This window comes from Pseudorasbora parva, chromosome 5, assembly GCF_024679245.1.
Source record: "Pseudorasbora parva isolate DD20220531a chromosome 5, ASM2467924v1, whole genome shotgun sequence".
Lineage (NCBI taxonomy): Eukaryota > Metazoa > Chordata > Actinopteri > Cypriniformes > Gobionidae > Pseudorasbora > Pseudorasbora parva.
In genome coordinates this window covers 32,033,459-32,105,547 of record NC_090176.1, presented here as the reverse complement: position 1 = coordinate 32,105,547, position 72,089 = coordinate 32,033,459, and the positions used below count along the sequence as shown (strand labels likewise).

Below are 72,089 nucleotides of genomic sequence, written 5' to 3'. Positions count from 1 at the left end.
CCTTTAAAACCTAAAGTTTGTGGCCTCATAAACCAAATGTATGCTAGAAAGGAAAGCATCAGTCACTGGTTATCTATTAGCTATAATACTGACAAAGATTAAAGGGGGCTTTGGAACATGACAAATCCATTTCCATAAAGGTCACTGGATGACCAAGATAATGGATTTGTTATGTATGTAACCCAACCCGGCCCTTCATCTCACTGCATCGACAGGATACCGTGGAGACAAACTGAACCACAACACACAGCGGTCCCGCTAAGCGGCTAACACTTCATCAGCCGCCATAATTTCATACGGCAAGCCCTGCTGACAGCTTAGGGAAGTGCAGGAAAGGGAATGTGTCTCAAACGTGTGCTTCTTTAAGCTTTCAGTTCAGTTTGTGGCCACACACACACATACACACACTGACTAATGGAAGACTAGTACATTCGCTGCGATGGCTCTCAGCCCATTGACGCAACCGAGCGCGCTGTGAGCCCCTTGCTGGGCCAAGGACGAGCTCTGTCTCCACTTCTGCCAATAGCGACGAGTCTGAGAGCATACCTTCTGTGAGAAGGAGACTAGTGCGGGGGATTAGACAGCATCAGAACTTTCCAGAGCGATATCTAAAATTTGGAGTTGTGAGCTCAGACTTTGAGGGAAGCACAAATCCACGGCTGCTCGCTAGAGGATTAGCCCCCTTGCGCTCAAACTTAATGAGGACGAGTAAGCCCATTCCTACAGCTCCACGCGAGACACGATCATGAAGTGTGCTGAGGAATGACAGAGACAAAGAGAGAGAGACTGGAAGAAAGGACAAGGCAGAGTGCGCAATAGTGAGAGGAGTTGTCTGCCAAAGGGGGACTCTTTAATTCGGTCTCTGTTGAGGAGCGGGTCGAGTGGAACGCTGGCCTGTCTGTCACCGCGAGGCTCCAGTGACCGCCTGACAGATCACAGCACAGCGCCGCATCAGGGGGGCCAGTAAATTGGCCCGGGGGGCCTCCTTCGCCTCCTTTCTCCAGCTGAATCTGCAGCGGTTTATGGCGAGGCTGATGGGTAGTGTGGTACACAGGAGGCTATTTATGAGACATATTTGTCCACGGCAGCATTTTCAGCAAAAAGCGGTTTACATGTGTTCAGGGTTGTCAGGGGGGAGTGAGTCACCCTGGGATGAATATAGGTACAGCACTTTATTCAAAACAAAGTAACGTTATAACCACAGCAAACCATCCGATACAGGAGACATGATGAAGCGAGCTATTTTCGGCAACTCTGAACTCTGAGATCTGCAATATACAGTAGCGTTGCTTCAAAGGAAGCAAGCTGCCAAAGCCCTGGTTCTGGAATTGATTCCTGTTCATGGATGAAGAAGCTAATTAGGCACTGGTCGGTTTACTGTCCACTGACACAATGAATAAAGCCCCCCAGGACCCTCCTGCGCCAGACTCGAGCACTGAGCTTTAAAATGCAGTCGTATTATCAAAACTAGATTTTTAAATTTTATTAAGAAAATATGCTAGGGTGTTGTGGGTGGATTCTTACTGGGCCAAGTCAAACAAAACAACTTCACCCACATGCATATCATTTTCTGGCCCCTAGATATGGCTCGGGTTCCTCATTAAATTGCTTTCAAAAGTGTTATCTTACTTCTCTTTATCATTAACAGGCCATCATTCACATGCAAGTTTAAAGTTCAAAGTCAGAATGAAATGAAAATTCATCTATTTTGTAAATGCATGCTATATATCTCAGAACGATTCATCTCTGCATATTTTTTTCATCAAAAAGTAAATTGTCCGGTGAAAATGATAGACTTCCTCAATCATTTAAGATGTGGGACTTCATTCCACACCTTAAAATCCAATCAACAACCAATTGATAGAACCAAGTCTCAGTCTGTGGATACTATGACTCTGATGTACGTCGCAATATGTAGAAGAAAATATCTGTGATATTTGACTTTAATAGCTTAAACAGTTTTATTTTATTTAATATTGCAATACTTTTTATATTACAATATCAAATTAAGTCAAATAAACATACACTGAAATATTGTTACAAGCATTGCAATGGGTAAACGACTTAACACAATTAAACCTCAGCACATGAATGATAATGATGATTACATTATTAAGAATCACAAACTATAGTTGATAAGCAGGCCATGAAATGAGGTTATCATTCAGATAACAATAAATCTGGCCAAGACAGTGTAATGGCACTTAGTAAAACATAAAACCAAAACATGTTAAACATGTTGCACAAATTTGACCCTACAGGAGCTAATTTGCTGTAAAAGCCATGCCTAATGGTGTTCATTTAAAGTACAACTGTTTCTCTCCCACACAGATTATTAGACTGATGTCTGCTGTTGTTTAGTTTTTTTTAAAGTTTTTTTTTTTTTGTAGTCAGAACAGGAGAAAACACATGATTTCGATTTTCAAAAAAGAACCTTGATAAGTGGTTTGAAATCTGATTAAACATGGTTTTTAATGCATCTCAGTCTAAACAGCAGATCAGATTTCATGTGGTTTTTCCATCATCCGTTGTGCAAAGGGATGTTACGTCAGGTGTTGCAGCGAGAAGACTCAAAGACATAACAACATTGCATTCATCCCCCTTCCCTTTATGCTGTCTGCTACAACAAATGCATTCAGATTTGGATACTGTCCTCATGAAAAAAAAATTGATGTGAATAATCCATTTAAGCGTTACATACTGTATGGTCAACCTACACAAGTTTGCATCCTTACAACCAGTTTGAACAAACTAGAAAAAGTGACTGCAGTCTGAAAAAAATAAAATAATAATCAGATCTTGCCACTTACAAATTGCAGTCAGGCTAACAAAAAATTCTCCAGCAATGTGAACAAAGCCATATTACACTTTGATTATCTTTATCAAGGGCTGCACATTGCTTTTCACATAAAGCTCATTGAAAGAGTTACATTTCAAAGGCAGAAGAGCCTGCCAGATCACAATTTGATGTATGAAACTGGAATTCAAAAAACGATGTACCACCGATGCACAAGCAGGAAAAGGTAACAAAGTGAGACATTAGTCATCAGTCATTTAGTAAAAACTCTAGAAAAGCACTACATCGCCCTGCTTAACAAACTAGGATACAACTCATCAGAAGCAATCTTTATTTGTATTGAAGAGCTCACTTCTACCATGTCATTTCCACAGAATGCGGCAGGCTTCCTGCTGAACGCCGCATGTGTGCACAATCAAGCCAAGAGCGAAGGGATTTCAATTCCAAGCAAAGCAACCTTTCCTGGAGTGTAACCATTCATTACAGACATCCCGAGGCAGGGCATGGAAGTGCATCTCCACTTGCTAAGACTCAATTTGAACAGTGGGGGATCTGAAACAGAGCCGGGACATATGGCTGAGTCACCGCTCTCCTGAGCTCCGTAACCTACAGCCGTGCAGTCTATCATAGCAGGTAGAGTGGCAGGCCGCTTCCACACGATTAAGTTGCGCCTTTCTATGCGCAGAGCTATAAAAAAAGACAGCGAATAACTGTAATCCACGTGATAGAGCCCAAAATAGCAGTCATAACGTTTATCACCTCAAGTGGTCCCTGCCTGCATACGGGAGGCGCGGATATGAAGAAGGGCGGAGTATTGGGGCGAGCTGCAAAACAAGACAGAGAGAAAGAAAATCTGTGACAAACGGGATGAGAAATCCTGACTGACAGGCAGTTTACTGTAGCAGAGGAGAAAAATTCACACACACAGCTAAACTGAAAAAAAAAAACAGGTGACTGAAGTGTTTGAATCTGTCCAATTGATAAACAGAGAAACTCTCAAATCACACACAGAGTTGATCTGAAACGACTGGCTAAGTTTTGTGATTTTGAGTCGGTGTGAAAGTGGGTGAGAACGCGCCGGCATGTTTGAAGATATTTGCTCTTCCAATTCTGTCCTCCGTCGAGGACGGTGACTATTATATTCCATTGGGATGACAGAGTCAGCAGGGCTAGAACCTTTGCAAAGGGGAGAAGTGTCAGAGGGATTGGAAGATGCCGGTGAAGGGGACGGGTGCTGGGGTGACAAGCTGTCAGTGTGTCTCACAGCGAGGTGAGCAAAGGGAAAGATGGGTAATCACAGGTAGCCAAAATTCTCTTGAGTGACGGACAGGAGATGGGCATATAGTTCACAAAACCAGGTTCTGGAGGGATTTTGTGGTATAAAATGTTTGGAGTAGGGATGCACTGATATTAAAAGCCGATAATTGGTTTCATATTATTTATGAATATAATGCGTATAATGCTATACTATTTTGTCTAAATAAATAAAAAATAAACTAAAATCAATTAAAATATCAAATAAATGGCAAAAATACACCCAATATAAAGTAATCCAACAACTTGAATGAGCAGCTTTGCCATCACAGGAATAAATTACATTTCAAATTATATTAAAACAGAAAAAATCTCAGCTTACTGGTGTAACCTATGTTCTCTGAATAGGGAATGAGATGCTGCGTAGCTATGACGCAATGGGAAAGCTCTCTGGATGTGCTGATTGTCTGAAGTCTTTATAGAATCATGCCAATTCATTGGCTGATGGCATGGGCACCATCCCGACACGCTTATGTAATCTTATTATACTGTGAAACACACCAAGAGCTGATTTGATCTCCTCCAACCACTAGAACGTCCTATATAAAATTTCAAAGCTCGGACAGGGCAGAGCAAATTAAGTTCTTCGTTCTCTTCTGAGGTAAAATGTGGGGGGTGGAATAATTAAAGGGTAATAACCTCAGAACTAAATGATGTAGACAAAACTTTTGACACATATCCTGACCTAGGTCTTAAGGTTACCTTAATCAGACAAGGGGCAAAGTCCATACATCTTCTGCTAACAGAGAGCGCCTGCAAATTGTTTCAAAGAGGTTAATGCCGACAAAAGAGCAACCTTGAAAATCAGAATCCAGGACAACTGACAGGTCCCAAGAGGGAATTTCAGGGGGGGGGGGGGGGGGGTGCTGGCTTCAGGCGCCTAACCCCACACATAAACGGGAACTTCATCTTACTCCCTACGAGTGGCAATAACTTTCAGGATGGGTTGCACCAACAAGGATTAAATTAAGATCAATTTAGAGCTAATCTAGTATTCACTGATCTATGCTTTAATTTAAAATCGATTTGTGTTGCACCACTTAATTTAAAACCCAGATTAATACATCTGGATTAGAATTTAACCTGCTATTAAAACCTCCATTTACGGATTCGCCATTGAGAGTGACAGTACTAATATTCGATTTCCTTCTTTATTGACCACCAGAAACTCTCTCTCTCTGACATGAGTAGCTCTTGCCGATAAAGTAAAATAAACTTGTAAAATGTCAGCTGTCTTTATAAAGCGATACGTAGAGAGACCGTTATGGAAACCGTCATGTAGGCAATGAAAACATTGCAGCAGCGTGCGGATTTCATAAGCCATATTTGTAGTATCAATTATATACTATAGTATCAATTATATACAGTATATTTTGGCAGCTTAATTTAACAACCTCCATTCTTGACAGTGCCACCCATTCTGTTTGATCGAGTACAGCGGGCATGAGAAACGCGAGGCACGGCTGCGATCACTGGCACTCACCTCATCATCACAACTGCTGCTAAATGCTAAATATACTATAAATATAAGATTAGTGATGGATCTGCACGGACTCGATAGCAGGCGTAAACTCTCACAGGCCACAACCCTCACACTCTGACGACTCCATTCACTTTCTTTTTATCTCTGTTCAATCATCTGCATAGTTTATTATTTTATTTAAACCTCCTCACATAATTTAAAGTTAGTCCACAATTGAGATTTAAATCTGAGTTTAAAGTTATGGAGCAACAGGATTAAAGTCAATCTATTTTAAACAGAAATTAGATCCAGGAATAATAGTTTAAATGTAACCCTGCTTATTTTTTTTTAAAAGGTTTAATGTTTGGTGCAACATGTATTAAATAAACCTTGTTTAATCAAGATTTAAGATTAATTCTTGATGGTACAACCCACCCTCAGATTAGTAGCGGCCGCTTCAGCAGCAAACTTCATGTATGAACTCCAGCACTGGACCCACGGGGCAGCTGACTGGATCCACAGCATGAGCTGAGCACCATGACTCAAAAACCTTCCACTTGGAGAAATACAGCCTCCTTGTGAAAAGAGTCTCACACTCGCAATGGTCTCATGGACGTCAACAGAATGACCAGAACTTAGATGTGCCATACCCACAGCTTCCAAATCTTGGGATGAGGATGCCATATCCTGCCCTAAAGCTGAGACAGCAGATCTTCTCTGACAGGAATCTCCCAGGGAGGAGAATCCAGAAGAAATATCAGTTCTGAAAACCATGCCTGAGACGGCCATAATGGGGCTATAAGCGGGAGATGGACCAATTTCCTGCACCCTGCACAGAACAGCCAAAATCAACTTGACAGGTGGGAATACATAAAGCTTCAGTTTTGGCCATGGGTGAGCGAACACATCTATACCCAGCAGTTCTCAGGGACCTCAGGGAGAACCAAAGCGGGCATTAGGACAACTTCTGCGATGCAAAGAGGTCCACTACCACTCTGCCAAATATATCCCAAATCTGGGTTACTGTTTCAGGATTCAGCATCCATACCCCCAATTTGAGCTTCTGCCTTGACAGAAAATCCACTTTGAGGTTCAAGATCCTGGGTACATGAACAGCACTCAGGGAAAGGAGTTTGTCCTTGGCCCAAAGGTGGAGACGACGTGCATGCCTGTCTACGGTGCACGACCGTGAGCCACTGTGGCAATTTACATAAGACACCACCAAATTGTCTGCCCAGACAGTGACGTGGTACCCCTTGAGAGAGGGGAGAAAGTGCAGAAGGGCCAGGAAAACAGTGTGCCAAGAGAGAAACTCCTCCATCCAGACTCCACGTGCTGGCCTGCCTACAAAAACCGTGCCCCCTCCGGTCAGAAAGATGTCCGTCTTGGACATTTGGCAACAGAAAACAGCGCCCATGCTGATCCCTTTCTGAAGAAAGAGAGGGTCCTACCATACTGAAAGGGCCCGTTGTTCCTATGTGACACCTTCAATAGGCTCGGGCCCCTAAGAGTTTTATCCACCAAAGAAAGGGTCTCATGTGAAGCAGCCCTAGGGGTAGCACAGAGGAGGCTGTGACCACGAAGCCCAGGAGCCTGTGACAAGTACCCACAGAGACATGATGGCCTAGCCGGGCCAAACATGTAACGAGACTGGAAATACAGGCAGGAGCCAGACAGGCCTGCATCAGAACGGAATACAGGTGAACCCCTAAGAAAACTTGTTGGGATGGGGTGAGAATACTCTTTTTGGTGTTCAATCTCAAGGCGAGAGGATTAATATGGTGAAGGACAATGTCTCTGTGGTGAGTCACTAATTCCCTGGAGTGGGCCAGAAGGAGCAAATCGTCCAGGTAGTTGAGTATAAGGATGCCTGAAGCCTCAATGAGGCCAGAGCAACATCCATACACTTTGTGAATATCCTCCGTGCAAAGCGAGGCCAAAGGGAAGAAACTTGTACTGATAAGCCCTTCATCAAAAGCCGAATTTGAGGAACTTCCTGTGTCGCCGGATGACCTGAATATGGAAATATGCATCCTTCAGGTCTACCGTTACAAACCAATTGCCCACATGAATTAGAGACATGATAGCCTTCAGTGTCCACATCTTGAACTTCCCTTTGTAAAAGGAGAAGCCGGCGAAGGTCTAGTATAGGGTGCAAACTGTCATCCTTCTTCGGTACCAGGAAGTAGTGGCTGAAGAAGCTGCATTTCACCTCTGTTAAGGGAACCTCTTCTATTGTCACCTTGAGGAGGAGGAGGTTAAAAAGCTCCTGCTGTAGCACAGAAGCCTCAAAGGCACTGTTTACTACAGTCAGAAGAACCCAATTGAAGCAGGGTTGGTGGGGTTGGTTGGTTGTGACAGAACTAAAGTGTGTAGCAGGACTGAACTGCACAGAGGATCCAAGGCGATACCCCCAGCAGACGCATCCACTCGCGAAAGAAATGTGAAATGCGGAGAACATAATCGTGTTAGGGTTTAGTTCTGATCCTTGGAGGGTAGCATGGTCAAGCGAGAAGGAGAGCACCTGGCGTCTTGATGCGGAGTGAGATACCAACGAACTGAACATGTCTTCGATTACGCGAGCAGCAGGCAACAAACGTATCAGAGGTGAGGGGAGAAAGCTTAGTGCGTCTTCTACCTCTAGCGCCGAAGGGAGGTGAGGTCAAACAAGTGTTGCACATCAAAATGTGCTGGGTGGCGAATGTGACATGGTTGAATAAGGAGAGTGCATGAGAGCTGGTCAGAAATGCTTGTGCGGTCTTTCCCAACCTTGAAAAGCTCTACCTTTTCTGGTCTGAGGGTCAGAAGCAACTCAAATGAGCTGGAGCTGGGGGCATCCAAGAGGAAGGCATTCTCCTTATGGATTTTTGTGAGGTTGAGCCACAGATGACATTCTGCAGCCACACCGCTGCCATAAAACACCCTACAACATGTACAGTGTTTCATGGCTCTTAAAAACAAATCTGTGGCTTTGCAAAGCTCCTTGACAGCTTCTGGCATCAGGTCACTGCCCGCGTCCATCTCCTTCAAAACATCTGCTTGGTAGGCTTGGAATATGGCTATAGTACAAAGGCCACATGCCTGCCTGACCAGTTGCCATATAGGACTTTCCGATAAGGGCAGAAGTAGTTCTGCGCAGTTTAGTGGGAAGGAGGGAGCAAGATTTCCAAGAAGGAGCTGAAGATGGAGAAATGTGTGCAATTGGTGCAATGGCGGAATGCCGTGCTCCACAGAATGGAAAAGGCTGCTACCAGGATCTGGAGATCTTGTTATGTAGATCACTGCAAAAGGGCAGCTTTATCTACATCAGCCTAGAATTTGGGCCACCTAAAAATCTCTTGTCGAGTTAGGAAAAATGTGACTCACATCGGGCCAGTCAAAAGCAAGTTTCTCTGTAGAGTACAAAAGCAGATCAATAAGCTCAGAGTAGGCCTCAGAAGGCTGCGCTTCCTGGCTGCAAGGTGGGAAAGCACCGTCAACTAAAGCAGGCCTGAAATCCTCTGAGTTTGACTCTGCAGTGTAAATAACATCCTCTAGCCCAAAGGAAATCGTTTCGTGCACCTCTGGGCTAGGGCATAAATAATCATGAGAGAATTTGCAGAACATTGCATGCGTAAGAAGGTGTTGACTGAATCTGAACATCCAGATCTACCTTTTCTACCTCAAGAAAAAACTCTACCTTTTCTTGGGTCGTGGATCCAAGCGGGCCCTCTGCAACTTAGGGAGCATGACAGGGAAAAACGGATGATTCCTTCTCAAAAACCGCGAGCCTAGTGTGAAGGGTTTTGAGAAGGAGATTGTCACAGAGTTTATATTCAGAAATACTGTGAACAGCCTCTCACAAAAAAAAAAAAACCTTTTGACACATACACTGTGAGGGTCATCAGAGAGCGTTCCTGTCGCGCAACACTGAGTGAACATATGAACGAGAACAGATATTTTTAATGGTATTTAACAATATTGCTGTTCTTACTTAGTATTGTCCTACCAGATTCAGATTTAATTTATACAGAGAGTCTGGCCACTCTCCATCTCTCCATTGACAAGCATTAACTTCCTTGAAGGGGGGTACTCTGTTGAAGTTAAAAACTATTGGATCAGCCCAGAGCCACTCTGGATCTGCTATAACCAATCACTAACGTTTGGTTGTGACGTATGTCATCTCAAACTAGTGCATGACATCAACATCATTGTTCTCAGCCACTCCCTCTGTTTGCTGATTGGACCAGTTCAAATTTGAGAGAAAACCAAAGAATATACCGCAATCCCGGACAGATTACAGAAGGAAAATGAAAACTGAGCGGAAGTACTTAGGAGGGCGAAGCCAGGCTAGTTCTTACTGTATTTTTGACTAAATAAATATAGCCTTGGTGAGCATAAGATACTTATTTAAAAACATTTACATTTTTTTTTACCAATCTCAAACTTTAGATCAGTAGCGTAAAAAGATTTTTTAAACATAAGTAAAACACTATTCGCCAAATAAAAGTTCTTTAGACTGAATAGGTGGAATTAAAAGGCAAACAAAAAGTGCATCCATTATGCAATCACTGTTTTATCACTCCACCATTAAGAGGACGGCATACACCACCTGAATGAAAGAGTCGGCCCATGTCAGCCATATGCGGTTGTTATTAACAAAGCAACACTGTAACCATCCACCGTTTGATCCTGACCCCGCAACAGATTTCAAGCACTTCACAGTCCATGACCTTAACTCCCACAGACACAAAACACACACTAGCACGCCATTCAAATTACTGTCCAAACAGCCAGACTATAGTGGTAATTGTGCTCTCACTGTGCACTAAAAAGGAAGTCATTAAAGCACACATATGCAGTACAATAATGTAAACTGTTTACACAGTAATGGCTGAGGACAGAGCACTGCAAAAAGCTGAATAATAATAGAGGATAATGTGACTACAAATAGTGTAGCCCATTAAAAGAGAAAAACATCATATGGTACAGAATAGAGTTACTCAGTAAAGTGTAGTTTTCATACTTGCAGTTTATAACGAAAGGGGTTATGAGGGTAACATGAGCCACCACAGGCTCTATTTTCTTTAATGTGTAAATAAAAGGTTAAATCACAATTTGAAAGGGCCAGTCAACTGTGGTAGCTTAGACAACCCAGCAAGCAATAGCCATCATTTAGACATCTTTTAAAAACAAATTTGCTTGCTGGGAATACAGTGTGCAACAAAGTGGGAGTTTATTACAATTGTTACATACTGCCTCAAACAAAGCACCTGTGGATTAAACCTGAGTGATTCAGTCACCGCTGCTGCTGAGTCATAAGAGGTGCCCGAGCGATCCTACAATTTACTGGTAAGTGAAGCAGCTATGGCATGTTTACTGTATATCACATTCTGTTGTATTGCAGGATGCTGTGATGGTAATTTGGTATTACTAATGCACTTTCTGATCATTTATTGTGTATCATCACAGGCTAATGGAACAGTGTGTGTTATACCCTGATGAAAAAAGTGTACTTTATTGTATTTCAAATATATTCTCTGCTCCAATAGTACATTGGAAATATACTTACTAAAATTGTACCATCTCTAAATATATAAAAAGTATATTAGCATCATATTTTCACAATACAACTTTTAACACACTTTAAAATAATTGTATTTTAGTATATTTTCTAAAAATTTATTTTACGACTGTTCCTTCTTTGGACCACTTTTGATAGATACTGATAAATTCAACTATTTGAAAACTATTTTTGTCTATGGTCTTGCAATTAAAAAATGCATGCATGTGCAAAAAATGCAATGATTTTTAATATAAATATTAGAGTTGTTAATATCCCTACATATAAATTTGATGACAAAAAAGCCTGTGTTCTTACGTGATCAGGAAACAAAATTATAATAAAGGGTCAGCTACACTTTTCTAATTACACAACATATAGCACTTGCTTTTACTGCACTGTAGAGAGGGCAAAAAAACTAAACAAAAAAACAGCCAGTTTGCGTTGCTATTTTAAAGTACAGCACTGACACAACTTGAGTTACATAGCTGAAAGTTTGTAAGGCTCCACAAAATGTATAACCGGTGTTCTGTGGATTTGTCCTACCTTGTCAGATTTTGCTACCTCCCAAGTAGCACAATTCGACAGGAAAAAATACTACCTATCAGATTATGCTACCAGAATCATATTCATGTTTTGAGGCTTTATTAACATCCTCACCTACCCCTACCCCAAAACAATGTAAATGTTTAAAAAATAAATATAATGATGTCAATAATGGTGTGCAGTAAGCCCTGGTAGGACAATCTGACAGGATGAAATTTCAAGACACCGGTACCTATAAACAAGTACAATATTAGGCTATATTATACTATGATACTATCTATAATTTCACTATGTACCATTTATAATTGAAAATTATTATTTATAAAATAAATAAAATAGGGTGCTCTCATAAGAATAGACTATTAGGACAGACTTCTGACTTCTTTTACCTCAGTACAATTTTGTTCAAGTTCAAATAAACCTGCTCAGGCAGGTTTGAGCATATAGGCCATGTTCACACAGCAGCGGAATACGGCTATCAATCCTGTATTCGAGTCCTTTAATATAGTTACATTCACACACAGTTCAGTTATTTATGATAGTGACAACCGTATTCTATATATGATTTAGACTTGACTCCCAAATATGGACTTGACTCCGTTGAACGTTTATACAGAAAGTACTCGAGACGCTACTGCAAGTAACTATGTGAACAGTCCCAAAAACTTCCCAAAAACTGACAGTGTGAACGTAGCCATACAGGCCTGTTATTTAAATGAACTCAAAAAAACTTTTTTAAAAATGGAACAATCTAGGATTGTATCAAATTGTACAAAAAAAATGTGCTTAGTAAGCAATCCACATTTGAAGAACTTAGTCCAGGTGCTAAATTTATGCACATTTCTTTAATTGCATTTTAATAAGTTGCAAATGTTTACAGTGAGGGACACTCATAGATTGTGTCCCCTGTGCTCTCCACATGGCTGACAGGCAGACTGGTGTGATGCTTCATTGTACAACTCAGTTTGTAATTACCCTCACTTAAGGGGGGAAAAAAACATAAAGCGAGACTAATGAATTATGCGCTTCCTCTGTCTATACCGTATTGAGAAAGAAAGAATGTAAAAGGCTCGGGAGAAAGAGCAAAACTAGCTTTTTCTCTTCTATTTCTCAGGCTGCTCTGTCGGACTCGACCTGGGCAAATGTGGAAATCCATCGCTCTGACAGGAGCCTGTCACATTCCATCGCTCCGGGCCGACAGATCCCTCTGTCTGATTCTGAAGGGTTGTTATGTATGAAAGTGCCGGCTGACTCCTCGGCCCCAGTGCCAACACTCTGATAAGCAGGATGACATCTGCGCTACATTATTCTACAGCAGTTCTTTGTGCATGCTGGAGATTGTGAGATCAGCTCAGTATAAAGGGGAGGAGGAAGGTGCAGGATGTGTTGGGGAGGAAAGCAATTACCCACATTTGAGGGGAATCCTTCGTCCGGGACCCAGCGAAGGGGTTTGATGTGATGGTCTCGCTCTCCCTTCCTTTTCTCTTTCTCATCTTCTGTCTCTCATCAACTGCAGTAGATCTAGAGTGGCTCAAAGCCTCCTGGTCCTCCCACAAGGCCTTCACTCTCGCCTCCAGCTCTCAGCGCATATATAGGCGCAACCTTGTAAAGCTGAAGAAATTGAGTTCCCTCCAAGTGCCTCTCATTATTCATGTTGCCATATATGAAGCCTTGCAAACATCTGGGAGCTGGGTAGTTGCTTCCTATTTCATGGCACTAAAATTTATAGTATCTTTAAAGGGTTTCCAGTCTATCTTCTCCTTATGCCTCCATACAGTTTTGCTACCCCTGAATCTGCTCTTACTCCTGAAGACTTAATGCAGCCTCCAGTGTGGCCAAAGGCAGCAAAAGTGTTGATAATGTTGCTAATCTAATGATGTAATCATTTTTAATAAGCATGAAACCCCATAACCCATGGTCAGTGTTTATTAGAATATACAACTGTTGGTATAATCATTTACATTCACATTTATCTTACTTTGCCTGTCAGCTCATTGCAAGGCATTACGGAATTGTCTTCTCAACAAAGTATAAATGCTTTGATAATATCAGCCAGAAAAGAAGAGACTTAAGAGTTGCTCAGAGTGACAACAGAGGTAGTGTGGAGGCTCAAAAGCAACAGTAAAGACATTCAATACAAAAGATATCTAATTCAAAAAATGCTGTTCTTTTTATTTTTTTTAACTGTTTAAAGGGTACATATCATGAAAATTTGACTTTTTCTGTGTTTAAGTCCTATAATCAGATCCCTGGTGCATCTACCAACTCAGAATATGTGAAAAAAGACAACCCAGTGACTTTGTTTTAGTAAGCCTTTCTCTGTAAGCATGTGGAAAAACGAGCTGCTCAGTTCCCTTTCGGGGAACTCGAGCTGCGTCGAAACGCTGTGAGAACGCCTCTGTTCAAATGCGTCGTGAAGCGCCTGTAGAACCATTCCATCGGAAAAAAAGATCGATCGTCGGCGTGATGACGTCATCGACCGGAAGCTATAAAACGTCCGTGAAAACAAACAGGAACTAGCTTCTGAGCCTTCAGCAAGCGATCTGTGTGAACCTGTCTGTCTATTTGGTGTTTTTGTCTGTCTATTATACTAGAAAGCAGAGATTTTCCACCCTTTTTGTTAAATATTCAATATATTAACAGAAAAAAGAGAAAATAAGATAGATAGAATGGCGAGTGAAAGCAGCAATTTCAGAAAGTGTGTTCCTCCCTGCCCACGCTACATCACGGGCGGGGACACACATCTTCTCTGTGTTGCATGCTTGGGAGCGCAGCATGCCCAGGCAGCCCTCGAGGGGGCTGCTTGCGAGCACTGTGAGCGTATGCCACTGAGAACGCTGCGCTCCCGCCGGGCACTCTTCGAGGAGGGTGCCTCGGCTCGTGTTCCCCGCGGCTCTGGTCCCGCTGCCGCCGAGGCGGAGCGGAGGCTGCAGTCGTGGGGATCACAATTGGATGTTGCAGAGGGGTTAGAGACGGGCGCTGCCTTATCTCTGCCCTCACCTGCTCCATCCAGCGGTTCTTCTCGGGGCATGGAAGCACGCATGGCGGTTTCTTCCCCCCCGAGAGAGCCGCCGGTACTTCATCTGTCCAGCTCTGAGGAGGTGGACGTTGAAAGTATCGATACTGAAGATTCGCCACTTCAGTCCCCTGCTAGTGAGGAGCTAGTTGAGGTTTTGACGCGAGCAGTGGCCAGGTTAAACATCGACTGGCCCACTGAAAGATCTGAGGCAGGAAGAAAACGTCATAGTAAGCTAGACGAACGCTTCCTGCCGTCTCGCGCCTCAGAACCTCAGCGACGGGGCCTGCCGTTCTTCCACGATTTGCACACCGAGGTGGCAAGATCGTGGAAGAGACCGGCTTCATATCGTGTCTTCAGCCCGCAGACTTCGGTCTACAGCAACATTTGCGGGCTGAGACAGTATGGTTATGGGGCGATGCCAAAGGTTGAAGAGACGCTTGCGAGCCATCTCTCGCCTTCCTCGGCATCGTCCCTGAAGGCCCCGACTTTACCCACCAGACCTCTAAAAACAACGTCGGCTATGGTGGGTAAAGCGTACTCGGCGGCGGGTCAAGCGGCTGCATGCCTGCACACGATGGCTATCGTGCAGGCATACCAGGCTGACCTGCTGAGGGATTTGGACGGTAGTGATGCTGTGGGGGGTGATATTATCGCTGAATTAAGATCGTCAGCCGATCTAGCTCTCCGGGCCACCAAGGAGACGGCCAGATGTGTTGGCCGCTCCATGGCAGCATTGGTGGCTACGGAGAGGCATCTATGGCTAAACCCCACAGACATCAAGGAGAGGGAGAAAGCCTTTCTGCTCGATGCGCCGCTTTCTCCTGGAGGCCTCTTCGGTGACGCAGTTCACACTGTCACCGAGAGGTTCCAGGAGTCGAAAAAGCAAGCTGCGGCGCTCAAGCAGTTCCTCCCTCTCCGGGTCCAGGTCCCTGGGGCTGCTGCTGATACCACCAAGCAGCCCAAGCCGAGTACGAGCTCCTCCTACAGGGCTCAGCAGAAACAGAGCGTCGCTGCCCGAGCTCCCCCTCAGCGTGGGGACGAGGGGCGGCGCTCTCAGACGAGGCCTTCGAGGGGCAGGGCTGATCTGCGGACAGTCCTGATCGCCAAGAAGGCCTCGTCGAAGCGTTCCTGACGCCAGAAGCGTCAGGACGCTGAGGGTGGTTCCCCCCTCGGGGGGCCGCGCTGCCAACCCTGCCGCAATGCCGGGGCGCAGTCGGTCTCCGCGGGCCACCCGAGGGTGGTCCGCACCCCCTTCGGGGGGTCCCCGAGCAGTCAAGTCAGTTGTTCCCTGCCGGTCCGCCGCTTCAGGGCACTGTGCTTGTTGCTCAAAATACACCAGAGGCCAGCCTCGAGAGGCTGGTTCCCTTAGTAGATTTTCTAGACGAGTGGAAACGTCTACCAAATATATCTCGTTGGGTCCTGCAGATAATAGAAAGGGGGTACGCCATTCAATTCGGAAGTCGTCCACCTCCTTTCTCCGGTGTCCTGCCTACAGAGGTGGGCCCGGAGCAGGCTCTGGTAATGGCACAGGAAGTAGAGACACTCCTGCAAAAAGGGGCTATAGAGAGGGTTCCCCCTCCCAGCAGGGAGTCTGGCTTTTACAGCCGTTACTTCATCGTGCCGAAGAAGGATGGGGGCTTACGCCCGATATTAGATCTGCGGCTATTGAATCGCTCGGTGGCCAAGCTCAAATTCAAGATGCTTACACTCAGACAGATTGTAGCGCAGGTCAAATCGGAGGATTGGTTTGTCACCATAGACCTCAAAGATGCGTATTTTCATGTCTCCATCTTTCCACATCACAGGAAGTTCCTGAGGTTTGCCTTCGGGGGAGAGGCATACCAATATCGTGTACTTCCCTTCGGTCTAGCACTGTCACCCCGCACGTTCACCAAGTGTGTGGATGCAGCTCTGGCGCCGCTGCGTCTACAGGGCATCCGCATATTGAACTATATCGACGACTGGCTGATTCTAGCGAATACAGAGCAGATGGCGGTTCAGCATCGAGATGCTGTTCTCGCCCATATGTCGAAGCTGGGGTTGAGGCTGAACGCCAAGAAGAGTGTGCTTTCTCCGGCTCAGAGAACCACTTTTCTGGGTGTGAACTGGGACTCGGTAATTATGCGGGCGCAATTATCGCCAACACGCATAGCATCGATCCTGGCAGCCGCCAAAGAACAGAAGCTAGGCCAAGCCGTCACTGTGAAACAGTTCCAGAAACTGTTAGGTCTCATGGCAGCAGCGTCCAACGTGATACCTTTTGGCCTACTGTACATGAGGCCACTGCAGTGGTGGCTCAAGACAAAAGGGTTCTCCCCGAGGGGAAATCCGCTCCGCACGATCAAAGTCACGCGGCGATGCCTACGTGCTCTGGTCATGTGGAAAAACCCGGGGTTTTTATCTCAGGGTCCCGTGTTGGGGGCTCTTGTTCGTCGCGTAACGCTAACGACAGACGCCTCTCTCACGGGCTGGGGGGCGACCATGAGTGGTCGCTCGTCCCAGGGTCTATGGCAGGAGCATCAGCGGCGCTGGCACATAAATCGGCTAGAGATGCTCGCGGTGTTTCTGGCATTGAAACAGTTCCTGCCCGACCTCAGGGGCCACCATGTACTAGTCAGAACAGACAACACGTCCGTGGTGGCCTACATAAACCACCAGGGGGGTCTGAAGTCTCGTCCGTTGGACAAATTGGCACATCGGATCCTCCTGTGGGCCCAAGGGAAATTGCTGTCAGTCAGGGCAGTATATATCCCGGGGGCCCTGAATCAGGAAGCAGACAGCCTGTCGAGACAGGGGCCGAGGCCCGGGGAATGGAGACTCCATCCAGAGGTGGTGGAGCTCCTTTGGAAGGTTTATGGGAAGGCAGAGATAGACCTGTTCGCTTCGGCGGAGAATTCTCACTGCCCGCAGTGGTTTTCTCTGACCCATCCGGCCCCGCTGGGGCTGGATGCCATGGTACAGGAGTGGCCGAGGCTGCCTCTGTACGCCTTCCCCCCGATTGTCCTGCTTCCAGGAGTTCTGGAGAGGGTACGCCGGGACGGGGCCCAGGTACTTCTAGTGGCTCCGAACTGGCCGACCCGAGTGTGGTTTGCGGACCTGATATCTCTCCTGGAAGGCTCTCCGATGGAGATTCCGACCAGGAGGGATCTACTCTCTCAGGCGGGCGGGAGATTCCTGCACCCACGCCCAGAGATGTGGAAACTGTGGGCCTGGCCTCTGAGGGGGCCAGGCTCATAGAGGAGGGTCTCTCGGCCGAGGTCGTAGAGACCATCCTACACTCCAGAGCTCCGTCCACGAGGAAGCTGTACGCTTTGAAATGGAGACTTTTCTCAGCATGGTGCAGAGAACGCCAGTGGGATCCAGTTAACTGCCCGGTTGGTACAGTGCTGGAGTTCCTGCAGGAGAGGTTCTCTGCAGGGTTGACCCCCTCCACACTTAAGGTGTACGTGGCGGCCTTGGGTGCTGTCCACGTCCCTTGCAGTGGAGTGTCTTTGGGAAGACACCCTCTAATTACACGCTTCCTTCGTGGCACATTAAGGACGTCAGACCAGGAAAGATTAAATCTGCTGTGTCCTGTGAGGGCACTGGATACTTATGTCCACAGAGCTGCCCTGTGGAGAAAAACTGAACAATTGTTTGTTTGCTTTGGACCCCCTAAGAAGGGGGCCCCAGTGTCCAAGCAGAGGATGAGCAAGTGGGTGGTCGAGGCCATCTCACTTGCTTATGAAGCTACCGGGCAGCCGTCTCCACTGGCTGTCCGGGCGCACTCAACCAGGGGTATGGCTGCTTCTAAAGCACTTTTGTCGGGGGCTTCCCTCCATGATATCTGTAATGCGGCCGGTTGGTCGTCTCCTTCTACCTTTGTCAGGTTCTACGAACTAGACCTGGCATCTACTGTAGGGGCACAGGTACTCTCGTAACCGTGTGCGCTTCGGCTTCACACATACGAGACACTTGGTCCTATGGCGATGTGGGTATAAGCGTTCTCACAGCGTTTCGACGCAGCTCGAGTTCCCCGAAAGGGAACGTCTCGGTTACGTATGTAACCCTAGTTCCCTGAGGGAACGAGACGCTGCGTCGCTTTGCCATACTCCCGGCGTGTCCGTGATCACTTACTTCAGGCTTTATCAGAAGTTAGTTCCTGTTTGTTTTCACGGACGTTTTATAGCTTCCGGTCGATGACGTCATCACGCCGACGATCGATCTTTTTTTCCGATGGAATGGTTCTACAGGCGCTTCACGACGCATTTGAACAGAGGCGTTCTCACAGCGTTTCGACGCAGCGTCTCGTTCCCTCAGGGAACTAGGGTTACATACGTAACCGAGACGATTTCTCTCCCCTTTTGACGTAGGAAGGGGATCTATTACTGCCCCTTAATCTGCACGTTTCCACCCACCGCGCTGACAGACTGTTCTTTATTAGCATAGTTTCCGCCCTCAGTCACATGTACACTGTCCACCATTTTCTTCATGCTCAAGCAGCTGTAGCAACAACAATGTGCAATGCCAGAACAAGGGACAATTTAAAGGTGCCCAAGAATGAGTTGAAACAATATGTTAAATTGTTCTCTGATATCTAAGCGCAAAAATTGTCCAGATACAGTTTAACAGTTCCATTTACAACCCTATAAATTGTATGGTGGAAAAGTTGACGTTTGCTAGAAGGATCAAGTGAATGATCTGTAAGCAACGTATCTACGGTTGTATTTTATAATACAAAACAATATTAGCCTTTGTCATTAGACACACTATTTAGTTTTGTATGGTACTTGTAATTTCCTAGTTTTACTGTACTAGCATCTTGCGTCATCTAGACAATGCGGCCTTTCTAAGAAACTTTCAATTTAATCAGAAATTGTTTAAACAGCTAGTCAATAAGTGGATAAATTACTTACTGCTTTTATTAATTACTTACTCAGTTTAAGACGCTGAGCGAAACTTGCTTGAAATGGGCCGAACAAACAAAGGATTTGTTGTGGTATCCGATTATAATAAACCTCAAGCCATGACAACCATATGAAAAGTCTTCACGTCCCCTGCACAGCCTGAACAGGACATTTGTGTCCATTACAGCTGCCGTTTTTACTATCCTCGGGTGGAGTTTGTTTATCTGCAGTCCTGATGATTCGGCTCTGTCATTTCCGCCTGACAATGAACATGTTTGGACAGATGCATAAATGATCCCCAACGCTTGCGTGAAGCCTTATTTTGAGAAGCACTTATTTTTCCGTGGTGTTTTTGATTCACAAGATTTACATAAGAAGTAGGAGGCAATGGTGTTTGAGACTCACAATATGTGATGTCCATGTACTGAACTCTTATTATTTCACTATGACAAGGTTAATTAAATTTTTCATTCTAGGGCACCTTTAAAGGAGCACACCACTATTTTTGCAAATAGACTTTACCGATTTCAAATCCATTCAGCCAATCTCCGGGTCTGGCGGTAGCACTTTTAGCATAGCTTAGCATAGATCATTGAATCCGATTAGACCGTTGGGATCTCGCTCAAAAAAAATTACCAGAGTTTCGATATTTTTCCTATTTAATACTTGACTCTTCTGCACTAAATAGGCATTTTAGTATGATTTTTAAAGGATCATTTGACACTGAAGACTGGAATAATGATTCGGAAAATTCAGCTTTGCCATAACAGGAATAAAATATGTTTTAAAATACATTCAAATAAAACCGTACATTTAAATTGTGATAATATTTCACAATATTACACTTTTTACAGTCTCAAATAAACTCAGCCTTAATAAGCAATTTAAGAAAATATATATACACATACTTTATCTTGCCTTAGGAGATACGTACATTTTTGCAGAGCCTTACTTGAGAGACATCAGGAAATGTATGAATTTTAAAAAGTAAAAATGATACATTTTATAATTAAAAAAAATCAATGTATGTTTATGGGGTTCGGGATACGCTTACAATCTTAATGGTGTACTGTGGCATAGAGAAAGCCACATGATAGTATTGCTGTTTGTGTGTGTATGAATGTGTGTCAGCTTGTGTGTGCACTAACAGCACCGGTCAATTTCTGTCAGAGACCTTTTTAACATGCACAGACGCCAACAAATTAAACATACAGCTGTGCTTATCAGGGATTTCAAGGCCGCTGGGTTCATGAGCTCAGCTCCTGTTTAACTGTCAATTTTTATGCATTTCTGGCATTCCAGGCATTAATTTACGGCACAGTCATCAGAGGTAATCAGGCCTTATTACGGCCGGAAAGAGGTTTATCTCCTCAGCCCTTAATCCTGATTCACTTCAGCTGCCTCCACAATTCTTAGCTTTTTTACAACAAAGGCATTAACTTTACCCCATTTAAATAACTTCCCCATATTGCTTTACATGCATATAGACTATCTGATCGCTTTTAAGCTGCATTTCACGCTGTCGCGGTCTTCAAAAGGGCCAGAGATGAGGCCATTGCGATGAGATGAGATGTGAGGGTGGGTTGCTGAGCTGCTTGATTTGATTCGGGGAGATGATACTACACCCAGGAAGTGCAGGGGAAGGGTTGAATCAATATGCATGTAGTAATTAGGCCCCATTAAAAAAAGAACTTCAGAGGGAGGAAGGTTATAAAATGTTAATGAGACTTCAACCCCAGCTCTCTCTGAACATGTGCGTCTCTGTATGTGTGTAGCATCCGGGTCACTGCAAATAGAGCCAGCCCAATGCACGTCACACCAAACTCAAACTAACAAACCGATCTTCAGTCATTTCTGAAGCATTTCACACAATGTGCAGAAAACCTGAACAGGGTTTTGAGGTGAAACCGTTGCAGGTAAAGTTGTTTGGTATGTGCTCTGATACACTGTTCCAGTGGCAGGTCCTGTATGGTAATTTATTGGCAGTGATAGCTCCCCACAGACAGTCTGCCTCCGTCAGGGGCAGGCAGGGGCACTAATGGAGGCGGGTGCAGGCCTGATCAATATGAAGATGGCAAGTGGCCCAGCCTCACAGCTGTTGCCAGGCGAAAAGGCTCCTGTAATGGAGCTCTGTTTGACAACGCTAGCGGAAGGTGTGGGATTGTCTTCATATCCTGATGCTCTCAGTTGTCCCGCTTTGTGACCTGCAATGGAGGAATACGAAAATGGCCACCAAGCCCCAATTCTTCTTCCTTTAGCGCGTGACTACGTCCACCTATAGCCACACCAGCCATCTACATCCAAACCTCTAACCCTAATCAAGCTCGTGTCAAATGTTGTGGAGACATGAGGCCCCTTCACAGTATGAGAAATTAGCAAAAATTGTACCTTTAGTTTGTCAATGGGGTAGTGCTCTCAAAGGCAGAGATCCGTGAAGAATTTCAAATGGTTCGTGAGTTGATTTGCTGAAAAATAAAGGAAAACTGCTTTGTCAAAAGCACCATGTGAAAACACAAAACGCGTGCATGAACATGTAATATGCATGCGCATGATGTCGCCATTTTTGCAGATTTGTGTGTTTGTTGTTTCCACGGAGACAGTAAATGCATCATTTTCAAAACCTTGCACTTTGAAACCTATTTCAAAAGCTTGCATTTTCAGGCCTGCAAAACGCTGTTGTCATGTTAAAGGTCCCGTTCTTTGCGTGTTTTCAAAGCTTTGATTATGTTTACAGTGTGCAATGTAACATGAGTTCATGTTTCGCGTGTAAAAAAAACACAGTATTGTTCACACAATTTACTTATCTTTACAGCGCTGTTTCCTCTGTCCTAAAAACGGCCTGATGATTTCCTTGTTCTCTGAAGTCCCTCCTTCAGAAACACGTAACGAGTTCTGATTGGGCCAGCGCTTCCCGTGTTGTGATTGGACAGCAGCTTAGCGCACTTTGTCCGGAAAGGTCCCGCCTCTTACCATAACGGGGGGATGCAAGCGCTGAATGCACGCTCTTCTCCACGTGGGAGAGCAACAAGACCACGCCCCCTATTTTGCGTGCTCTTGTGGGCGGAGGGTTAGTCAACAAACAGTTCTAGAGACGTCATTTATGCCAGAAAGTGCAGAGGTGTAGTCCAAACCGGTCGTTCGCTGTAGGCTTTGAAAGGGAACTTCTGTTAAATATCTCGCTTGGCATTGAACTTTGAGCTTTATAATTTTACAGGTATTATTTATGCTCCAACAGCAACATTACACATCAACTAAAGTTTGAAAGATGGAATCGCGAAGAACGGGACCTTTAAAGAAGGGCCAAAACGTTTTCAATTGAAAAGGTGTCGTGTAAACACCCTAATAGTATTTTTCAGTTGCTAGATTCATTTAAAGGCACAGTAAGTAAGTTTCACCGCTAGAGGTTGCTTATTCAAAACAAAGGTGTAGCTTAATGATGCCGTAGTAACGCGAATATAACGTCACATTTGTGTGATAATGTAAGTTCACATGTCAACAAAATATATAACATTGTTCAAGTGGTTTTTGGATAATTTAATCTAAAAATCTTACATATTGTGCCTTTAAGTAGCAGTATAGTTATTTTTAAAGAAATAATCATAAAAAAGTATGGATTAGCTGGGAAGTGAACAATTTATTTCCAGGACATGAAAAATCAACAAAATACAAAAAATCATAATGCTAGTCAGTGAAAAAAATAACAACATGTCACAAAAATTGAGGCTATTTCAAGAGTAAGGAGGAAAACACTCAAAGTGGCACATAAAATATTAGATTCACTAATCAAATATTCACTTTTCTACCTCATCTATTACTACATGGTGCATTTATTAGCATTTTAAGAGGTAGAGCCGTTTAGAGCTAGACAATGTACAAAGGTGAGCAGCTAAAAATACAAATCTAATTTCCAATTTTTTTTCTGAAAGGGTTTGTACCATCTGACCAGCACTATCAGTGATGGATCAGGCAGACGAAAGAAATATTGAATATGTGTGCATTGTCTCTACAGAAGTAATCATTGAAACAGGATGAGTAGTGGACTCTGGCGGGACAGTCGTACGATACAACCTTCCCAACCTCCAACTCCGTGCAGATGAATGGCTGCCACACTCCGCCAGCAATTGGATTATATGGAAAGCTTTCTCCTCAATGAGTGCTTTGGTAATGCAATCTGCTCACACTGCCCACTGCAAAGATGAGCAGAGTGAGCAAAATGCTGTGGCACCGAGCATACGTCCCTCTTGGAGGTGACTGATGACTTTGATAGCATAGTGCCTTTGGAGACAGGCACTTCCTCGCATGACAGCAGGGTAAGTGATATAGAATGGCATGTACATTTTCTCAAGCACTGACACGGCTCCTTGCCACGTTTGGGTTGGAGTTCTATAAACCCTTGAGATCCATCTCTCACCTGAAAGCTGGCTATTTATTAAGTTGCTGCATGGGTTTGTTATGTTAGTGATTTATGGTTGCAATTTATCATTTATCTACATATGGAAAGGGGTAGCCAAAATGCTCTCAGGTATTTAACAGTTCAAGGAATCTGTGAACAAACCATAAGACAAGCCTGGCCATTTGTGGTGTCTGCACAGCTCATATTAAAAGATATACTTACTCATAACAACCTAAACAAGACATCTGAAACGTCCTAAAATATAAAATATAATATAAATATAAAATATTTTTGCCTTTCATTTTTGACAAGTTTATGGGATATTCAATAAGTTTGGAGAGATCGTCTTTAGACCATGCTAACCAAACATTATTAAAGGTTTTTGTGATATATCAATCCACTCTAGTTTAACATATAAAGACATTTAATGCCCAAAAGATAATGGTGTATTTCAACAACAATATGGTGTAATAATAATTGTATCCATGTCCTGACAATACTACAGTGTAAAAGGTGTAGAAGTAATGTTCACTCAGAAATTGCAATTTGGTGGCTGAGAAAGTTATTGGTCAAAAGTCAAAATAAGCACTTAAATAACCAGCATTTTACAAAAATCACCATTGGGGATAATTAAACTTTACAAAACTGTTGCTTTCGTGCTTAGTCCCTTAATTGCTGCTTGAAGCTATATTACTTTTAGCCCAAATAAAACTGGAAGATTTGTAGCTAAAAAAATGACTACTAGCTGATGTAACATTTCAAAATGTATTTTTTAACAGAGCATATTAAATACATCAAATGTATTAGTCAAAAATGGCCCAAAAACCTAAATTATCTTCTAATTAACATGAATATGAATCACTGTGATGGACTGGCCAGTCGTCCAGGGTATTTTCCTGCCCACAGCACAAGATTCTGGGATAGGCTCTGGCAACACTACACCGAACAAGTGGGATGGATGGATGGATGGATGGATGGATGGATGGATGGATGGATGGATGGATGGATGGATGGATGGATGGATGGATGGATGGATGGATGGATGGATGGATGGAATACATTAGGTTGTATTAAAAAAAAATGTTGTCAGCCTATGTGTAAAATATTAAAGTACCCCCTGACATTTTAGTTAATATTTCAATAATTTATATTGCATGTTTTAATGGCTCTCTGATGTTGGTTAATACTCACATGACATGCATGTTAACAGATTAAACAAATGTTTTTAAAGTGTTTGGCTGCAAAAAATATTGTGATTATTTTGTAAATCTTTGCCATTTAAGTGCATTGCCATTTTATTTCACGGGAAAATGTGTCATATTGCTACCACTGAGACTTCCAGATACAAAGAACAAAGACTTTACAAATTCACTCTTTACAAGAACCAACTAACACAAGTTACAATACAAATATTTTTGTCCTAAATTCTTCACTTTCAGAAATATTGGCGAACGCAGCCCTATTTGTTTATTTTAACATTAAATTTGCTCTAACAACCTACAAAATCATTTTGAAGGGTCAGATCAGGCAAAAAGGCTCATTATGCCAACAACTGTACGTTTTTACAAATATTCTATCATCCTAGAGCCACCCTTGGTTAATTTTTTCTTTCACTGCAATCTTCTGAAGGGCAATAATGACTATTGTGTCTGATTTACCACACCACAAAAACGTCTCACAGCGGAGACAGGAGACAATTCCGCAGTCGTGACTTTCGCATCATGCTGATTTCTGTCGCACTGGGACCAGCCTGCCCTCGCATGGTCATTTTCCCACTAATGTAACAGACATCCTGAATACAGGAAGACTGAGGGCTTTAATGAATGAGAACTTATTCATTCTCCTAAGAAACTTCGGAACATCTTCTTCCCTGGGAGCAGCAGATAATACACCATATCTCATTCTGCATCAAATCCCTTCATGTGTCAAAACTACACTCATGAATGCTCCTATCAAACCATCATGTATCTGAGATTTGTTCTTTTTCTCTAAATTAATATGATTTGAATATACAGATATGTCTGACAGCATGGCTACAAATCTTCCTCAGAGAGTAGAAGGACGTGGCCTGATTACTATCAGCAGCTGGCATCCAGCTGTGTGGTGGGCAGGTTCACCTTTTATCACCCGGTGGGAGGTCCAAGTTGACCTTGATTTCTTAGTAGAGTGACGGGAGAGAACAGTGCAGCATCAAGAGCAAAAAATAAAAGCCTCACTCTACAAATAGCGTAACTGCTCCAGAATTGTTTACATTCTGTATATTTAGTCAGAACTCAACAAAGGCATATACTTTCCTTAAATCACGTTCCCATATGGCACAAATATAATACTATTATATGTATAATAATAACAACAACAATAGTTTTTAGATTTAAATTTAAATTAAAATATATATATGAGATTCTTCGGAATGAAAAGTGCATTATAAATAAAATCTATTATTATTATTATTATTATTATTATATATATATATATATATATATATATATATATATATATATATATATATATATATATATATATATATATATATATATATATATTATTATATAAAAATTATAAAATAATACACAATTATAAATTACTTGTGAAATTAAATTATTTAATTTCACATATAATTTTTTTGCCTTGGTTACTATATATATATATATATATATATATATATATATATATATATATATATATATATATATATATATATATATATATATATAATGTGTGAAAATAAATCATAGAAGCGGTATGAAATGTATGAGGTGTCAAGGCAGGGGAAACGGCTCAAATTATTTATACAAATACTTTAGCTAAAAGAATGTTTTTAATAATGTCTAAGATAATACCTGTTCATTTAGAGAGATACCATTATTAATTTTTGTTTAATAAAATAAACTGTCATTAAAATATATTTTATTTTAAAAATACAGAAACAAAATGTAAAGAAATGAAAGTATTAAATGAGATTCCATAATAACTTAATATAGCATTAAAGTAGCAGCAAATAAATATATTATTGATATGATATTTTTTTTAAATATTATGTTTTTTCATTATGAATACACTGTAAAAAACAAAAACAAAAACAATGGTCTCCAACTGAATTTTTTCTAGTGACTGATCACATCCAAAATTTTCAGTTGGCCGAATTTAAATTCTGTGAATTGATGCAATTTAATTCACAGAAATTCAATTCGGCCAAACGAAAAATTTTGATGCGATCAGTCACTAGAAAAAATTCAGTTGGAGACCTGAATTTTTTTTTACAGTGAATGGTGATTATCTGTAAAGTGGATACCAAACATGATTTGATTTGAATATTTATCGTCTGAATCTAACCATGTCATGTCAACAAATGGAAAATTAAGCAGTTATTTATTATCATGATGATTATTGTGAATTTCACCCTGACAGAATTCTCATTTGCTACATACATGTACAATATATACAAAAAAAAACATTAAATATTAGATCAAATTAGCGCAGAAACAACTTTGAGTTGCTGTCCGTGATCCAGTCAAGAATCAGCCAAATTTCCACGTGCATCATCAAACGCGATTGTCAAGAAAATACTGTATATGCGCCATATGGTTAGCACCAATTTCTGTTTGTTGGAGCTGGTACTGTCCTGACTCTGCTGTCCTCTTTCTGCCTGGCTACACACTTGCAGTCATGAACAGGAGTGGAATAAATTATTCACATAAAGTCCATCCTTCTCTCCCTCCCTTTCTTCTTTCGTCTGCAGGATGGGCTGAGCGGGTGGAGAAGGTGGGCACGAGGGGCGGGAGTACACCGGCCCCAGAGCCCACAGCTCAGCAGGAGACCAGTCCAGAGTAAAGTCCTCCAGACATCACAGCGTTCTGGTTATGTGGCTTCCTCTCTTTCACTGGCACTGGCATGCATGTCAGTAGGTAGGATAAGAGTCTTTACAATATTTCCTCTTTCTTTCCTGATCCCTTTCTCCCTCATTCTTAACTCGGGTGTCCCTAGTGGGGCCTCTGTCACTAGAAAAGCCCTGTTATTTTGTAAGATGTCCCCTTAAGCGAGATTTCACAGACTGTCCCTGCGTATCGACAGCCAACTACTGTCTAGCCCGGACACCATCCCGCAGGTAATCCCATATTGTTTTTCTTCGGCGCTTGATGCACACAGATGCTAAAAACCCCTTGCAGACTGTGCGTAATTAAAAGTGCATGTGATCATGTGGTCCTGCTCACTGTTTTTCTTTCTACTTGCCTCTGGCCGTACTTCATCCCTCCAGAATTTCAGCTGCCGGATAGTCGCAGCCAATTCAGCATGTATCTGCTTGGGGCCACAACAGGATTCCAGTAACACCACATCTCGGATCAATAGAGACATCCAGAAGACACAAGCTGACAATAACATGACTGGTAACAGCACTGTTCAGCATTGTGGGGGTAAAAACAAAACAACAACAACTGGATGAGCATAAATAAAACAGAGGCTCCCTTCTGCACTGACTGATTTGTAATTATGTTGAAAACAAAGCATTTTTGTGCTTCATTCGCTTTCTTTGTGTATTCATCAATAACAAATGGGACTGTGCTAATCACACACTTTTCCCTATATTTGAATTCTGGTTATTATAGAAAATGAAAAAAGCAATACAAGCACTCTTTACAATCACGTAGTGCATTATTGAACATTTGTAATGTCCCAATCTTATGTCAATTATGCTTAACCTGACAATGTGTAAAATCATGTTAACCCATTAAACTGTGTTCTATTATTGTTTGAAGGTCATAAACAATCTAAACCTGATCATGCAAGCAACATGACCTCAGATTGTGAACTGTAATATCACAACAAAATCCTTATTGTTGATTATTGCTCTTGATATTGTAATAAGGATTATCAATGTTGATTAATAGAAAGCTTTCATGGGGGGAAAAAGCAACATTCTGTCATATTCTGATTACAGACAAAACTAGTTTAGAGATGTTTATGATTTTATTATGGATATACAATTAAAGACTTAGCCTTGGTTATTACAGAAGCATCCAAAATAAAACAGTTATTTAAACTGGGAATGAATTATATCAAAAATCTAATCAAAAATACAGTCTAATGTGAATTATGCACTTAAGCAAAAACTCCCTTTATAATCACTGACGCTGTCTACACTGCAAAATTAAAATCTTGCATATTGTTTGCACTTTGTTGTTTATAACGATTAGAGAACTTGCAAATTGCAGATTCAGAATTCAGAGTCCATGTCTGCACTGAACAACGTTTGATTGGTTATAATAATCAATCCTGCAGCAAACTGCACGGAAATCTACTGTAAAAGTAATGCCACAATGTAGAGGGACATTTTTAGCCCCTTATCTTGAATTTGAGGAGAGATTTTTGCCCCAAGTCCTGTTCGTTTCTGACCCAGAACACCAGTTTGACTGGGTATTGATACAGAATTAATTCACATTGACAAACTCTCAATTTCGAATCATTTTGAATCAGTATCATTTATGTGAATAAAATTTCAATTATAAAATAGATTTAAAGGATTATTAGGAACTAGATTTCTCATTAATGTAATTATCTAATCAACCAATCGCATAGAAGTTGCTTCAATGCATTTAGGGGTGTGGTCCTGGTCAAGACAATCTCCTGAACTCCAAACTAATGTCAGAATGGGAAAGAAAGGTGATTTAAGCAATTTTGAGTATGACATGGTTTTTGGTGCCAGACGGGCCAGTCTGAGTATTTCACAATCTGCTCAGTTACTGGGATTTTCACGCACAACAATTTCTAGGGTTTACAAAGAATGGTGTGAAAAGGGAAAACTTCCAGTATGCAGCAGTCCTGGGCGAAAATGCTTTGTTGATGCTAGAGGTCAGAGGAGAATGGGTTTGACTGATTCAAGCTGATGGAAGAGCAACTTTGACTGAAATAACCACTCGTTACACCCGAGGTATGCAACAAAGCATTTGTGAAGCCACAGCACGCACAACCTTGAGGCGGATGGGCTACAACAGCCGAAGACCCCACCGGGTACCACTCATCTCCACTACAAATAGGAAAAAGAGGCTACAATTTGCACAAGCTCACCAAAATTGGACAGTTGAAGACTGGAAAAATGTTGCCTGGTCTGATGAGTCTCGATTTCTGTTGAGACATTCAGATGGTAGAGTCAGAATTTGGCTTAAACAGAATGAGAACATGGATCCATCATGCCTTTTTACCACTGTGCAGGCTGGTGGTGGTGGTGTAATAGTGTGGAGGATGTTTTCTTGGCCCCTTAGGGCCAACTGTGCATCATTTAATGCCACAGCTTACATGAGCATTGTTTCTGACCATGTCCATCCCTTTATGACCTCCATGTACCCATGCTCTGATGGCTACTTCCAGCAGGATAATGCAACATGCCACAAAACTCAAATCATTTCAAATTGGTTTCTTGAACATGACAGTGAGTTCACTGTACAAAAATGGCCCCCACAGTCACCAGATCTCAACCTAATAGAGCATCTTTGGGATGTGGTGGAACGGATGTGCATCCCACAAATCTCCATCAACTGCTAGATGCTATCCTATCAATGTGGGCCAACATTTCTAAAGAATGCTTTCAGCACCTTGTTGAATCAATGCCACATAGAATTAAGGCAGTTCTGAAGGCGAAAGGGGGTTAAACACAGTATTAGTATAGTGTTCCTAATAATCCTTTAGGTGAGTGTATATAAATTATTCTCTTTCTGCTAAAGATGTAAATGGTAGAGTCAGTGTTTCAGACTGATTCAAACTGGCGTCTTTTCAAACTATTCATTAAAAGGACTTTCATAACAGGCAGAGAGTAAGAGATCAATCTTATATTATATATATTAGGATGTTAGGAATCAATATTAGTGCAGTAAGTACACATGAAGATCTATATTTCGATTCAGCCCAAAATCTGACTTATTTCATAATCTCACACATTTGTTATCAAACAGGCCTATAATGAGTTGATTCTTGATACATTTACAAGCAATATAACATGTACATTAAAACACTAGTCTTAACTAAGGTTATATTGCTTTTGTATTAATTACAACAGACATTAATATTTTGTTAATATAACAATCTAAAATTGTGTGTTCGGTAAGATTTTAAAAATATTTTTTAAGTATCTTATGCTCACCAAGCCTGCATTTATTTGATCAAAAATACAGTAGAAACAGTAATAGAAATGTTTTTACAATTTAAAACAAATGTTTGTTTTTTTATTATTATATTTTAAAATGTATTTTATTACTGTGATGGCAAAGCTGAATTTTTAGCATTATTACTTCAAACTGAGTGACATGTTCCTTAAGAAATTAATCTATGCGCTTTTTTTTCTTTCTTTTTTTTGGCTCAATTAACAGACAGTTCTTATTATTAGCAATGTTGAAAACAGTTGTGCTGTTTAATATTTTTGTTGAATTTATTTTTTAAATATTTTATTTTTAGCCCATTCACAAGTACCGGTACCTAAGTAGAAACCTATACATAGGAGCCTGACATTATTAATGCTGAATACAAGTATTAATATTAATACTTTATTAATGAAATTTCAAATCACTGTATGTATGTACTGTACATGTGGTAGAATTGACAACAAAGCTGACTTTGACTTTGACTAATATCTTACTGACTCTAAGATGACTTTTGAACGGAAGTTTATATTTTACTCATGATATAACACTGAAGATTTCTACAAGAGATTTAAAGCAATTGGAGAGCAACAGTAGAACTCAAACAGCAACAGATCTCTCAAAACATCTCTAATCAGAGCAAGCCACTCCACATGCCATTTGCGATCTCTTGTGCCTCACTAAATTTCTAAGAATCAAATAGTTGCTAATGGATAAATGCTCATATAATACAAGTCAGAGTGTCTGATGGGAGAGTGATAGATGAAATTTGAGGGGCTGTTCTTCAGCTTCAAGGGTCTTATCATGTTGTCACCTGGCAGGTAAACACGGACGGACTGGTGGATTGGGCCTTCCAACTCGGAGATAACATTTCTCCTTCTCTGGTCTAGCACCGGATCTCATTTTCCTCGACAGGGCTAAGGTTCAGTCATTCGCTCAAACAAGGCAAACAGGACGCGATAGAATCTAAGAGGCTGTAGCTTCCTGCCTGGATGTATATCACGGAGAGGAGATAAGAGAAAATCCAGGAGAGTGAGGAAGATGTAGAGGCTCGACTACATGTGGAGAATTTGTCAGACAGAAGACAGTCTTGGTGGATGTGAATAGAGGGTTGAGGCTGAAACATATCATAGAAATATTTTGTAGGGATTTGTGAATGTTTGGATTCTACAATGAAAAAAATCCCACTGTTACAAAGCAGTACTGTGGCAGCAAAACCGTTCCTCTATCAGAATGTAAAACCACGGTACTCTTTGATTATCATTTTAACAGGAAGCTATTTTAAACAGTACAATAAGGTATACCGTGGTCTTTTCATCAGGAAGTATCCAATTTGTGGATGGATGGATGGATGGATGGATGGATGGATGGATGGATGGATGGATGGATGGATGGATGGATGGATGGATGGATGGATGGATGGATGGATGGATGGATGGATGGATGGACAATTTTCCCCGAAGTACAAAGCAGAATTTCAACAAATCTCTGCAGCATGTTATCCAAAAACACATTAGACTTTTGTAAATTAACAAGCCCTTCAGATCCTTCATACATTTGTTATAAGCTATTTAAACAGATATTTCTCAAACCTTTCAAATATAACAGAGAGAAATGAACATTTGTTTCATGTAGGTCTACTTTTTTAGGCATAAGTAATGGTTCTATAGAGATTTTTTGCTAAAGGAGTTTGCTAATCCTTACCATCCTCTTCCTTCTTCTTTCAAAAGGTAGGTGAAAATCTGCCCCAAGTAATCTGATCTATAGCTTGGGAGTCTGTAAGAAAGTTTTGCTTATTTCTAAGTCAAAACATTGACAATAAAACATTGACAATAACTAATTCCAGAATGTAACACCACTTATTGTAACATAACTCTGCATTAGATTCACAATATATTTCCTAAAGCTGTGGGGATAAAATAGGTAAAAACTGGTGAAAATGTCCTCACCACAAATGACAGCCATGGTCTAATATACCTTATTAATAATTGATCATAGATCCTTAGTGCACACAAAATGACTGAACTTATTTGCCACTGCTTCCGTCTCAAACGCAAGTCCTGCTCTAGGCTCGCACATCCGCTGATTGAATTTGATGGAGCTGTCTGCATAATAGCATTAGCATTACGGAGGAAAATGTTCATCATCATAATGCAATTTGTAACTTTTTTTTTTTTTTGAACGCGGCTGGATTTCCGGCGGGATCGATAGATAAGCTGCTCACAACAGTCAACCGCGGCCTCAGCATGAGTTAAGGGCACAGAAATGGACAAGGTGACACGACCCAGGGGAAGCAGAGGCTAAAAGGGCTGTGTAATACACTGAGAAACAATGAGTTTGCAGTAGCAGCACAGACCCAGGGAAAATAAGATACTGTACGGTCAAGGCTTAACCTGAAACCCAATCCATAAGTGTAAGAAACGCTCCAGCTGGTACTATTTGCTTCTAACGGCTTGCAGAGAGAAGTCAGCATTCTCCTGCTTGGCTCAGACACGGTTTTAGTCATAGTTTGAGCACTCTTTTCTCGGTGCGTGGTGGAGCCGTTCCCTCCGGATGTCAACTAACAAGAGCGTGAGAGGGGACGACACAAATTCATCTCGGCCTTGGATAAAGAACGTGGCTACGACAGACTTCTGTCAATTTGTTCTGCCAGTCACAGAGGGCAAAGCTATGCTTCTTTTCCTCTCCTTTCTTCCCTCAATCTCTTCCCACAACCCAGATCTCTCCTCCCTTGCCCGAAAACCCTCTACCAGCCCTCCAGGGAGCAGCTGAGCCCCTTCTCTACAGCTTCCTCAATCTCTGCCATCTCTCTCTCTCTCTCTCTCTCTCTCTCTCTCTCTCTCTCTCTCTCTCTCTCTCTCTCTCCTTCCTCTCAACAGGCTTCAAACAACTCTCAGCTCCCCTTTTGTTTGTCTCTTCCTTCTGCAAGGCCAATCGGGAGGTTTTCACAACTTCCATCTCCCAGAAGCCATGCTGGAAACCTCAGTGCTGCACAGAGGATGGGGGGGGGTGTTGCAGAGGGTTGGGGAGGAGTGAGGGATCATGGGAAGACAGGCAGTGCGAAGAGACATGAGGTGTGGAGGCGGAATGCAGTTTGGAAACATTCTGCCGATGAACAGTAAGGAAAGTTGCAGTGGCTGTGGGTAGTTTGCCGTGTTTTTCTCTCTCTCACGGATTGCCTCTCATTACTGTCTGCGAGTGTGTGTGTGTGTGTGTGTGTTACAGCGAGTGGGTGGATTCTTCAGAACAGGCAGGGGCCTCCAAGGTTCACTAAACTGAAAAGACAGAAGCACCAACTGAGACACACAAGCAGATGTGAAGCCCAGAATAATTAGGCTACACAGTGTCTTCAATAGAATCTGACTTAAATTTGGCCACTCGCCCTTGAGGCTGAGCAACTGTGCTGATCTCTCGCTGTCTCAATTAATTTGCCCGATCTCATTCACTTTCTATGCAGGGGATGATCCATCGATGTCTATCATTCTGCTGGAAGGGTTATAAATACCCATGTTGCATTCATGCAGCTCTCAGCTGTGTTAACTAACCAAACTACATCAGGAGTCATTTCTTGAATCTGTCTGACACATCATCAGCGTTAGGGTAAAGTGTTACAAGTAGAGCTGTCAATTAAACTCATTAATTAAAAAAAAATTAAAATAAAAAAAAAATACATGATTAAAAAAAATTATGCAATTAATCATGTAAAATACATTTTTGGGTTCAAAGACAGCTAGATGATATGCAGCAGAATGACACAGAGGTCTCGAGATCCATTTTAAAAAACGTGACGCAGCCTTTAAGATGCGGCAGATTGTAGCACATCAGCCAAAAATGTCAATATGCATGTGTACATAGATTAACATAAAAAAAGTTGATTCAAGAATACATTTTCTATGAAAAACCCTAAGGCTACTTCGGACATATTGACAGACATGTCAAACACGATATAGGAATGAAACAAATGATGTATGGCCTTCTACAGCCACTTTGTGCAATCTCTATCTAATGACTTACTGATCTGACAACTTTATTCTTAATTATAATAAAAAATAAAATAAAATCAATAAAAATAAATATCATAATTTATCGCTTTTATGGCATATTATCAAATAACACAAATTATCGACTGACAGTCCTAGTTTAGATGTAAAGTTGCCATATCGCTGTTCGAAAATAATGTTACTTTTTGAATGTACTCTATATTATCCAAGATGCAGTTTCAAATACATGATTGATAAGTACTAATAAACTTAACTGAAAGATCTATGCATATGTTTGACATCACTCCCATTATAATCATAACTGTTTGCACGGCATGGTAAACCTGCATATTCCAATTTTGTGATCTCAGAAGGCAGATGACACCATTGTATTAGAAACGGTGCCATGATGGCCATTATGTATCTAGCCAAATAACATGCTCCAGCAATCTGAGATCAATATGCCGTTAATATGAAAACACAGTCAGGCAATTGGAACGCATGGATGAAAATCTCATCTCCATAATTGTTGTGTCGAAGAAAGTAATGTACACTGTAAAATATGGCAGCATAACTCGCCTTTTCTATTGTAGATCACACTGACCAGACTGAAGCACTGCAACATAAAATTATTGCAATTAGAGATTTACATGACAATTTTACACTGGCTATAACAATGCAGCAATTAGTTCAGTTTATACATGTGATATACATCCCATTGCTGGAGAAAACAGATTCAGCTTTGAACTTTAGAGCACTATTCACCATACGACCCCTCAAGACATTTCTTTGAGGTCTTTGTGATGTTGTCATCACTGTAGCAACCACAAGTACAATAACTCAAAAACATGGCTTAATACAACAACAAAAAAAGAGAAAAGAATTTAAGAATTGATTTCAATTGGACACAATACATTGGAATTTTAATCTATATGACAGGAAGAGAAATTTGCTGAATACATTCTGGGAAATAAAATCCATCCATCCATCAATTCATCCATCCATCAACCCACCCACCCACCAATCCATCCATCCATCCACCACCCCCCCCCCACACACACACAAATTCATCCATCCTCCAATCCATCCATTGATCCACCCATCCATTTATCATCCAATCCATCCATCTGTTCGTTTAAGGCCTAAAAAACTTTTGTTAAAATGACACATATTGCAGTTATATACTGTGGTATAGGTGCAATTAAGTGTGATTTAATTATTTATTTATTGTTTGGCAGAAACTGAAACAAGTTATTTATATAAAAGACTACTATAAAAATGAGGCATACTGCCCTTGAGGCCAAAAGGATCTTGCTTTGTGACTCTTAAGCCTTTCAAAGTAGTCTTGGTTAACACTATGTCAAAATAAGACTTTGTGCTCTCATATTCCAGCACGCTGTGTGCCCACATAGCTGTTGGATAGCTCTGCTTCAATGTGCTAAGCGCGTGTGACTGGTTTAAACAAGCACTCATTAGCTAACAGAGGCAGGACGTTCCGTGCAGACAGATTCTTTCAGAGAAATGACCAAGCTCCTCATGAGTAGCCTTTGAGCAGCAAACATGGGTATAGAATAAAAAAAAGCGAACAGCCCTTGATTTCTTTCACTCTGGGATACTTTTCTAAAGCCTCAGCAAGCATCGATAAGACACAGATGTTTCTAATATTGGTTTGAAGCCAAGAAATCTGAAAGCTTTTGACCGCCCTGCTGAGGATATTATCTGATCACTGATGTGTTTTTCTTCTACCCACCTTCACAGGTCATTTAATGCTCTTTTTTCCAAAAAGCCTCAAAGCAAAGGACAGCGCATAACCACAGGCACATTCTTCTCACCGTGGCCTGAAACCTTCCTCTCTGCAGTGTTAGGTGGACATCCCGAGAAAGATAAAAATCTGACATTTTGAGGACACAGAGCAAAGACCAAAGAGTTCCCTACTGTCACAAGGGTAGTGCTTCAAATGTTGTCATACATGAATTAGGCTCAGCGTTATTAGGCTTAACCTGACGGGTCTTGTAACAATGTGCTCTACGACAGACCTTTGAAGAAATTTACAACTTAACCTGTGCACATACACGCACACACGCTCTCATTCTCTGCCGCAGACACAAAGGGCAGGTTTGAGAGATCTGACATTTAAAAACTAACAGTGCAATACTAAGCCTGGATCGTTAACCTCTGAATCAATTAAATGACTCGTTGTTCAGTTTGTGGCCAGTCCACTTTTGTGATCATCAATTGGAATGGAAATTTAATGACAACTGGTTAATTTCTTACAAAAAGTGTAACTCTAGAAGTAAAACCTGTTTCCAAATAAATGGATTTGGTTTAAAGGTACAGTTCACTTAAAAATGAAACCCGTACAGTTCACTTTAAACCCGTATGACTTTTTCTTCTGTTGAACACAAAAAGAAATGTTTACAATTAATATTAAATTGTCACTTTTTTCCATACAATAAAGTGAACTGGGGGAAATTATTTAAAGCTCCAAAATGTCAAATAAACACCATAAAAGCACCCAAAAAAGTAGTCTATACAACTCTACTAAATCTACTGTGAACATTTATGAAGTCTCCTGCTGTGTTCCACAAAATAAAGGTCATACAGGTTTGAAATAACATGAGTGTGAGTAAATGATGACCTATTATTTTTGAGTGAACTATCCCTTTTAAAAAAGATTCTTCTCAAATATGCCAAGTTTTTTTCTGAAAAGTTCATCATGCTAAACTAGGACAAACCTAAAATGGAATGTTGTGTAAAGCACAAAACTGGTAATGCTGTTTTGGTTACAAAGGGTTAGTTTCCCCAAAAATAAAAATTCTGTCATTCATTAATGCTGGGATGAAGATGAACAGGGTCTTACGGGGTTGTAATGACATGAGGGTTAGCAATTAATGACAAAAATTTCATTTTTGGGTGAACTAAATCTCTAACTTCCATTGTGTGGGAGGAAAACACTGATACATTTATCAGAATATCTTCTTTTATATTCCCCAGAAAAAAGAACATGAGGGTAAGTAAATTATGACAGAATTTCGATTTTGGGGTGAACTATCCCTTTAAACCCAAATTTGCAGTCTTATTTGCACATCTTATCTAGATGTGGGCTATCACTCATCTCCCTGTAATAATTTAAAGGTAGAACGTATGGCGGTTTCGCTCTCTGGAGACTAAGCTTATTCTTATTCTCGTGCCTTCCCTGAAGTATGCCTTGAGCAGGAAGTCACTGGATCCATCAGCCCAGCGTTAATTACAGCTGCCCCGCCACCCAACTCCCAATAGAACGGCAGCAAAATAATTACCACAGGCACCATGATTCCTCCAGTCCATCGCATTAAAGCGATACCTGAGACTCCACTGGTCTTCGAGCCATCCAATCACACACAAAACCTTTCCTTTGGATGTGGAAGAGGGACGTGACTTGGCAGCGCCTCAAGTGATGTTACCATTGCTCGCGCCAAATGGTCGTGTAATTAAATTTCCCATTTTGCTCAAATAGCAAGGACAGCCTCCTCCCAGCTCCATTTGAGGCTCTAGTGTATGTTTTACTAAATATGCATCCCTGGCCCATTATTGTTGATGGACACACATTCCTTTTGTTTTCTAAGTGGCTGTAGGCACATTCAGGCCCCTCTTATCAGCAGTGATTGCCATTTAATATCCACATGATGGATAGGGAACATTAGCATAGATCCACACCCTCTCTTTTAGCATGAGGTATGGATGTAATCAGAGACACATGTCACAAATCTAGGACAAGTCATATCCATTGTGAAAAAGACGGTGGCATCACGCAGAGGATCTTGACGCAAGTACCTCCACGAAGTCCATCTGTGAAAGGAGCTCCAGTGGAACACTTGCATCTGTACTAATCCAGCTTTGGCTGAAAGGCATTTTACAGTCATTGTTTTTCATCTGCCCCCGTTCACAGAGGTTGTCAAGTGTATTGGGTTTCGTCGTATGAATCGGGCAGATTACAGGGAACACCAATTCTGTGGCACACTTGAAAAGGATTACGGCTTGAGGAGCGTGTGGTAGGGGGCTCTGGTGGCTCCTTGGATTCAGTGGGACTTGCTAATCCCTTTAAATCAGTTCTGTTAATCCCTCTTCCACTCTCCTAGCCACTGCATCTGCACTAACGCTCACACCGTCTTCCTTTGTACCCCCAGTGGTTGTCTAAGTGCAGCATTATTTGGTTCCCTAATTATCTCATTTTAGCATCCTCCATTAGCACTACACTAGGGGAAGCACCACCAAACCTCAACAACAAGTGTTGACAGCACAGCATCAGATTGCATTTGAGCTCATCAATATATGCACATCGTGGGACCCTTGTGGACATTACAACGGGGGAAACGCATTATGAATTAGTTACATTCACTTGCTAATTTGCTAACAGCTTTTTCTGTATGCATCCTCACCATATCTATTAACAGCTATTACTTTCCAGTTATTCTAACTTTCAACTTCACTGCAAACCCAAGCTCAAAATACTTATTTATAAATAATTACTTATTAACTACAAATTAAACAAATTAGTTCAGTTAAAGTAACCGTTATGCGTATTTAGTCTTTCTTTGTCTTTTCGCTTTCTTTGTCTTTTGAGTTCACAGCACTGACATATTTTAAATAAACTGAACTGTTTCGTTGTTTTGAGTTGCATGAACGCATAATTTAATTTAGACTAACTTAAGTTTAACTGAAACTAGGCTGAGATTTTTTTATTTCCCAGCATGATTTGCCTATGGCACTCGAATGGGAGAGTAAATACTAAAATGAAGTGTTATATAATGTATTTTGTGCGAGGTTAATGGTAAATAAGATTTGGTATAGATTAATGGTTTGTTATGCTAATGTAGAAGAGTTTCTGTTAATGTATGTTTTTGGAGAGTTACCATCATAGTGACAAGTGGCACATGTTGCTTGGTTTGAAAACATGTAACTTTTCAAACAAAGTTACATGTTTTAAGTTGCTGTACTTGTTCAGTAAGTGCTATACCATGCTAGCCTGACAAGCCAGACCCACATCAAGATGTTTGATCAGAAAACTCATCATTAACAGGGCTCAATCAGAGGGGCGGGATAAACGGTTGTCTTTCAAACTCCCTCTGCACGCGATAGGATAGCGCTACCACCAGCCAGAGCAATGAAGGTGAAACAGAGCTTGTTGATAGATTAAACATTCGCCGTATCCGGTCGGCAAAACTCCGAACACATCTTCCCTTTTTAAGAATGACTTCAGTGCCGTTCTTTGTTCTTTTCTCAGAGAAAAGCTTAACTCCAAGTCTTCCAGAATCGCAGTCAAAGCTGATTCGAATGACCGCTGTTCACCAGTTTCTGTGTTTACTAGAAGCATGCAAACGCAACTCGGCCGTCATCATTATGGCCCCGCCCACCGACTCTATACATGATGTGATTGGCCCGACAAGAGTTTGGTGTTTACAGCTCAGAAGGGTATTGAGAGTTGCTAGACGACACTCGCAGCAGATAAGATTTGCTGCCGCTAGGGTGCGTCTAGATTTCTACACTGTAAAAAATTATTTGTTGACTTAACTTAATATATTTTGTTATCTTTTTGCATTGATTTTTTTAAGTTTCTCTTACTTATTTGAATAAGTTATCTGAACTAATTCCATTTAGTAATAAAAACTTCCCCTTTAGTTTTCTGAACTTAAATGTTCTAGTCATCATAACTTCACTTTAGTTTTCTGAACTTAAATGTTCTAGTCATCATAACTTCACTTTAGTTTTCTGAACTTAAATGTTCTAGTCATCATAACTTCACTTCAGTTCCCTTATCGAGGGAACTTCCCACTGCGTCGAAACGCTTTGGGGATGCTCCCTAAGCATCAGCGAATCTGAAGCCTGAATAAACACTAGTCCAATCCGATTGGTCGTGCGTGATGACGTCATTGTGACGGCGTACCCGGAAGTATAAAAGGGGGGCCGGCGCATAATGGCGGCAGTTTTTGCTCTTCAGCATAGCGCTCTCTGTTTGGTCTGTCTATTTACTGTTGTCTGTCCAGTTGCGAGTGTGTGTGTGAAAGATTTATTTAAAAAGTATGGAAGAGAGAAGGAGTGCATTTAGGCAGTGTGTGCATCCGTGTCCCCGTTACATCTCGGGATCGGATACACACCTGTTATGTGTGCAGTGTCTGGGTGTTCAGCACGCTCGGGCGGCTCTCGAGGGAGCCATCTGTGAACACTGCGAGCTGCTGACACTCAGACTGCTCCGCTCTCGGCTGGCCGTGTTCGATGAGACCGGCCAGCCTCGTGAGCCCCGTGGTTCTGGACCCGCGGTCGCTGAGGCGGCTCGGCGTCGCAGATCATGGGGCTCACAGCGGGACTTGTCAGAGGGTTTCGGGACTGCCGCGGCACTTTCCCAATCCTCCCCTGACAGTTCCGACGATCTTCCTCCCCGTGTGGAAGCCCGCTTGGCGGCATCTTCCCCCGGGTTGGAGGGTCCGATGCTTGAGCTGTCTGATTCTGAGGAATTAGATGTGCTCAGCATCGAGGCGGGTGACGTTAAAACACCATACACACTGCTTCACTCATAAAATAAGGTGCTCAGGCAGTCCCCGAGGGGGCTGCCTGTAGTAACTCGGTGTTCTCCGTTCCCGTGCGGAAGCCCGCGATGCGGCTCTTCCCCGGGAGGGAGAACCAGATGCTTGAGCGATCTGATTCCGAAGAATTAGATGTGCTCAGCGTCGACGGAGTGAAGCAAACGAGAGCCCGCCACCTTATAATGCAGGCTCGATCTCGCGTTGCCGAGGCAGCGCGTGCATTAAGGGTCTGCAACAGAAGTGAACACACGCTATATGTGTACATGTGATACTGTTTAGCGAGGCTTGCAGTCAGCCCCTGAGGGTGCTGGCTGTGGTCGTTGAGAAATGTCTCGTAGCGTACAGAAACGTGCGTTTTCGAGTGTTTCAGCCTCGCGCCTGTGGCTTTCATCTCGAGGGATGAAAGCCAAATATGTTGGGAACGATTCGAATCTCGCGTTGCTGAGGCAGCGTGTAGATGACGAGTAGTTGAATACATATTTAAACAGTATGGTCTGGTGATTAGGGCTGCATTTAATTCTGAGGAATTTAAATTAAACATTATCTGGCTTTGAGGAGTTAGATATGTCTATTCAGCCTATCATTCAGCATGTTCACGTGATGGGTGATTATGGTGGCATTTATTTCTGAGGAATTAAATGGGATTTATCTAACTTTGAGTAGTTAGATTATCAGCCTATCATCCCAGTTGTGTTCACTATTTGGGTGTTTTTGGTGGCATTTAATTCTGTGCAATTAAATGGGATTTATCTGACTTTGAGGAGTTAGGTATTTCAGCCTATCATCCAAATTGTGTTGCTCCCGGGGAGCGTTCGAGATCGCCTCCTCTGTGGAGTCTTCTGGAAGTCGATGCTGCGATCCGCCGTCTACGACGCTCGGGCCACATTGGCTTCCAGCGAACGCATGCTGCTCTAGCCGCCTCTAGAAAGACTGCAGCTGGGCAGCAAACGCGTTCGCACACCGAAAATCCTCCCCGACTAAGCCCTGCCGGGTGGCCGCTTCAGGGGGTCGGGCAGGAGGCTCGGTGGGTACCAGAGACCAGCCTTGAGAGGCTGGTTCCCCTAGTAGAATATATCAGCGCATAGTCATTATGCTCCTGAATATATCTGTTGGGCCCTGTGTACCATGGGCAAAGGGTGCAGACTGCAGTTCAGTGTTCCACCACCGGGGTTCATCGGTGTGGCCTGGATAGTGGTGTGCCCAGCCCAGTGGCCTGCTGGCCAGCCCCCTCTCCAGAGGAGCGATCGAGGTCGCCTCCTCTGTGGAGTTTTCTGGAAGTCGATGCTGCGATCCGCCGTCTATGACGCTCGGGCCACATTGACTTCCTGCGAACACATGCTACTCTAGCCGCCTCTAGGGAGACCTCGGCTGGGCAGCGAACGTGTTCGCACACCGAAAATCCTCCCCGACTAAGCCCTGCCGGGTGGCCGCTTCAGGGGGTCGGGCAGGAGGTGTGGTGGGTACCAGAGACCAGCCTTGAGAGGCTGGTTCCCTTAGTAGAATATCTCGGCGCATGGTTATGCTCCCGAATATATCTGCTGGGGCCCTGTGTACCTTGGGCAAAGGGTAGAGACTGCAGTTCAGCGTTCCACCACCGGGGTTCATCGGTGTGGCCTGAATAGTGGTGTGCCCAGCCCAGTGGCAGGTAGGGAACAGGAAGTGTGCTCCCTGAGGGTAAAGGAGGCTATATTGTGTATCCCTCCGCCAGACAGGGAGTCCGGCTTTACGGTCGCTACCTCATGGTTCCCAAAGAGGATGGAAGAGTGCGCCTATTATTAAATCGGAGGTACTTGAACCGTTCTCTGAGGAGATTCAGGTTCAAGATGCTCATTATCCCATCGTGAGTCAGATCCAGTCCGAGGACTGGTTCGTCACGATGTATCTAAAGACGCATATTTCATATCTCCATCCTTCCTGCCCACAGGAGGCCTGAGGTTCGCTTTCGGGGGCGAGGCGTACCAATATCGGGTTCTTCCCTTCGGCCTCACTGTTAAGCACACCACTGTGAAGCACTTTCAGAGAGTGCTGGGGCACATGGCAGCAGCGTCCAACATGATACCGTTCGGCCTGCTACACATGAGACCCCTCCAGTGGTGGTTGAAAACCAAGGGGTTTTCCCCCAGAGGGAATCCTTTTCGTATGATCAGGGTAACGCGCAGATGCCTTCGTTCCCTAGTCATATGGAAGAAACCTTGGTTTCTGTCCCAGGGGCCAGTGTTGGGAGCGTCCTGTTGCCGGAAATCCGTTTCAACAGACGCCTCCCTCACTGGTTGGGGCGCGGTCATGGACGGCCGCTTTGCGAGGGGCCCATGGGAGGGCCGTCATTCCTCCTGGCACATAAATTGCCTGGAGATGATGGCGGTCTACAAAGCTCTCAGGAGCTTTTCTCCCGGACCTCCGCGGCCAACATGTCCTGGTGCGGACAGACAATACAGCTGTCGTAGCGTACCTCAATCGCCAGGGAGGGGTAAGATCGCGCCCTCTGTGCAGATTGGCGCATCTAATCCTCCTGTGGTCCCAGGGGAAACTGTTGTCCATCAGGGCAATGTATGTCCCGGGGGTTCAAAATCAGGGAGCAGACATCCTGTCGAGGCAGGGGCTGAGGCCCGGGGAGTGGCGGCTCCACCCCGAAGTGGTGGAGGCCATATGCGAGAGGTTCGGCCCAGTGGAAGTGGATCTGTTGCGTCTCGAGAGACGTCCCACTGTCCACTGTGGTTCTCCCTCACGCATCCAGCCCCGTTGGGGTTGGATGCCATGGTGCAGACGTGGCCGAGGCTGCGTCTGTACGCATTTCCCCCGATTGCTCTGCTCCCGGGAGTCCTGGAGAGGGTCCGTCGGCAGGGGGTCAGTCTACTTCTGGTAGCACCCCGTTGGCCGACGCGAGTTTGGTTCTCAGATATCATAGCCCTGCTGGCAGGTCATCCATGGCAGATTCCTCTGAGGAGGGATCTCCTGTCTCAGGCGGCGGGGACGATATTCCACCCCCGGCCGGAGATTTGGAACCTTTGGGTCTGGCCCCTGAGGGGGCCAGGTACCTAGAGGCTGGCCTGTCGGCAGACGTGGTAGAGACCTTACTCAGTTCCAGGGCTCCGTCCACAAGGAGACTGTACAGCCTCAAGTGGAATGTGTTTTCCACTTGGTGTAGGGGGCGTGAGGTGGACCCAGTTAACTGCCCAGTGGCTTCAGTGCTGGAGTTCCTCCAAGATCGCTTCTCTGCGGGCCTAACCCCGTCCACACTCAAGGTGTACGTGGCTGCCATTGCGGCTTTCCACACTCCTCTGGGTGATGGGCCTCTGGGTAGGCACCAGTTGGTTGTACAGTTCCTCCGTGGGGCTCGGAGGATGAGGCCTGTGGCTCAGTCCAGAGTTCCAACCTGGGACCTGGCAGTGGTTCTCGAGGGGTTGGCTGAGGCCCCCTTCGAGCCACTGGAGTCAGCAGAACCGAAAAATCTGACCCTTAAGGTGGCCTTTCTACTCGCCATCTCCTCTCTAAGGAGAATGGGGGATCTCCAGGCCTTGGCAGTAACGCCGACTTGCCTGGAGTTTGCCCCGGGTGGAGTGAAGGCCATCTTACACCCTAGGCCGGGCTATGTGCCTAAGGTCCCATCGAGGGTGGTCAGGTCTTTGGTTCTGCAGGCATTTCATCCTCCGCCTCACATGACGGCGGAAGAGGGGAGACTTCACCTACTCTGCCCGGTCAGGGCACTCAGGGTGTATCTGGCGAAGTCCGCACAGTGGAGGAGATCTCAACAATTGTTGGTGTGTTTTGGCTCACCCAAGAAGGGGTTGCCTGCGTCTACCCAGACAATCAGTAACTGGATTGTCCAGGCAATAACCAGGGCTTATCAGGTGCGCAGTTTGCCTTCACCTGTAGCCGTGAGGGCACATTCCACCAGAGGCATGGCCTCTTCGGTGGCCCTCCTTTCTGGGGTCCCCTTGCAGGATATCTGCGAGGCGGCGGGGTGGGCTACTCCACACACTTTTATCAGGTTCTATAGCCTGGATCTCCCTGCGACGCCTGGCGCGAGGGTGCTCCAACCCTAGTTGTGCCCGGTCTCCGGCTTCACACTAGGACAGGCGCTACCCTCGGTGTGGCCTAGTGGGTACTCGTTCCCCAAAGCGTTTCGACGCAGTGGGAAGTTCCCTCGATAAGGGAACGGCTCGGGTTATGTATATAACCCTTGTTCCCTGAGAGGGAACGAGCACTGCGTCGTACCGCCACACCTCGGCACGCCTGGAGCGCATGCTTCAGAGCAGAAAACTGCCGCCATTATGCGCCGGCCCCCCTTTTATACTTCCGGGTACGCCGTCACAATGACGTCATCACGCACGACCAATCGGATTGGACTAGTGTTTATTCAGGCTTCAGATTCGCTGATGCTTAGGGAGCATCCCCAAAGCGTTTCGACGCAGTGCTCGTTCCCTCTCAGGGAACAAGGGTTATATACATAACCCGAGCCGTTTTCTGAACTTAAATGTTCTAGTCATCATAACTTCACTTCAGTTTTCTGAACTTAAATGTTCTAGTCATCATAACTTCACTTTAGTTGGTTGCAAAGCTGCTTTAATAAGTATTAATTGCATTACTATATTGATTTGTAAATTACATTTGATTTAGAATAAAACCTATAGCAAATTAAAATCACAGCAACACATATCAGTACACATGTATATTTATTGCAAAAACAAACACCAAAAACAACCACACAAAAGGTCTGAAATGTCCTTTCTTCAGAAAATTGCAAAAAGAAACGGCACAGACTGTTAAACACCTCTGATATGGCTTTATACCATTTTAATTTAAACTTAATTTAAGTTCATTTTAATTAACAATGTGTAAGCTCTCAAGCTTCAGTACATTTATCAATGAGCATAAACAGCACATATGCACCAGTGTTACCTCACTGCATTTTTTTCAGCTTTGCAGCTCTCCCCAACCATTAAACCTAGATTAAAAATAAAAATAAAATAAAAAGTTGGATAACCTCATAGCTCGAGCCCAAACAGTGTGGCAAAGGCATTTAGGGCATCTTCTAGATCCATGACCACAATCTCCGTCTAGTATGACATCCACATCCACAACATCATATGGGAAGGCACTATCATGTCTGATGTCCTCACTCATGGTCAAGATGCCCTAAATTAACCCCATGAACAATGTCTCTCTCATCATCATCTGGCTGGAAAAAAATGAGACACAGATACAAATTTTAAGTGGTGCTGTCATAAAATATTTATTCAAACATACATTAAATACTAAAGAACAGCAATACAATAACCATGCAATATAGTAAATATACTTTTTCTAGCTGACAGAATATTTTTTCTGAGGTAAATGTGACACGACATTGCTTAAAAGCTATTTATTGACGTTTATTAACGTTTGCGCAGTTGAAACACTGCGATTACATGAGACAATACAGATTTCATACATTGTACTGTATCTTTAAACATATTCTCTGATGTTCATACATGTTTATTTCATGCTGTATCTACTAGTAAAGTGCAATATTCAAATGCAAAAAAGCAACAAAAACAACATTTAAAACCACTGTCATATTAAAGGGTTAGTTCACCCAAAAGTAAGAATTAGCCCATGATTTACTCACCCTCAAGCCATCCTAGGTGTATTACATTCTTGTTTCAGACGAATACAATCACAGGGCTTGACATTAAGCATGTTCATGTGCTTGTCCTTCGTACAAGTAAATCGTTCATTCACTTGGCCAAATAAAAAATGTGCTTGTCCGGAAAAAAGTTCGATATTTTTTTGTTTTTCCGTGCGTGTGTGCGTTGTAAATATAATTTATTTTGAAGCAATATTCTCCCCAGTGTTCAATCAGCTTTGACATATTTAAATATGCATATTTGTGATTTAAAAAAAATAATTGAATCATTTGAAATGTATGATATTTTTACCTTTTATAAAGGGGATTTTCCCCCTAATCTTATTAAATAAAGGCTCTGCTTCAGGTTTCATTCTATATTGTTAAATTTGATCAATACATTAAATTAAAATAAGACAATATAAGGGCTGTTACCAATCAAATAAAATAATTTACACTGAAAAATCACAACTACATTAAATAACATGAAACTAAACCTCCAGTAGGTGGCAGCAGGTGGCCCTCTTAATGAGTGAGCCATTGAGTCGTTCATTCAAACGATTCATTCAAACACTGAATCGTTCAGTTGCTGTGAGACGCGTTACGGTTCTGCTGTGAACGATTTTCGCTGCTGAAATAGAACAAAAACACTATGGCGTTTAAATGAAGTCAAAAGTCGAAAACCACGAGCACGCGAATAAACCCAAGCGCGCAAACCAGACCCACGAGAGGAAAATAGCAACGCGAGAGCGCATCTGTGCAGCCGCGAGCGCATTTGTACACCGCGAGCGCGCATTTGTACACCGCGAGCGCGCGAAACAGTATTTAGGGGCGGAAATGAATACTAGCGCAAGCCCCTGCTGCCTAGCGCGCACAACTGCAAATGAGCGCTCGCGTGACTACCCAACACTCGCTCGCTCCTCGAGTTGACTTTTGACACTTTGAGGGCGGGGCAATGACTTTTGTCTTCCCACCTGTGATTGGTCATTTGTTTAATCAGTTTTACTCTAGTTTAAACATGTAGCAGGACTAGGACAAGGCACGTTTTAAGGAACCATTATGTCGGACCCTGAGTAGGTAATTTAATTTTTAAGTCTTTGTGTTTCGAGTGCAATATATTCAATATATGAAATTGTATTGTACAATTTCGAAGGTATTTTGTTTACAATCATCTTGAATAGTTTGTATAGGACCTTAACACCAAAAAAGATAAGCTAATTTAAGATAAAGCTGGCTAACCCATAAATGTAGGATGTTAAAGGTTAGTTTTGACCTACATTGAAAATATACAGTAAATAAATCATCGCTGAGTAGCATTTCTAGCTACTTAACAAAGCTAGTATGCTAATGTACTAAACAAAGCAGCGTAAATGCAATCTTTGTAATTTATTCAAACCACAGCACCGACCCCTATTGCCCTATTGCTATTATCGTAATGCCGTTTATAAAATGATTAGAACACATTACAAACGGCATTAGTGAAACTTAAGGGTTACATCACTGAAAGCGTTTTTCTGCTGATGGTCTATGTGACCCTGTAAAAAGTGTAAAACAAAAAAAAGTGACGTTTTGATGTTTTCTGTCATCCTATATGCAAACAATTAAGAAAATAATTTTGATAGATGTACTACTAAGACCATGTTTGAAATAGGGAAATTAGTAAGTAAAATCAAACTTTGATGCTCATTATCTATTTTTTTTTAATACTTTCCAGGACTCAAAGGATGAGTAGAGATAATGTAACCCTTTCAACTTTTGAAGTGTGTTTATCACAAAAGTGACATGGTATCTTAACATCTCATTAATTATTCTTTGTTCTGTCAATAGCTAAGACACCACTTTTTGGCAAATCTTTTACACAAGTTGCAACAGGCCTTCAGCACAATTACCTCTGGATTTAGATTATCTGGAGTTTCTGTGTCGTCAGGAGCTGTATATTCTGGAGGCCCTGTCCAGTCACATACAAGAACCCCCTGCTATCATTTACATTTACATTTACATTTAATCATTTAGCAGACGCTTTTATCCAAAGCGACTTACAAAAAAGGGGAGAGTAATAGAAGCAACGAAACAGACAAGGCCAACAACCTGTAAGAGCTGTAAGAAATCTCAATTAATTAGCACAGTACAAATTTTTTTTATTTTTTTATTTTTTTATTTTTTTACTAGACATGTACAACAAAAACTCACGTACGTAAAATACAAAACACTGGATTTTGATAGCTATGATAACAACCCATTAGGACTAAGGCTGTTGCCCCAACTGTTGTCGTTAATGCAGATTCAGTGGCCCAATGGGTGGTATCACCCAGGCTTTGCAAGAGCTCTTTGACCTTATACGGGCACAAGCGGAACATCCAGCACCATGTGTCAGATAAATAAATCACAAAGATTGCATTTACGCTGCTTTGTTTATACATTAGCATACTAGCTTTGTTAAGTAGCTAGAAATGCTACTCAGCGATGATTTATTTACTGTATATTGTCAATGTAGGTCAAAACTAACCTTTAACATCCTACATTTATGGGTTAGTCAGCTTTATCTTAAATTAGCTTATCTTTTTTGGTGTTAAGGTCCTATACAAACTATTCAAGATGATTGTAAACAAAATACCTTTGAAATTGTACAATACAATTTCATATATTGAATATATTGCACTCGAAACACAAAGACTTAAAAATTAAATTACCTACTCAGGGTCCGACATAATGGTTCCTTAAAACGTGCCTTGTCCTAGTCCTGCTACATGTTTAAACTAGAGTAAAACTGATTAAACAAATGACCAATCACAGGTGGGAAGACAAAAGTCATTGCCCCGCCCTCAAAGTGTCAAAAGTCAACTCGAGGAGCGAGCGAGTGTTGGGTAGTCACGCGAGCGCTCATTTGCAGTTGTGCGCGCTAGGCAGCAGGGGCTTGCGCTAGTATTCATTTCCGCCCCTAAATACTGTTTCGCGCGCTCGCGGTGTACAAATGCGCGCTCGCGGTGTACAAATGCGCTCGCAGCTGCACAGATGCGCTCTCGCGGGTGCACAGATGCGCTCTCGCGTTGCTATTTTCCTCTCGTGGGTCTGTTTTGCGCGCTTGGGTTTATTCGCGTGCTCGTGGTTTTCGTGCGCGCGACTTTTGACTTCATTTAAACGCCATAAAACACTCAATATTTTTCCATCCACTCAATTTTGCATCCAAAATGTAAATGACTAAGTGAATGTTAATGTAATGTTTATGGAACCGTCATATGAAATCAGAGTCACTTTCTGTCGTGATTGTATTCAGGAAACAGCTTAAATGGGTCTAGTGTTGTAATTTCTCCTCGAGAGGCTGCACGAGTGTCAACAGCGCAAACTTGTTATCGCCATTTCATCATATATTATTATCCACTATCGATCGCCACTTACACTAAATTAATGCACAATCATTCTTGCATTTTGGTGATTCGCTAACGTTAGTTTATTTTTTGTTTTAATCAGGCTCTTGTCCATCGGGCAAGTAAAATTCTCTTTCACTTGTCCCTGACAAGCGTTAATGTCGAGCCCTGAATCAGTTATATTAAAAAAAGTTCTGGCTAATCCAAAAATTATAAATGGCAGTGAATGGCTGCCCACATTTTGAAGCCCAGAAAAAAAGTGCATCTATCCCAGGGCTCGACATTAACGCTTGTGGATTTTTCGAAGGGACAAGTGAAAGAGAATTTTACTTGCCCGATGGACCTGATTAAAACAAATAATAGCTAGCGAATCACCAAAATGCAAGAATGATTGCATTAATTTAGTGTAAGTGGTGATTGATAGTGGATAATAATATATAATGAACTGACGATAACAAGGTCGTGCTGTTGACACTTGTGCAGCCTCTAGAGAGGACATTACAACACTTGAACCGTTTTCCTGAATACCACCACGACTGAAAATGACACTGACTTCATATGACAGTTCATAGCAAAACAATTAATTAACATTCACTTAAATTAACATTCCCTTAAAGTCACTTACATTTAAGAAGCAATATTTAATGTTTTGTTCTATTTCAGCAGTGAAAATCATTCACAGCAGAACCGCAACACGTCACAGCAACATGTGTGTTACTGAACGATTCAGCGTTTGAATGAATCGTTTGAATGAACGACTCAATGACTCACTCATTAAAACGGCCACCTGCTACCACCTACTGGAGGTTTGGTTTGATGTTTAAACATTATTGGTCTATCCAAAAATACAAATTTCAAAACATTATTTAATGCAAATTAAATTTTTCAGTGTAAATTATTTAATGTGATTGGTAACAGCCCTTATAGTGTCTTATTTTAAATTAATGTATAGATCAAATTTTACAATATAAAATGAAACCTGAAGCATAGCCTATATTTAATAAGATTAGAGGGGAAATGCCCTTTATATAAGGTAAAAAATAATAATTAAAAAATTCACAAATATGCAGATTTAAATATGTCAAAGCTGATTGAATACTGGTCAGCATATTGCTTCAGAATAAATTATATTTAAAACACACACACACACACACACACACACACAAAATATCAAACTTTTTTCCGGACAAGCACATGAACATGCTTAATGTCAAGCCCTGTCTCCATTATAAAAATAATCCAGAAGGCTCCGGGGGGTTAATAAAGGCTTCTGGCGGACTTCTGGCGGACCGCCTTCAACTTACGAAATAAGTGTAATGCCTCTCGAAGTTCAAAAGGTTTACGCCACGTCCGACGTCATCGTCGCGGCAATTACGTTTTTTTTACACCATGTCCGATGCCGTCGCTGCGCCAGTTGCGTTTTTCTTCCCCTTCCGACGACATCGCCGTGCCAGTTACACTTTTTCCGTAACTTTAATACGGATGGCCGTCGCGCCAGAAGCTACATATTTTACATTATAACTTGTTAAATATGGATTTTTTTTTTTTTTACACAAACCCATCGCTTCACATCAGAATGTCTTTATTAACCCCCCTGGAGCCATGTGGATTACTTTTACAATGGATGGATGCACTTTTTTCTGGGCTTAAAAATTTGGACTGCCATTCACTGCCATTTATAATGCTTTAGATTTTTTTTTAATATAACTCCGATTGTATTCGTCTGGAATACACCTAGTATGGCTTGAGGGTGAGTAAATCATGAGGTAATTTTCCTTTTTGGGTGAACTTACCCTTTAATAGTTATTTATTTTACCTGTATCGATTCAAACTCACATTTAATAATTTTCAAGGAGTTTCATGAAACTTATCTGTATCTGATGGCGATCTGAGAGAGAGACCATGCAGTGAAGCGAGATGTAGTTTCATCCGATCCGTAAACCAGTTCAGTTTCTTGTCAAGGAGCAATAGATAAAAACATAAAATAAAAAATAAATTAAAAAAAACATTTTATAGGCTTATTGACAACATGTTGCAATGTTTACACTGTACAATGACTCTGTGATTTAATTAGGGCTGAAAACTTCAAATTTCACAATTTGATATTATTTAAATTCATAAAGTTAATATTTACCAGAAATTGCAGCAAATATAGTGAAACTGCTGTCCACCTCCAACCATTCGAACAAATAGACGGCGCGAGTTGTTGAGAGCTCCATGAACCCCGCGAGGTAAAAGCGTGTAACGTTAGGAACTCTGTATTTCAAGGGCTCTGGGAGCACAACACACACACGCACACACACACACACAAATATAATTATAAAACAATATAATGTCATAAATACACTTTGTAGATGAGGCTAAACACGTAACTTACTTTGTGTTATCTTGGTTAAAAGTAAACTCCATGTCTGCACTGCACGGTGAGTCATGTCCCCTGAGAGAAAAATTTTGGCTCGTTTAAACGCGCACAGCATATAAGTTACATATTGGTATAAATCAATAAATTATGAAAAACAAATGGTAAATGAGATAAAACACTTACTTTATAATATTTCCCTGTAAAAAAGTTCTCTCGCCTCAGTCGCCTGTTTCTATCCTCCGCTCTGCACCGCGAGTCAAAGAAGATATCTCTAAGTTTAGGTGCGCACGGACGGACACACACACACACACACACAATCCTACCACAATATAATGTTATAAACTTCATACAGTTAATGAGATAAAACACTATGCCGGTGTAAACACTACTCAATTGCTCAGCATTGCGATTGAATGGAAATGGCGTCTGGTATGTCAGTCGGTGGGGGAGGGGATACGGGGGCGCGCGCATACAGCACGTGCATTTCCTGGATGTACATAATTATCCTCTCCGCCAGATGGCGCTGTTTTCACTAGCCGTGTTAATACAAAAACTCTTTACTCATTGACTCCTTGAATTAAGACTTGGTTTATATGGTGTGGAATGGTACGTATTAAATACGGTAAGTTAAATAAATGTGCTCATATCTATATAATTAGAGTGTTGTATATAAATCAGCTGCACATAGTAGATTAAGTTTAGTTTACTGTAGTTAAATAAATAGACAAAAGTATAATTGGAGTAAAATCCAGAACAGTTCAACTTATGTTTTTAAGTTAAAACAACAATTATACTTGTTCATTCAACAGAAAATCTAGTGTAGTTATTTCAACATATGTTTTTGAGTTAAAACAACAATTATACTTGTTCACTTAACTTTCAGTCTAGTTGAGGACAAGAAAACTTAAAATGCCTTGTTGTCTGGACAATCTAGTTATCTCTACTGAAATTTTTTTGTTGAAATAACAAAATCGCAAAAAAAAAATTTACAGTGTAGGCTAATACCATTGTTAAATTAGAAAGTTGGAATTTTCTAAATATTTATGTTAGGATAACCTGATAATTATAATTTAAACATATAAATTGGTGTATTCTAATATTTCAAATTAAGAACAATAAAAAAATATGAGTACAAAATAAAAATCTTACTTAAATGTTGAGTTTAACTTAAAAATAGAACTTCATTTATTGAGTTCCGTCAACTAAACAAGGGTTTACAGAAGTAAATAAACTAATTTGATTTACAAGGTAAAATCTAAATAAAAAAGTGAATTAACTAAATTCTAAAAAGTATGAGTTATCTACCTCAATATTTGAAGTTAGGAGCAATTATGAGAACTACAATTTAGAACTTTCTTACTTAAAATTGGGAACATTATAAATCAAGAAATTTGATGATTGCTGATCATACCACCAATATTTTGAGTCAGCTCAACTCATTTGGGTTAGTGTTCAGTATGTATCAAAAAAAATAAAAAATAAAAAATAATTATATAAAGAAATATTAAGAAATATTGCAAGCACACACATATTTATAAAAAAAACTAAAAGTTAGTTTGAATCAGTGTGAAACAAGCACTTAGAGCATTATTGGATACATGTTTCCATATACAAGCAAAATGGACATTATACATGAAATATAACTAAATCAAATCGAATTCAACTCAGAATCAAATTGAATTGAGACATTGGGAACTGGAATAAAATCTGTAAATCTGCATCAGTAGACAAGCATATGTATTCATTCCATAATTAATCCTGACATTTTAACAGACATCAACTATGTTTGTTCTATATCAGCAACAAAAAATAAACAATTACTGGGTAAAGCAAGCCCAATATATTGACTCACAATCTGCATGCTTCTTGGTTTTGAAAACAGTTCTCAGACAGAAAGAAAGTCTGATGACCCTCAATCCATTTCAAGCATGCATTAAGTCATATCCAGAAGCATCATGTGCTTCATGAGCCTGGACAACTTGATGAATACGCAAGAAAACATCTGTTTGCCGAGGTGTGAACAAAAAAAGTTGAAATAGTCACACCATTTTCGTGCTAATGGAATCCCTTGGCCCAGAGGGTCTATTCAGTGGAGCTCTTCCCACTCATTACACTGCTGGACTGAAGATAAACTGTGTACATGGCCGCAGATCATTAGGCCTCAGATGGCTTCTTGTGATGGCGTGAAAAATCCAGAAAATTCAATAGGCAAAAACATCAAGCACATTAAAGGTAAAGTAAGGGTCTACTGTAAGGTTCTTATTACTGGAAAAAACAGTGACTCATACTGAACTAAATATCCAGATGGTGTATATTTAAACCAAAAAAAAGTATGGAATATTGGACAGGCACTTAGCAGCAAAAGCTTTCTCTATGTAGCAGAAGGTGAAGGGCTAAAAGTTTGATCTATTTTCTCTTTTGAAATGTGAACACTCAAGGAAAAGTCTTTGGGAAAGTATTAACAGTTCAAAATCAAATAATATACAAAAATTCACGTCTTTGAGCGTGAAATAAACCACTACTTATTTATAAAATGTAAAAATTATAAATATTAAAACTGTTGAATGAATGGAGAATTGTTATAATTACAGCCATAAATAGATAATGGCTTATTTAGATACTGATCATTAATATCAATATCTAAATAAAGCAACACTAAATGTTTGATGTGAAGGTGATCAATGTATAATCCTAAATTCATTTCAATATATGGTTCAAAACACTACAATACATTCTGTGCAACAAAAAAAAACATAATGGCATTGTGACGTGACTGTAGATCATGTATGTTTTTATGCATAAGTTTCATGTAAAAGCAGCACAAGTGCTGAGTGTTGGGCACTCAACATAAATATTAGGCACTGTTAGAACAAAATCACCCTCTGAGTTCAGTGCAGGTTACCAGCTGCATCAGCAGCACTTACTGTTTGCCTTTTCATCTGCTCATGTCAGTTGTGATTAACCTCCGCCAAATAGGTCTAATTACCACAAATTTCCATGGCTACACAGAGACGCTTTTAATTTAAGACCGGGTCAGATGGGACAATGAAGTGGCTCAAGCCACGACTCTTGCTCTCAACGCTGGCAGTAAAGTCTCACAGTATAATCTAAAGCAAATGTATTATAGTCAATGTGCAACCCATCTTTTTATTGACAAATCCTGTTTTGCATTCTCTGATGGCATATCTTTGTCTTTGGAGCAAAATGGCATGTGGAGGAAATGAAATGCAGAGATTAGGCCAATAAATAATTCACATTATATTATCAAAACACAGAAATCCCTCCAAATTGAAGAATAAATAACAGAGGGGCTAATCACATATTAGATTGCAATCTCACAGATCCCGTAAATAGTGAAGAGAGGAGCAGCGCGTCCTCCTCTGTGTCCCTCTTGCACACAGTTATTCATTATAAGCCTGTCACCTAATCATCTCTCATCAAGCACTAAATCACTGCAAACACTGTGTATGGAAATCAGTGAGGCCACTTTATTACCAGGACACTACAATACCACAATATTAGAGTCACAGCTCAAGCCCCCACAGAAACACATACATTAGCACTATTCGGACAGTAATTCTCAGGGAGACATCTGCAAAAGAAAATTAGCATGGCCCTACTATGATAAAATGCGACTGGGTGACAATTAATCCAGGGCTCTGTCTTATGAACTGGAAATTTGTTTCTGATGTAGTCAGCCACATGGTCATGATGAGCATAGCATCGAGTCAGACATTTCAGTTTGTAGAGCAATAAAATCATGGATTAATTCATCTAAATGCTAAAGTTACCTTACGTCCTTAAATGTCTCTCTCTCTCTGACGTATAAAGATAAATAAAACCCTAAATATAAATATCACCTGATGTTTCAGGTTGCATCTATATGGATTTAGCTCAATTTAAACAACATGGGACGAAATTAGGACTCCTAATAAGTCAACGGGGGCTTTATCTAAATGAATAAACTCTGTGGGGGGAGAGAGTGAAGGGGGTGAACACAGAGCAAGGAGCCACTAATGGATCAGAACGAATGGCAACCCTTCCACGCAAGACGGTGATCTTTCTCCTTTCTTCCCCCTCTCTCTCTTTTTCCAGGGGATCTGTTTATCCAGGCAGGGTGGCTTTGAACCCTGGAGCCTTTGTAGTTCTAAAGCTTGCGGTGGCATCTGCTAATGTCAATGCTAATGAAATGAGCACCATTCCCCTGCCTGTCGACACACTCAAAAAGAACAGCACAAAAAAAACAAAAACAAAAACGGCACACAGGGAGCACAATTTTATTTTTGGGCATGATCTGTGCATTTATTTATGAATGCATCCATGCACAAGAGAAAACAAGGACCAAAAAAACAGGAAAAAAGTACCACAACAGTTGCCAAGTCTGGGACTGGTGCAGAAACCGCTTCAATTGACAGCACCACATTAGTACAGAAGCTAGGAGAGATGTGCGTTCCCATGGGAGCGTACTGGAAAGCCTTTTTTCCTGAACACGGCTGCAAGGAACAAAATGATGAAATAAAGAATTAAAGAAACAAGCCTAGTTTTTGCTTTCATCCAAGAGCTGCTCAGAAGAGGGCCACATGTGACGCACACTCGCTAGGCTGCCGGGCTCTGAGGTGAAGTCCACTAAACGATTTTGTGGACCGGAGAGAACAAAGATACAAGAGAGTCAAGCGGCGTCAGCAAAGCTCGTCAGATAATCTCCTGCAGAATGGAGAGACAACAGTTCCCACTTGAGAATCATTATTTTTGTCATGCATTTGAAGCCCTTTTCTTTGGATTGGAACGAAGTAAGTGCCAGCTGAGGGCAACGGAACCCCCTTCCCTCACCCCCCAAGAGAAAGAAGCCTTTTGATTAAGCCTCTATTCTCCCAATCACACCTAGTTTCAGTTCTTGAGCTCATACGCTCTGCGTTGCTCTGAATTAGCATCTGCCGCTAACTGGCTCTCATTTAGCAATTAGCACCAGTTTGCACAATGAAACTAACGGCAGGTCTCCCTCCCTAAAAATATAAACACATCAAAAGCAATTCAATTAGCTTGCCCACAAAACACAAATGGGAGATCATAGCATTAGGCAAATTAGAATGCGATGAAGGAGCAAAACAACACGCTGGAACATGTTAATTAGAAACTTTCAGGCATTACAGATACGGAGGGAGATGGAATTGACCTGAAAGCGGAGGATAATACCAGGCGATTAGATGGTATCTCTGACGCAAACACCAATAAGTCGAACCATTCTAGTGTCTTACTAAGGTTTGGTTAATTAGTTGTTCCATATTATGTGAATGTGCTAATAATTTAAAAACGAGAATTTGGTGTTGGAGAACCACATCTGATATGGTCCTATTTTCCTACGATATAACTTGTTTAACATTTTCTATTCTACATGCATAAAATACCCCAACACACCAGCCTGAAATTTTCTAGGAGGACCTTGATTAGCTGGTTTAGGTGTGTTTATTTGACGTATCTGTAATTTTGAATATCAATAGGGGCTTTCGAACCGGAGGAACCTTTTCATAGTTCCTAGAACTATTGGTAGAAACACTCAGATTTTGCCTTGTTCACACTGCAGGAACTAGGAATGATTTTAGATCTAGGAACTCCTTTTAGGGGAAATAATTTAGCTCCTAATTTAGAGTAGGGTCTAACCCAGCACAAAAGGGACTAACAGTAACATAAGTGTATGCTGATTGGTTGAACGCGCGCGAAACACCAGCACCTGCCCTTTTAAAAAAGCTGTGTACACACAGATTATATAATACATAGGGGAGCGCGGGGAAGATCTTACTTAACATTTTAAAGATATTACTTAACACTTAAAATCTTTGGAAGATATTACTTAACATTTATTTAACCATAGCAAAAGTAAATATCTGACGTTTATTTTTCATCTCTGTTTTTTGTGTGTATTTAAAGCTGCAGTCTGTAACTTTTTGCGCTCTAGCGGTTAATAAACAGAACTGCGGGTCTTGCGGAAGAACATTGCAGCCGGAGCTACTTCCCTCTGTTTATGTCTATGGCGAGTCACACAGAGGCTGTGCTCCTCTGCAGCGGTACCTACCAGTCTGGCCTGAAATAGTCCCAATATAAACACTTATTATAAGTGTAGCATAATGATTCAGGGTAAGATAAAGACATGGTTTAGAAAATGGATTAATGTTGTACATTGTCATTGTATAATATTTGTAAATCTTGAACACAAAAAAAGTTCCGGACAGCAGCTTTAAAATAAGACAAATCTGATATTATTTTAATGTTATATCTGTTATTTAACAGTTGAGATCTTGATCTAACCAGCAGAAGGCACGAGCCAGGGTTTAAATCCCAGTTGTGCAGGTGAGGTGCGTAGTAACACTGCGTTACAATGAGCTCCTATTAGAAATATGATATTATATATTCTATACTTTTATGAATTCTTTAGAGAAACCATGAGAAAGGGGTGAATCTGAGAGTCAATGTTCAGAAATTATTCATTATTATTATGTTTTTAACTAGTAATTTAAAAACTAAAAAGTAATTTTTTACATATTTTTAATGATTGTGATGATGATAATTACATTTTTTTATTTTAAAAAGTAAAGAATTGTATTTTAAAAAGTATGTTATTGACAAAATATTTTATTTTGTATTGGATATTTTTTATCAGGTAATATTTCTGTCATTTGGTAATGGTAAATCATGCCCCTCACATGTTACAATATACCCCAGATATGGGGCATGTTGTCACATTTCACTTCCATTCTTTCAGGGTAAATCAAGAAAACACAATGCACTGTACTAATGAAACAAAACCACATAATTGTACTTTGACATGTGAAATTAATGTGGGAAAAATAAATATCCCAAGTGAACAAACTGAGACAGTTAAAAGGCATTAGGTTGTGCCCCGCTCTTCCCTATTTACTCTAGAAACTAACTCTACAAACATGAAAAGCAATGAAAGATTTACGCTAAAGAGAAAATCAAACACAACTTGAGGGGACCAACTTTAACTTAGCGAAACATGATTATGTATTTCTGCTCAGCTAGCAACATTGAACATCAACCATACGGCTAACGCTAATACCTTTTCATATACTGCTTACTTTCTTTGTATAAGAGTTATACCTAATAACATATTAGACAGGACCGTTAAACATATCGTAATCTAATGAAGACGGAGAATGTGAGAGCTGTTCAGAAAATTTTTTATTCCTCAAAGCTCAGACTCTCTGGCATTCCTGCGCTGTCAAAATAAAGGTTCCAACTGGTGGTGCGAATGCAACCAAAAAAATGGTCCTGGGGAACCTTTAGTTCTCAGGGAACCACCATGGTGGTTAGTTCCTAAAATGAAGTTCTCAGAACAACCATGGTGTGAAAACTCCTAATCACTTTCTTCATGCCAGTCAGCTCATGTTATTTATTAAATTATTTGTGCATTTGAATGCTTAGGTAAGATAATATAAAATTATAACAGCCTTCTGTCTATACATTCTTGACTCCACATTTTCATCAGTTTTGTGTGTATTCTGACTCTTTCACTGAGCAGAACAGCCAATCAGAGTTCTCTCTTTCAACAACAGCCTGACACCGATACAACATGATGAATCAGACATAAAATCCTGAAGGCGTCCGACTAGGGGCAACGGTGTGGAACACAACAAAAAAACTAAGCCGAACAACGCTCAAAAATGGCCCGACGTTGCCCGACCGCCAGCTTGGTGTCCTGGCCTTTACTCTGCAAAATCAGGGCATGTCTATTTGGATGGTTTGCATCAGCCTGTCTTTCAGCAATGTAATGCCTTTTAATCTTGTTTTAATCTTTAATCTTGTTTTCAACCTTACTTAATCTTGTTTGAAAAAAAAAAAACATATCCGCATTGTATATGACACCTAGGAAATATCAACTTATTGCCTTAAACGACAACGCACAATAATTTTTTTTTTCTGAGAAGCAGCAGTAATTCGTGAGAAACGTTGTGCATGGAAGGAAACAAGCTCAGATGAGCATGGATGAGCAAAAGCGGATCTTTATCTGCCTCGTTTGTGCTGCTCCAGAGGCACTCAGCTGGACTGCAGTGCTTATCGATGTGGGCAGCAGCATTTGGTCAATACCTGAAGCAGTGCTCCGGCTGAGATGTCTACCGATTCATGTAACACCTATATTCTGGGTGGGTGCAGGTCATGGTAGTGATCAAACAACAAGAGCTTTAAATCGAGTCTTGACTGTATCCGTTGAACTGACCTTTAATTTTATAATTTGACCAAATGTAACGAACTTAGAGTTGAGACATTTTTAACCATTACGTGAAGCATTCTTTGATCTGTGAAAATGTTATGCTTTCCATAGATCTTCACTCACAATTTCTTTAGTCCACCTGACTCTAAGTACCTCAGTGCTCTAGGGTGAAAAACAAGTGTGCAATGACAAATTAAAGTTGAATCAAATCCAAACTGACAGTGGTTTTGTCTCTGATCAACGGGTGAGATGGAGTTTGATGGTGGAGAGCTACCTGTGGGCTGACAGTCACAGATGATATTGATGGACTGCTCCTTTGATCTGGGCTTCTCCTGAGCCAGGGCTCTGACAGCTTTTAAAGGTTCTCCACCAGTTATTGAGGTCGATACCTGGGAGCTAACATGCTGTGTGTTGTTGCCATGACTCCCTTATTGAAAGACCAATCCCTAACCTATTGACCCCAGTGACCTCAGTATAGTCCCAAAGTTACCCATTAGAATTGGAATATGCTATCTTCTATTTGGATAAACCAGAAAGAAAAATCACAAATGAGAATTTCTTAATATCTTGATTGTCTCTTCAAATGAGAAATAATGAGGCAAGCAATTAATACTTAATATCCAGAAAAAGAGCACAGTAATCTCACGTGTCTTCGCCACTAGAGTTTCACAAGGAAATCTCAACAGTTTTGCACATTTGCCAAGATACCAAATTTTGCAATCAAAAAACACAATTACCTCAAACACTTCTCACCAAATTCTCCCAAGACCAAATTATCCGAGCTATGGCATCCACATTAATTTTATAGCACTGTATTCAATCAAAGTTCCATCTAAATTGGCTTCACACCAAATGTCCAACCAATCAAAACTTCATAATTGGGAGCCAATATGTAGTGTATTTTATTTAATTATGAAATTAAATAAACAAAATGCATTCCAGGAAATGTAATTGTTGAAGTGATTACAGAGCAGTGAATATTAATTGTAGGGGTGATTTTAGCCCTGGGGGTTGGGAAGGTCTCAATCAAATTTTCAGTTTGCCAACCACATCCTTTGTATTCTCCAAGACTGGGAGAAGGACATGGATATGTGATTCCATGTAAATAAAATGCTGCATCAAACCTTAATGTTTGCCATTGTCTTGACAATCACCACTCTTATTGTTTTCTTTGACCTTGATAATTTTCTTGTGTTTGTGAGTCTTGTACCGTTACCATGGAAAAATTGGACACCCACTTCACTTTTCTGAGCCAATATGCAATGACAGTGAGTTCTTCTCGAGTGCACACAGGTGTACTAGCAGAGTAACCATAGTATGGCTCATAACTACTGTAACTATGAGCATGTTTCATAAATGTTTGATACGTAAAAGAAACTATAAAAACAATTCATTTGAATTCAGTTTCATCATTTAACAATATATTTCAGAATTTCTTTTTAAAGTGTTATTGATCAATTTCTTCTAAACAAATGCCATATGAGTTGGTATTTTATTACACTGCAATGGCATTTTCAATTTTAAGTGTGGCTTAAATGTCCAAAATACCTTTTGGGATCACTGTATGAGCATTTGCTGCCTTTGCCTCTCATTGGGAATAGAAAAACAAAACTAAAAATTATTATCCATGATTCGCATTTTGAATGGAGCCATACAGAATCTAACATACTCTGTCTACAAGAAAGCATCTGAGACTGCGTCGAAATCTAAAAGAAACATGCCTGAGTGATCGGTTAATTCTCCTGAGCAATGACCACCAATAAAATCTTTCTCTGGAGAATAATGTCATATGTACAAGTTAGACATTACAAAACGAGATACATTACTATGCTTTAAAGTCAAAATGTTTCCTAGAGCCCTTATTTCACGTCTTAACCGTGAATGCACAGGTGTTTGTTTTCTTTCTTCAAGATTACTCTTACAAGTTCACATTAGCATCAAATTCACGTTCAAATGAAAAGCTGATGTTAGAGGAGAAATGGTCAAACTTCCAATCTTGTCTATCTCTAATTGTCCTTCCTCTCCCTCCGTTCCCGTTTAATGCACTGTCAATGCATGCCCTTCTTGGCCCCCTGTGTGTACTCCATTGCCGTTTTTTCCACGTTCTTTCCTCTCTCTTTCTGCTGTTTATTCTTTTTCTTGGCTCAAGAAACACCAACACAGCACTAACACTGACCCCGCTGAGAACGCACTTTCTGACTGTCTCTCTCTCACATACATCCTCTCCCCCTCTTTCTTTCTCTTCTTCTCTCAACTTCATCCTAAACCAGCAGGCGTTTTGCGATCTCGTCTAGGTTGTAGCCTGCGACCTTCGCTCTAACCCCCGGGGAGCAGTGAAAATGACTGGCTCCCAAATCCCTCCAGCTGAGAATCAGTGAGTGTATCTATAATGCTCTGATGAACTCCTCCTATGAATGATTTGTAGCCCTCTCTCCATCAGTAAATATAGGTCTTATCGACCCACGCACACCCCGTCTGCACGGCTATTTGCTCAAAGACTCCCCCCGCTCTGCTCACATTAGAAATACATTTGAGTTTCTGGTTTTCTGATGAAGAACAAGAGTGATCCGATTGGCCACTCCCATGTAGCCTGATCTCATTATAGTATTCATAATGTTTGCCTACATTTTTGTACATGTGTATATGAAATGAAATGTACAATACTGATAGCATCTAAATGTATCCAAGTATACACATCTTAGGAAAACTAATATAAACCACTTCAAATACAAAGTACAAAATAAAATCTGTAAAAATAGGGGTGCAATGCACTGCGGCACTGTATTAATTTACCTTTCCTGTATGAATTTTTAACTTCATTGCATTGTGTTTTAGGGTTAATGGAAATGTCTGTAAAATTACTGGATAATGTCCAGGTAATACGCTGCCAGTACTTTTTATGTTCTCTTTTTATGGATTTGTTACAACATTGCATGGACTGAGTAATGATTACTCAATTGCTAAAAAAAATGTTCATCACATAATAATAAAATCGACCTGAACTAAATCTTTTACAAAACTTTGGAGCCAGGATTAAGCATATCTGTCCCTAGTTCGTAAGACACTTACGTTATAGATAGTAATGCATGTGTGTTAGAACCACAATTTAATGTACAAGTATCTATGATTACTAATGAGATTATTGGCTTTATATTAAAGAAATGTTCCCTGCATATAGCTTGCCATGCCTTAAGCTAAATGCATTGAATATTGGTCTCCGATGCTCAATGATATATAAAGAAAATGGCAATGCAGCCATTTGTTTTGCAGATGTACAATTATCGACAGAGTAGACCATTTATGTTTAGGGGTTTGTCAAATTGTCAGGCAATAATGGGGGAACCTTTCTCCAATGGACAGCATAGTGAAAATGTCAAGTTGATGTGTTGATGGTCTCATTTGGCATCAGTAATCAGCATTTAGAAGGGGTTGAACACATCCCTGTATCCTCTTTCTATCCGTGAAGCTTAAACACAGTCAGTGATCATTGCAGAAACCCTGCGAGGAAGCCCTCCCGCAGCCCCGGACATACCAGGCATCACCCCTGCTGTTATACACCAAAAACACACAGAAAAAAAAATGCAAGAGCCAAATATACAGCCTAGCAGCTAGAGCAAACCGCAAAGGCTCAGCTGCTAATGAGAGACGAGTGTGCTAGAGCTACATGCTAAGTTTTCCCAAGGCAATTGGGACTTCCTACTGCAACACTTCAGCATCCTTATCCCTCAAAAAAGAAAACGCAGGGCAGAGTACAGCATCGCCACCACCGAGCGACAAACCCACAAACTAAATTTAATCATCGGCGCAGCGTTTGCTCCCCAGCGTGAGTCCCGCGTCCAATTATGAATTCATTTATTTGCGATTTATTTTATGACAAACACGTGCAGTGCTCTGAACGTAATGGTGCACGAGACTGTCGTGTGGCGAACGCCTTGCTGAGTGACTGAAAAGAAGCAAAGCGTGGTGGGATTGCTCCAACCTCTAATGGGAGTTTGGGGAAGCTGGGTGAGTTAATGCTGCAGGCTAATCCTGGAAAAATCGCTAAAAAAACAGTCAAAAGAAACAAAAATGGCTTTACTGCAATGAGATTTCAAGGCTGAAAATAGACTGAATAACCATGACTAATAAGGGCCTGGTTAATGCTTCGTATAATCTCGCCAAATTAATACGTTAGACACAATTGGCACGTAATTAATTCCTGTGAGTACACCGAACAAGAAGATTTATTTTCAAACGTCAATCATGCTGTAAAACCCACCCCACCAGAGGGATTATACTACATGGCCACATAATTATAATTATATGGTTATGTGGAATTACATGGTTATATTGACCATATACACCATGTATGTATAAACAGCCATTACCTGGGCAGTAAAAATCACCGCTGACAAGGGCTGATCATCAAAAGGAAGGTCAGTCTAATAGATGAACAGTCTGCCCGTATCTTTCGCTTTTACGACTTCATAAAGAACGTGTCTCAACGGGACCATCAGCATCCCGTCTATCTCACAGTACGATCTCTCGCCCTCTTTCTCCGACGTGCCAGGCCGTGTGTCCGTGGTGGCGCGGTGGCCCAGCGACTGGCTTGGAGTCAAGAGTCAAGGTTGGGGAGAGAGACGAGGAGGGGGGGCGAATGACCGGCTCTGAGGGGAGAGCTTTGATCAGGGAGCAGATTTAAGCTGGAGTGACAGTCCACCAGTGCACAGCTTTGTTCTGGCCTCAGCTCAAACGCCATCCGACTGCAAGCACAGGGTGCCAACACAGGGCATGTGTGTGCGTGTGTATCAGTGTACCCAGATGACATGCTCCCACACTCTAACACCAACACACACACACACACACACACACACACACACACACACACACACACACACAAACATCTGTTGGTAAACAAGCACTAACACATACATAGGCAAACAGAAACAGACTGAAAAATCTATACATACAAATATGATTATTAAATATTTCTTCATACACAAGGGCTTGAGTACCTACTTATAAACTGCATCTTTCCAAACTACAAGCTATTTATTAATATTAAAGTAGTTAACTAGAGTCAAGCTAAAAATAATTTGACGTTACTGAAAAAGAGCAAAATTAGTTATTTAAAGAGTTAAAAATTTAAAGAGTTAAAAATCACCTGTATATGACTTGCTTTCTTCTATGTATAACAAAATAGAATTTCCATAAAATGAAGGTCAGCATTGTCCAGTAATGTTTTGGACCCTTTTGGCTTTGTCATTGTATAGACAAAAAAGTTTTGGAATAGCCTGAGGGAGTAAATAATTAAATATGTTTAGGTTGAACTCTCTTGCACACACAAAAAAATCACTTAGATGAAACAGAAAATTAAAAGTAAAGGTTCACTCAAAAATGAAAATGTGATGTTTATGCTTACCCCCAGTGCATCCAAGATGTAGGTGTCTTTGTTTCTTCAGTAGAACACAAATTAAGATTTTCCTGCCAGACATATTGCATGTGAATGGGTAACAATTCTATGCGAGTAAAAAAAAACAATCTTGCTTAGACAACATGCACAAAAACCCTGCTGCTTGTGACGACACATTGATGTCCTAAGACACAAACCGATCGGTTACTGAGAGAAACCGAACAGTGTTTATGTTTTTGTTTTTTTTACCTCATATCCAGACAAATCTTATAGTGTTCCCATCTGTCATCACTTCCATCTAATAAGGCCAAACTGCCGTGATCAATATATATATTCCTCATTAGTGCCTGCGTGGATCGGCCGAATGAGGCATCAACATATATCTATGATGATCGCACAAGTTTGTCCTTACTAGATGGAAGTAATGACGGATGGGGACACTAGAGGAGATTCGTCTGGATATGAAGTAAAAAAATAACATAAATACTGTTCGGTTTCTCACAGAAACCAATCAGTTCGTGTCTTAGTTCACCCAAAAATGAAATTTATTCATTAATGAACCCAGTTAACTGCGCAGTGGCTTCAGTGCTGGAGTTTCTCCAAGATCGTTTCTCTGACGGGCTTACCCCATCCACACTTAAGGTGTATGTGGCAGCCATTGGGGCTTTCCACGCACCTATAGGTGAGGGATCCTAATGTTGTTCCACACCCGTAAGACCTCCGTTCATCTTCGGACCACAGTTTAAGATATTTTTTATTTACTCCGAGAGTGTATGCAAGTGTATACACACTATAGTGTCCATGTCCAGAAAGGGAATAAAAGCATCATCAAAATAGTCCATATGACACATCAGTTAGTTAATTAGAATCTCTTGAAACATCAAAAATACATTTTGGTCCAAAAATCACAAAAACTATGACTTTATTCAGCATTGTCTTCTCTTTCTGGTTTGTTTTCAATCCTCAAATAAAGATTCAAACGGTTATGAATCAGCATACTGATTCATGATTCAGATCACGTGTCAAACTGCCAAACTGCGGAAATCACGTGACATTGGCCATCCGAATCATGAATCAATCAGCTGAATCATAACAGTTTGAACCTTTATTTGAGGATTGAAAACAAACCAGGAAGAGGAAGAAGGAGTGCTAATCTAGTTGCTATTAACACTGTAAGTGTAAATAGCATATTATTTGCACAGTGTAAATAGCATCTAAATAGTTTACAATAAATATTTTAAAATAAATATACCAATCAAACAAATAAAATAGAATTAGGTCCTAAATATGATGTGCTATAATGTACTTTTTTTGTACAAACTGGTTCATTAAAATGAGCCATCCAAATATACTGATTTATTCAAATTAATCTCCACACTGCTTTAGAGAGAGAAAGAGAGGACTACACCCTAAAAATTGCTGGGTTAAAAACAACACAGTTTGGGTTATTTTAACACAGCATGCTGGATTTTGTTTAACCTACATTTGTGTGTAAATTGAATACATTGACAGTGTACTTGTTTGTATCTGTGCAATACAATATCACAATAAAAGTGGATCTACCATTTAGATTACGCTACAAACTATTTCACAACATTCACAAACTATTTTTAAAGCTTCTGAATTGCTGTCACCACAAATCTTCCTTCTTATCGATACAAAAAGAAAATTTGGATATGTTTCAAACTCCGAGGACTGTTTTGAGAGGTTCCCTTTATTGAGGGAACTCGCACTGCATCATCGTAGATGACACTTCGGGGGAACGACCTTAGCGTGACGCCACTGAAACTTGAATGAAAAAAGGCCAATCCTGATAGGTGTTGCGTCATGACGTTGCTGGTGACGGCATACCCGGAGCTATAAAGGGACGCCGGCACAAGCAGTGTTAGCTTTCTGCTCTTCATCCATTTGGTGTTGTTTTTTCCGTGGGGCTTATCATTATATTAGACTGTGAGAATGGCGAACGAGCAATTCAGGTGGTGTGTGCCTCCCTGTCCGCGTTTCATTTCGGGCACGGACACACACCAGCTCTGTGTGCAGTGCCTCGGTGTGCAGCACGCCCGGGCCACTCTCGAGGGGGCGGCCTGCGGTGAATGCGATAAGCTGCCGCTGAGAGTGCTGCGCTCGCGGCTGGCTGTGTTTGATGAGGCCGGCCAGGCTCGCAAGCCTCGCGGTTCAGGCCCCGCTGTTGCTGAGGTAGCACGGCGCCGCAGATCGTGGGGCTCGCAGATGGATCTGTCAGCGGTATTAGGGACTGTTGAGGCATCTTCCTCTTCCTCGTCTGACGAATCAGAGATTCTCCCACCAAGCCCGCGATGCAGCTTCTTCCTGCGAGGGGGAGGATCCGGTGCTCAGGCTGTCTGATTCCGAGGAATCGATCGCCATGAGCACCGATGGGGGCGCTGTGGGGCAGTCGCCACCCCACTCGCTCACAATGGAGGAGCTGGTGGAGGTTTTGACTCGCGCTGTGGCCAAGCTGAATTTAGATTGGCCACAGAAAAAAGTGGACATCCAGCCACCAAATAAGCTGGATGACCACTTTTTCAAGCGTAGAGCTCAGCCTCCCCACCGGGGTCTGCCTTTTTTCCCCAATCTACACAACGAGTTGTGTAGCAGAGCGTCGCTTCTCACGCCCCTTCTGAGGGAGCCTAGCAAAAGAAGCGACGCTCTCGCGGGAAGTCTTCGAAGCCGAAGGCCGACCTGAGGGAGGTCATTCAGGCTAAGAAGGCATCCAAACGGTCCTAGCTGCGGCTGGGTCACTGAGAGCTGTCCCCCACGGGGTGGAACGACCGAGGTCGTTTTCCCCCCGGAGCTCTCGGGGAATCGATGTTGTGCTCCCGCAGTCAAAAGGGCTCTGGGCCACATCGATGCCCCGCGTTCGCGCATTACTCCAGCCGTGTTCGCACACCGAAAATCTTCCCAGACTATTCCCTGCCGGGCATCTGCTTCAGGGGGTCAGGGGGGAGGCTCGGGTGATACCCCAGACCAGCCTCGAGAGGCTGGTTCCCTTAGCAGAATATCTCGGCGCATGGTCATGCCTTCCGAATATTTCTGCGTGGGCCCTGCGCACTGTAGAACAGGGCTACAGACTACAGTTCAGTATCCCTCCCCCGAAGTTCAGAGGGGTGGTCTGGATGGTGGTCGGTCCCAAGCAGGTGGGGGTAATGGGGCAAGAAGTACACTCTCTGCTGGTAAAAGGGGCGATAGAACGTATCCCCCCGCCAGAGAGGGAGTTCGGGTTCTACAGCCGGTACTTCATAGTCCCCAAGAAAGATGGGCGGGTTGCGTCCGATATTAGATCTCAGGAATCTGAACCAGTCTCTGAGGAGATTCAGGTTTAAGATGCTCACTATTCCAGCCATCGTGAGTCAGATCCAGTTTGAGGACTGGTTCGTCACGATAGATCTAAAGGACGCATACTTCCATATCTCCATCCTTCCCAGTCACAGAAAGTTCCTGAGGTTTGCTTCGGGGACGAAGCGTACCAATATCGGGTTTTTCCCTTCGGCCTAGCTCTTTCGCCTCGCACCTTCACGTAGTGCATGGATGCAGCTCTGGCTCCGTTAAGACTCCAGGGCATCCGTGTACTCAATTATATCGACGACTGGCTGATCCTGGCCAGGTCGTACGATATGGTGGTTCAGCATCGAGATGCTGTTATAGCCCATATGAGGTGCTTGGGGCTGAGACTCAACACAAAGAAAAGTGTGTTGATGCCCTCCCAGAAGACTACGTTCCTGGGAATAGTATGGGACTCGGTGACGATGCGGGCACAAATGTTTCCCGCGTGTATTGAGACTATACTGGCTGAAGTCTCCAGAGTGAAGCTAGGCCGCAGCCTCACTGTCAAGCAGTTCCAGAGACTGCTGGGTCTCATGGCAGCAGCGTCCAGCGTGATTCCGCTTGGACTGCTCCACATGAGACCCCTGCAGTGGTGGCTGAAGACCAAGGGGTTTTCCCCGAAGGGGAATCCTTTCCGTATGATCAGGGTAATGCGCAGATGCCTTTGTTCCCTCATCGTATGGAAGAAGCCTTGGTTTCTGTCTCTAGGGCTAGTATTGGGAGCATCGTGTTGCCAGAAAATCGTTTCAACAGATGCATCCCTTACTGGCTGGGGCGCGGTCATGGAAGGCCGCTTTGTGAGAGGTCCGTGGGGGACCCAGCATTCGTCCTGGCATATCAAATGCCTGCAAATGCTGGCGGTCTTCAAAGCTCTGAGGAGCTTTCTCCCGAACCTCCGCGGCCACCATGTCCTGATACGATCTGACAACACTGCTGTGGTATCGTATCTGAATCGTCAGGGGGGTCTGAGATCGTGCCCTCTGTACAGACTGGTGCATCAGGTCCTCCTGTGGTCCCAGGGGAAACTGTCATCACTCAGGGCGATGTACATATCCGGGGACCAAAATCAGGGAGCAGACATCCTATCGAGGCAGGGGCTGAGGCCCGGGGAGTGGCGTCTCCATCCCGAGGTGGTGGAGGCCATATGCAAGAGGTTTGGCCCAGTGGAAGTGGATCTGTTTGTGTCTCAAGAGATGTCCCACTGCCCACTGTGGTTCTCCCTCAGGCATCCGGCCCCGTTGGGCCTGGATGCCATGACACAGACGTGGCCAAGGCTGCGTCTGTATGCATTTCCCCCGATCGCTCTGCTCCCGGGAGTTTTGGAGCGTGTCCGCCGGGAAGGCGTCCGCCTGCTCTTGGTAGCACCGCGGTGGCCGTCCAGAGTGTGGTTCTCCGACATCATACTGTAGACCTGCTAGATGACCTTCCATGGCAGATCCCTCTGAGGAGGGACCTGCTGACTCAGGCAGGGGGCACGATATTCCACCCCCAGCCGGAGCTATGGAACCTATGGGTCTGGCCCCTGAGGGGACACAGCTCATAGAGGAGGGTCTGTCAGTGGGTGTCGTTGAGACCCTGCTCAGCTCCAGAGCTCCTTCCACCAGGAGACTGTACAACCTAAAGTGGAATGTGTTTTCCACTTGGTGTAGAGAACGTGAGGTGAACCCAGTTAACTGCGCAGTGGCTTCAGTGCTGGAGTTTCTCCAAGATCGTTTCTCCGACGGGCTTACCCCATCCACACTTAAGGTGTATGTGGCAGCCATTGGGGCTTTCCACGCACCTATAGGTGAGGGACAACTGGGAAGGCACCATTTGGTTGTACGGTTCCTCCGAGTGCTTGCCTCCTGAGTGTGCCCAGAATTGTTTCACACCAGGGGGTTACGATAGGGTGTGGCATAGTGGGTATTCGTTCCCCAAAGTGTCATCTACGATGACGCAGTGCGAGTTCCCTCGATAAAGGGAACGTCTCGGGTTATGAATATAACCCATGTTCCCTGAGAGGGAACAAGACACTGCGTCTCGTAGCCACGCCTATCGTCAGAGCGTTCACTTCATCGCAGCAAGCTAACACTGATTGTGCACTTTATACCTCCAGGTATGCCGTCACTCGCTACATCATGACGCAACACCAATCAGGATTGGCCTTTTTTTATTCAAGCTTCAGTGGCGT

The 72,089-nt window shown here is 42.0% G+C and overlaps 1 long non-coding RNA gene across 1 annotated transcript; it reads right to left on the bottom strand.

Annotated features, from left to right (window-relative positions):
* Positions 1–51,116: 51,116 nt before the first annotated feature.
* Positions 51,117–53,303, bottom strand: LOC137076089 (uncharacterized). The gene is made up of 4 exons (XR_010905196.1): positions 53,142–53,303; positions 52,974–53,033; positions 52,731–52,868; positions 51,117–52,549 (listed from the first exon to the last, which is right to left on the bottom strand). It is a non-coding gene; the product is annotated as an uncharacterized lncRNA (long non-coding RNA).
* Between the last annotated feature and the right edge of the window lie 18,786 nt (positions 53,304–72,089).